We start from the raw sequence: 54,723 nt of genomic DNA on the forward strand, positions 1-54,723 counted from the left end.
ATTAATGTTCCGAAGTATCTAGGTAAAATAGCTACTTATAAATTGGCTTGGATTGCAGGGAACTGATATCTTTTTTCCTTTTCATTTTTTTAAACTGTAGTCTATGAAATACTTCAGGGACGAGTTGCAAGGCATAATCATTCACAGAATTTCAATCTGTAATGTACAGCCATGGCTGTTATATTCAGCAACTTCTCTTCTCTCCCTTGGTGGAACCAGCATAAGTCAAACACTAATCTGCAAGAGAATCATATAAAGATTCAAACTTGTCTCCAAGATTCTTGCTATGGTTCAGACCTAAATGGTCCCCTCAAATGGCTCATGTGTTAAAGTCTTGATCCTCAGTGCAGCCACGTGCAGAGATGGGGCCTAGAAAAGTGATTCCGTCACAAGGGCATGAACCTCTTCAAATGATTACTACATTGATGAGTTCATAGCTGAATGGATTACTAGGAGGTGGAGCACAGTGAAGGAAGTATGTCACTGGGAATGTGTCTAAGAATGTATTTTGTATTTTGTCCCTGTGGATCTCTCTCTCTCTCTCTCTCTCTCTCTCTCTCTCTCTCTCTCTCTCTCTCTGATTGCCATGAGATGAGCAGCATTCCTCTGCCACACTCTTCTACCACAGGCCCAGAAACAACAGAGCCAAGTGACCATGGACTGAATCTTTTGAAACCATGAGCCCAAATGAACCTTTTGTCTTGTTATTCTGAGATATTTTGTCACAGAGAAGGAAAGCTGACTAACACAACTCTGGTCTGCAAGAGATTTATATGAAGATTTTTTTAAATGCAAATTCAACTCAAACCTCCTGAGTCAGAATTTCTGGCAGCAAAATCTGCAAATCTGGGTCTTGAATCAGACCCTGAGGTGACACACTGTATGAGAATTAGTGCTCTAGAAATTAGGAGTTACCTAGGGAATAAGTCTTGTATGATTCCTTGGACTACAAGTCGTGACCCTCAGGGCTTAGGAAATTTGCATCAAGAATTTCATCCTTCCTCTCTTGGTCAGTTCTGAGAATAGCCCAGGTCTCAGGCTTTGAGGCTCAGCTCAGATATTGTGATGAGGACAATAAAATCAGCTCCTTCCTGCAGCTGCATCCTTCACTGTGACAGCTCCTGTCTGTGCTATAGGCAGCTCAGTAACATAGTCTGTTTACAATGATCTAACATAAAGGTGGCAGGCTGAACCTGCTGGATTCTTCAAATGTTCTAGATCTGTAAATTCCATTGCTAAATTTACATCACCTAGATGAAGCAGCTTCTCCCCTCCCTTATGATAAACTACTCTCAACTCACAATTATTCACCCATGCATTTTCACTCTTGCTTCTTATTGCAAATAGAAAAGAAAAAAAGTATAAATAATGTGGTGACCAGGCAAGTCAGAAAATTTTGAAGTTTTTCCTTTAGATAATTGAAAGTTGCCTGTTGTAAGACAATTTCCAAGGTTAAAAAGAAGTACTATAAAGCCCAGGGTCTCTCTGTTGGCTACTTTCCCCTGTCAGGAGGCAGGACTGCCAGATTCAGCAAAGGACACCTCAGAATGCAAGCAGGTGAGGCTTTGGTAATACATCACATTTCATGAGTGAGTTTGTATGGTGGTGTGTGGGTGAAAGCAAACACAATCCAACTGGTTGAAAATTCTTTCTTGTGAGAAGGACTTCCACGTAAGGAACATAATGATTTCCATTTTGCACTTCAAAAATATAGAGAATGAGGGCCTACATGATTTTGACAACATAGCATAAGTATACACCCTCAACAATAAAAAAGAAAACTAATCAAGATCCCTTGTCAAGAGTTAACTGTAGACAGGAAAAAACAGTTTAAGTGTTTGTACATCTTTTACCAACTTCTATACTCCGTCTTTTTAATCTCCCAAGGAAACCCCAGCAGACCTGTGTTTCACATAATAGCGCCTCTCACCCAGCAGGTACATTTAGAGAAAGGAATCTGTCAGTACTCTAATAACAGTCCTGACAACACAGGGAGGAAATGTTGCCAGTGCCATAGGAAATACTGTCTTCAGAAAATTAAAAGTGTACCAAAGTGTGCCTGGTGTACATCTGTTTATGTTCCTGTTTCCTCCACTGCCAATAGCTCCTGTCAATCCATGAATTCTGTGCCATGAATGAAACAAAAAATTGCTTCAGTAGTACAGTCCAGCTAGTTGTTAAACCAATGAGATGTTGATATTAAACTCAGACTTGGATAACTCCTGCTTCAAGCTGAAAGGAAACAGAGTTCTCTCCACAAGAATATGAAAGTGTGATTCCTAGGAGTAAAGTGGGGGGAAAAAAGTAAAGGGCATTTGATCGATTGATTGATTGACTCTGTGTGTGTGTGTGTGTGTGTGTGTGTGTGTGTGTGTTTTCTGGGAAAAAGAAAGAATATGGAGTCTGATGTTCTATCTTCTATCATAGGTCAATGATCCAGCTGCTAACAAAGTCTGCGGTAATATACTGGAAAAAAAAAAAGAGAAGATGTTGGTGCAGTGAGGTCAGAGGAAGAAGGAAGACCACAGAAACTTAAATATGTTGCCCTTTCACTGGCAGACAGGTAGTATCCATTACTACAATTTCCATTACCTGTGAAAGACCATTAACTGAGCAGCAGTCAGTCTTCTCTCTTCTTTCATTGTAGCTGGACCATAGCAGCTCAGAAAAAGACTTCATTTCACAGCCTCCTGGGCATCAAGGGGAAGCAGCCACCTGGCCAATGAAGCAATGAGGAAAAGACGAGTTGCACTACCTGCCCTGTGCATGCCTGTGTTTACCTGACCTTCTCAGGAGCTGGAGTAGACCTGCCCGTGACCAGCAAGGACCTTGCCGGCAAGAATAACACAAAGGTAAGGAGAGAAAGACAAGATAGAGGGTACCTGAAATCCTGAATAGTCACAGAGAGCAAAGCCAATCCAGACTAACAGAAATGCATTCCTCTCCACTTCAGCGATGATGTTGCAGGCCCCTTTATAACCATGACTTAAATTTCACCTTAATGCGTGTTATAACATTTTGAATTTAAGATCTTAAAATGAAACTAAAGAGCCCTTGGGTGATATTTGTTTTCTCTGTTTAATATAAACCTTCTAAGATTTCTAGAAGTATTCTATTTTAAAAATAGTAATATGATTATTTTCTGAGTTCTCACAAGACAATTTTACAAATGAAGGAAATATATATGAATGTATGTGTATACCTAAGTATAATATATAAGTATATAGGTGTAATTCATTCTAAATTTATCAAAAGTGGAGAGGTCCTTGATAAACCATCCAATCAAACCTGTGCTAACCACAAATATGTTCACATACCCTAAATATAGGTGAAAACACAGATATTATGGGCTAAACAATGCGTACACTGAAGTCCAAACCCACTACTTCAGTACGTGGCTATAGGAAGCTTATGTGAGGTCTTTAAATAGGTCACTATGTGGGCTTTAATTTAATAAGGTAGTGTCCTTATGAAAGAGGTTAGGACACATACAACACATGCTGAGTGAGGGACAACCATACGAAAGCAGAGAAAAAAACCAGCCATACACAAACCAAGCAGAGAGACACCAGAAGATACAGCTCCGGCAACATCTTGATCTCAGATTTCTATCCTTCAGAACTTTGAGAAAATAATTCTGTTGTTTAAGCCTCTCAGTCTGTGGCACTCTGTTAGGGCTGCCCTAGGATACTAATACAGATAGTAAGTACAAGTGCTGAAGTCTGATTCTTTCTCCTGGAACCCAAAAAGTATTCTCTGGGTTTGCTCTCTAATAAAAAATAAGGGACGTTATAAGGGATGGAAAGAAGGGTCATATAATTGAAATCTTTGGATTTTTTACAAGGAAAAAAGAGAGGACTTATTCATGCTTTGACTGTATCTGAACTTTCATTATTTTACTCCCTTCCCCAAAATAAATTTGGATCTACATCTTATAGTCAAAATTGAATTCCAGATAAAGACTTTAATGTAAAATGCTAAAAGCTAATAAAATAATACCTAGGAAATCATCTTTGTAGTCTATGAGTCAATAAAGTTTTGCTGAACATGAAGCTAAATCCTCAAATTATAATAACACAATTGGGTGGTTTAACTTCAACAAAATGAAGACCTGTAGTTCAATTCAATGATGCCCTAGAGAAACTTAACAGACTAAAGAAGATAGTCAATATCTAAAGCCAAAGGAGATTAACATAGGATTATGCCCTCCAAAAGAAACAATACTTTTGCAAATCAACACAAAAATAATGCTATAACCACTATAAATATAGGTACAGAATATGAGCAGGTAAAGCCCAGTTGTCTAACAATTATATAAACAAAAGTTCAACACCATTAGCAACAAAAAGAACTGGAAGTTTAAATACCAATGAGATTCTATGTTATCCATTAGAATGATAAAAAATTAGAGCACTAAATAACATAAAGCATTGGAGAGGTGATGAGAATGAGAGAAACTATCAGATGCCATTAGAGGGAATATCAACTAGTCCAGTAGTCCTGGAAAGCAGTCTGTCAGTTTTGGAGAAATTATAGGCATGTCCTATGATCCAGCAACTGGCTTCTGCATATATATATATATAATATAACATAACGTGTACCCGAATATTCCAAGCTGTAGTATTATATATTAGAAATAATGCCCATAATTAGGGAACAATTAGTAAAATGAGATAGGGGTTGCTATGGATTGAATCAGGCTTAAATGTGTAAGTTTCAAGAGAGGGGAAACAATATGACTATCGGAGATTAAAGGTGGGGCCTTTGGGAGGTGTGTAGAATTAGATAGGTCCACGAGACTGGAGCCCCCATGACTGAATCTTGGTGGCTTTGTAAAGGAGGGGGAACAGAAGAGACAGACACACACCCACACATACTGACTATCTCTTGTCTTGTGATGTTCTGTGTCACCTCCGGTCTCTACCAGAAAAATGGCTATCACCAAATGTGGCCCCTTAACCCTGCACCTCCAAAACTGTATGCTGAAATAAACCTATTTTTATACTTACCCAGTCTGTGGTGTTATGTAATTAGCAACAGAATACAGATTATAGAGGCATACTATGAAAATACAATACAACTATCTAAAATACCAAACTGTACATAGAGTAAGCAATACAGGTGTAAAACACAGATTCTCAAGTATTTACTGCATCATTTCACTAAACATGATATATTTTCCACAAAATATATCAATTAAACATTGTGGTGGTTGTCTTCTGGAGGAGAAATGGAGATTAAGGAGAAAAACCCGAGGAGTATAATCATCTCAATTCCTCACCTGAAAAATCTCTCTCTCTCTCTCTCTCTCTCTCTCTCTCTCTCTCTCTCTCTCTCTCTCTCTCTCTCTCTCTCTCCCCCTCTCCCCGCCCCCCCAGTCCCCTCCTCTCTCCTCCCCTCCCCTCTTCCCCCCAAGTTCCTCCTGAGTTCACCACTTTCCAGGAAGCCATATCAGTAATAGGGATCCTGGAGCAAAATCATCCCATTCTTTTCAACATTTTTGGGTATATACCTCAGTGGTTCGAAATCAGGATTATTTTTGAAATTATACTGCTTTAGCACCAACTGGTTCAGTGGGCACAGATAGGCAACATACATAGATGGGTGACCAGAACAACCGTACCCATCCTTTTCCAAAAATGCCTTTAATCTTTCCATATACCCTTGCTACACGACTCGTTTACCAAGCAACTATACTTGTAATCCTATAGGCTGATTGTAGTTTGACCCATGTTGTATCTACCTTGTGATTTTGCTGTATAAATTACCCCCTGATAAAGAGCCTCGGTGGCATCCACTAAGGACTCTTCTTGGAAATCCAGGAGCTATTCTTCTCATTATTTTCAAAAAAACTCTCCTATCTTCCTCCTTTGGTTTAGGACGTGCCTGGATGTTGTGAGACCATGAACTCAGGCACATCTGATATCTAACAGGTTAGGAGTTATTTTTCCCCATATCAAAAGGACATGTTATGGCTCTTCAACATATCCTGGTTTTATTATGTTGCTAATGGCCGTGGTGGTTTTGTTTTGTTCCTTTTCTTTCTTTTGAAATGAAATAAAAAGGTCTTAAGGTTTCTGGAAACACGTCATCTACAATTTTAGTGCATAGGTAATCTAATCCTAATATGTTCAGACTTCGAAACAGTCTTTTTTCTTTATCACATTAAAAAAATATTCTAATTCTTATGAGTGCAGACTTCAATTTGCTTTCTTAAAATTTTTTTTTAAAGAAAGGTAGAAAATACGGGTACATTCGTACTTTTTTGTAAGATACATCTTCACCGCTGCTATCCTGGAATGGATTTAGCAGGTACCGTATTACCGTTTAAAAACCACACTGCTAAAAACAAAAACAAAAACAAAAACAAAACAAAACAAAAAAAACCCACACTGCTGTCTCTTTAACAACTGAAAGGGGGAGGCGGGACTCCACCCTAGAGCAGGCTCTGATTGGTCTTTCTGGCAGGAAGTGGGCGGTGAAAGCTCCGCTTCTGTTATTGTAAGACAAGGCCTGACTTGAGGCCTTGGACACGGAAGGTTTCAGGTCGCATCCTCCGCCTTTCCTTTGACTCGCGGCCGTGGGGACGTGGGGTGCAGAAGTGGCCCCATTCATTCCAGTGGGCTCTGGGCCCTGGCAGCCTTTCGCGGAGGTGCCGTGCCCTTGCTACCGGGCCTCAGTGGACTCTAAGTCCGCTCAGCCCCGACCCCGTCCGGTGGCGCGGAGCGGGAGGGAAGGGGGTCGCGGCCGCGAGGTCCCCCGGGCGCTGCCTCCGCCTGAGATCTCTCTTTCCCCAGTCCTGCAGGCTCGCTTCCGGCGTCATGGCTCAAAGGGCCTTCCCGAATCCTTATGCCGATTATAACAAATCCCTGGCTGAAGGCTACTTTGATTCTGCTGGGAGGGTGAGTTTGGGATCCGTCCGCCTGCATCCCCAACCGCCCTCCACCCGAGGGCTGCAGGGAGCTCGCTGGCTTGCACGAAAGGGATCACAATCCCCTTTTAAGAAACATGATTTGAGAAAAAAATATATAGAAAATAAATTTTAAATATACAAAATATACTATTGCATGTATAAAATGTAATGTCGGGTGTGAGATAAAGAAGAAATAACTTCAATCACTGAGAATATAAATTATAAAAATTGGGGCTATACAGTTTATCAAGTCGCTGGCATTTTTGATCTGTTTTGGTTTACTTCCTAAGTAGAGGTGAAAATCCTAACGGTGTTCACATGTGCTGTGTTATTCCTTTAAAACTACACAGGGATAGGCAGGGTAATGGTGAGGGGAAACTGGATATGTGATGAGAATGTCTTTAAACTGATGCTAAGAGAGATGTGGGAGATAGGCTTGAAATTCTTTGTACCATCGCCACCCTTTGCAGGACATCCCCAAAGCTGGTAAAATAAAGATAAAAAAACAATAGAGCATGAAACCGGTCAGCAAGTCAGAAAGCACTTGCCCAAGACCAATCTGCGTGTGTGACACCAGGGCCTGCAGGTTTCTCGTAACCTCTCTGGGTGAATTCTTAGGGAATACAGCACTTTTAAGAATGCCTAGCTTTGAGACATCCTGAGTGCATACGTGCTTTTTTGCTTCTTTTTTTTTCGCCAATTTATTTATTTGACACTTAGCAGACTTCAAAAAGCACTTCCTGTGTGATATAATGGTCTTACAGCTTTCATATGTTCACTTTGTGTGGCTCTATTGGTTCAGCCCTTAAGACATTGGTTTTTATAGATAAACACGGGTAGAAGAGATGGGGAAGAGGGTCGAAGGCTAACAAACTGTATAAGGATGTAAGGTCAGCCTGAAAGCTATTTATGATTATCTTGAGGTTAGATGCTTCCCTTTGGCCATTTGGGCCTGCATGCTGCCTAGCTCTGCAGATCCTGAAGCTGAAGTGTATGTGTTGTTGGAGGAGGACAAGCTGTTTCATGCTAACTTAGCAAAGAAAACACTGGAGGGTGTGTCCTCCTGACAGGAGTCTTCAGTACGAGTGTAGTACACTATTTAGGCTGCTTATAAGTGAAGCGCTTTTTACAAATTTAATTCATTTTGAAGCAAGGGAAAAAATGATATTCATAAATGTAACCTTTGATCCAAAAATAACAATGTAATTTACTGTCCCACATAGTCTTTGGACAGATCCTACTGAAAAACTAGCATAGGGGTTCTAAGATTATTTGATGTTGAACCCAAAAGATTATACCCTAGAGATCTGCCCTACTTAATTTGTTAACTCAAACGTTTCAATAAGGAATTGCTCTGTTTTGTGGCATCTATGAAGAAAAGGCTTTTAGAGACTCAATCACATTATTGCTAGAGTATGAATAATTTGGTCATCAGCCAAATGCAGTCAATATTTTCATTCAGGTCACCTTTATTAAATGTAGTATATGCCAAGCAGAAAGTAACTTCCCTTGCTGAGGTTTGGGCGTTCTCATAATTCTTGGCCTCTGTAAGTAATGCCAAGCAAGATGGCAAATTCTCCATGATGACTGGAGGTGGCTTATCATGTGTATGCACTCTTCTTTCTGAGATTTATAGGCCTGTATATTAATATTAAAGTATATTTTATCTTAATGAATATTTTCACTTCTTGTTGAAATCTTAACCTTTTGGCAGAAATTAAATAACAGAGGTGTGTTGGTCAAACAATGGTTTCTTCAGAGTGTAAAGTGAGGAATCACAGTGGTGCTTCAGAATAAATAATACAGATATGGTTGAAAGTTTGATTTGCCTGCTGAGCATGGTGGTGCACACACATAATCTCAGCACTTGGGAGGCTGAGGCTAGAGAATCACTGCAAGTTCGAGGCCAGCCTGGGCTATATAGCTCAAGGCTAGCTTGATCTACACAGGGAGACCTTGTCTCAAAAAAGAAAGAAAGTTTGACGTGCCTTTTCAGGGTGCTCCTCAGAAGGCAATGTCTTTTTAAATTAGTAATTCTAATACTACCTTCTAGCTTTTCCTAGTATTAAGATGATATGAAGCAGTAGTTAGATTTGTTTTTACAAATCTTACATGGTGAAATAAAATGTTTGTGCTCTTGTAATGTTCCTCAACATTGTTTTGAAATTTTACAGCTTAGAAAAATCCAATTCTGGGATAACAGCAAGTTCCTAAAGTGAATGATACATAAAGTATATCGATTAATGATTATGAGGGCTTCACAGTTTCCCCTACCTGTGGGATGTTCCTGACCCCAGAGCCCGGCTGTGGTGTGCCTTCAAGCCATGTGCACGTTATTCCTTGTCATAGACCTTGCCTGCTAAAGAATGGTTAAAAACTGTCAGTATTTATGTCCCCGAGTGGAAGTGACCTGTTCCACACAACTCCTTTAATCTTCAGAGTACCTGTAGAGTTGGTGGGGCAGGTGTCACCAAGCTGAGTCTGTAAAGGTACCTGAGCAGAAAGAGATTATCACTCAGCTGGTACAGGAAGGGTATAGCCAGGCTCATGCACTCAGCAGTACCTAGGATCCGTCCTTTTTCATGGGACTGTGCTAGAGAGGAATTTTGATGCTACCTTTAACATTCTTTGTACTATGCTTGAGGTTCCTAAGGTACATGGATGTGTTCTGCTTGTCTTATGCTACTTCTTCAATTTTAAAAAAAATGCCGATAAGCCAGGCATGGTGGCACGTGCCCATAATCCCAGCCCTCAGGAGGCAAATACAGGAGGATCACCATGAGTTCCAGACCAGCTTGGGCTACATAGAGGGTTCAAAGCCATCCTGAATTACATAGTGAGACCCTTTCTCAAAACAAGAAAAAAAATTTGCATCTTTTTAAAAAAAATAAAACCAAAATGTTTCTTTCAGGGGATTAACATTGCTGCTGTTTGAATCCAATGGCTTCAGAGCAGTAAATGTCTTTTAATTTGTGGTTAATTTAATAAAATGACTTTTTGATTATATGAACAATATTGGTTTAAGTAATAGATAATCCCTATTACTTGAAAATTTTTATATACAACATTTAAGTTCTAATAATAGTTCTTGCTTTGAGTAGAAAAACAGTAGTACTTTTTGATTTTGTTAATCTGCTGCTGTTGATAGTTCTCCCAGACAGAAAAATGTGACTTAGATGGAAATGAAATACTGTACTCTTCAGTTTCTGGTAGCCTATAGTGCAGGAAGTTGAGTGGCCTGTATTTCTTGATATTTTTTCTTCCCTTAATATCTACAGCTGACTCCTGAGTTCTCACAACGCTTGACCAATAAGATTCAGGAGCTCCTTCGGCAGATGGAGAGAGGCCTGAAGTCAGCAGACCCTCGTGATGGCACCAGTTACACTGGCTGGGCAGGTATGGAGGCCGGCTGTGAGCTGGCTGAGCATCCCCTCTGCAGTGCTGTCTGCCTGAGGGCCACACCCTGAAATGCTTGCTGCATCAGCATGTGAGTCACTGCCTCCACAAGGTGCTATGCTCTCCACCTCGTGACTCCCACCTCCTAGAGTTGGAGGGTTCCCAGTGCCCTGAATTCAGGGCATGGTAAACATACTGCCAGCATTCATGCCTGATGTTTATGGGGAGAAAAACTGGTTTTCAGCATTACATATTAATTTAGAGGTGGAATTTCAGTAGGGAGAATTGGGCAGAGTTCTCAAATACATTGCCTAAAACAGAGATGAGGATGATTATTCTCAGGAAATAAAACTACTAGAAGTGTCATTTTTTGAGCAATTGCTCAAGATCTATGCTGAGATCTATACAGGAGCTAGAGTTAAAGCATCAGTTCTGTGAACCAGACCTTCTGTGTGATCATCTCTGGTTGGTGTGTCATCTCAGTATTTCCAATCTAAAAGCTTGGAAGCACTTGGGGAAAAATAGCACATTCGTGTCCAAAATGTGAGAGAGAAACCAAAGAAAAAAGTAGAAAAACTACAATTAGTTTAGCTAGTATAGAGAGACAGAAAAGGGAAAGCAGTCTAGAAACTCACTGTTTCCCATTTACTTTGACAAATGGACAAAGAGGAATAAATTTGCAGTTTAAGGACTTTGATTTTAAGTGATGTTTTATGTACTGGGCCTCTCAGCACAGATTTGGATCCTATAGGTTGTGAACCAGATCTAGGAATTTTACATTGTATTCTACAGACATCAGTGGTCTCAGTGCAGATGGTGATGCATAAACTGTAGTAAGAGAGCTTCTTCATGAATGAAATTTCCTATAGCAGTTTTTTAGCAATCCTTTGTTTTTCCTCATGAAGATAGGGAAGGCAGATAAAATTGGTAGAATTGAAATCCCAGGGAGTCTTAAGTCAATATTTATCAGAATAAACTAGATAATGTTCAGCTATACCTGTTATAATTTAGTTTTAATACTTTTGTGGATTTTAGAAGCTTAACAAAAAATGTTAACATAAGAATAAAAGCAAAGTATTTAAACTTCAAGAAGGAAGTTACAAATGTTATTAGCTGTTGTGTTGCATGCAGGTCTGTTGTAATTGGTACATTAATTTCATCAGAAAACATTACTTCTTTTTTTCAGAATCCTCCAAATTCAAACCAAACTAGACACCACAGTACACAGCTGCCTTTAGCTTTGCTCTTCATTGTCACATTGTAGCAATACATAAGGCCCAGACCAGATTTTCAGTTTCTATTATTTTGTTATCTCTAGCCAAAAAAATAAAAGAAAAAAAGAGAATGAGATAAATGGCTAGTCTTAATTCCAGGATTGGTTACAAAAAAGAATGACTTAAACCTCTAAGTCACCTGTTCAGATGAGCTTATATTATTGTAAGGCACTTTGCTTTAGGAGGAAAATAAGTAGGGATTGATTTCCAAATTTGAATTAATTGATAATATTGGGAAAGCCATCAGTCAGACCTCCCTAATTGCTAAGGCTAGTTGAGAAAGTAAAAATTAAGCTTTCTTTATAAAAAGAAATTTCACTTCAAAGTAAAATGCAAATTGTTTAAAATTTGTGGCTATATGAGATTTTTAGCATCATCTTCTTGGATGCCAATATCTTTTGTCCCTAAGTATCACTGACACTCATTGCTAGCCCCTGAAAACAGCTTATATGCCAAGTGTCTGAGGCAAACTGGCATGCGAAGCAGTTTTAGGATGTTTTCAGTTGCTGGTTGTTTTATGATACAGCGAAAAATCTTCTAGATAAATTTGCTAATGGCTTTTGAGGCAAGGTTTCTAATATCCCCTAATCGAACACTGTTAAAAAGCCATTATTCCCACATAAAATAGACTGTCTTCTGCAGTGTTTTGATAAGTAAAATTCTGCCTCGTGCCAGTGTTCAGACAATCTGAGTAACATAAAGCTCTGAGTTGCATAGGAAACTAAATCTGATTTGAGCATAGAAAAATCATGTTAAAACCTTCGTCTTCCATTATGTTGTGGCTTAACAACTTGTGTCTGTTCTTAACTGCAGTTGTATTACCAAAAAGTTTGTTCACAAAAAACACAATAAAAATACTTGGTGTTTTGTGTTAAAGCAATATTTATATAAAGATGTATATATTTGTATATTGCTTTGTGGATGTCACATGTTATCTTTCTAAACATGATAGTTCTTAGGAAACAAGGATGATAGTTCTTTAACTTTGTTCAGCAACAAATTTAGGACCATATTTAAAAGTATTACCTTATGGCTTTCTCTTGTTGCTAACTTATCCAAAATTGTATTACTTTGGGAAACATTAATTTTTTGTAGAAAATCTTTAAAACTTTTTTCTTCAGTATTGATATTTAATATTTGTTATTGGTATACATTGAAAGCTTTTGCAAATTATTCTGTTATTATACAATTTGTATAAGAAATTGCATGATTATAATTAGTTAGAACTTTAAGTGACTATCTTTTCCTGTAAATATCATTCTCCAGTAGAAATACGGTCTGGTAGCTAATGCTGATCCAGATAGGATTAGGACTTGGAGTATAATTAGGTTCATCTATCTATACTCAGAAAAAGAAAACAAAATTATAGTGGTTTAAATTAGATAATGTACTTCTCACTCATGTGAAAGAAGGCCAGAGGGAGGCAGTCTAGGGCTGATATGGTAGCCTCAGGAAGTTAGTAGGGACTTTGTCTGCTTTCTTTCTGCCTCCTAATTCCTCAGTTACTAGCTGTACCTCTTGGTCAATATGACTGCAAAAGATCCAGCCATTACATTAGCTTTTCAGGCTGCTTGAAGGAAGAAGAAACAAAGAAGAATGCATTCCCTTGAAATTGATTTCTTAGAAGTCCTACTTAGTATTTTAATTCTACCTATTTTGCATTGACTTATACATAGCCATGTGGTCACTGTTGTCAGCAAAGATGGATGATAAACGTGTAGTCTGTTACCTGAGGTTCTGTTCTTTTCTCAAAGCAAAGAGTAGATTTTTAGATAAAACCTAGTAATCCCTGTTTTAACTCCTATGTAGCAAAGAAATGATCTTTATTCCTTTATTTTGCACAGACAGTGAACCTTAATTTTCCATTTGCAAAAGGATCTCTTAACCCTCTTGTCCAACTGGGGAGGGGCTTTTGTAAGAATAACTTTATCAATAACAAAATATTTTAAAATTGCTAAGCAATATTTTATTTGCTCTTTGTCTCAAGGGAGACTCATTTTTGTATCATTTCATGACTCCTTTATTTTTTACATCTTTTTCTTCATTTTAATACTTAATAGTCTTTTCATAAAGCCTACTCTAGAAAGAAGTATTATGGGAATGCCAAATCATTGTATTTCGAGAGCTAATTGTAGCTTAAATCTAGAGAGAACAGCAACTAATTCTAGAATTAATATTGTGAAACATTGCTATTTTCTGGCTTGATTAATGTCTGTCTTTCTCCTGCTTCTGCATCCTCTGGAATTCATATTTGCTGTTATGGGAGTCTGCAGTCCTTAATTTGCTTCTGTCGTGCATCCGCGTTAAACCCCATGGTCACATGTGTCTGCTTCTGCTTCATGACTCAAGCTGCCCAATGTCTTGGGCTGCATAATGTCTTTTATTCATACTGTGTATAGATTTGTCTCTGTTGCTCATTGGATCTTCAAAATGAGAGTTCTAGTCAGAGGACGAAGCACCCTTGTGTTTAGTGGTACTTATGTACTTAAGACCAAAACCTTGGAGTTCGATAATTTTTCCCATATCCTGTCTTTGCAGCAAAAACTGAGACTAGTGGTAACAATATGCTTACTAAACTTTCTGCTAGAGTGCCTCTACGTGTAATATATACTTTGGGAAATGATTATTACAATTAGAACTTTGCCATCTTGTTGTGTTTATTGTTTTGTTTGAGATAGGGTCACACTGCATGGTTCAGGGTGGCCTTGAACTCACAGTCCTCTTACAACAGCCTCTGAAGTGCTGGAATTACAGGCATACACCACCACACCCAGCTGGAACTTTACCATCCAATTCATTATGTTTCATTCCCCAGTAGAGTACAGTCTTATAGTTACTGTTTGATCAAATAAGATTAAGACTTGGAATATAGGGTCATTCCAAGTAATCCATCCATACAAAATGCTTTGTTGGTTGAAGTGATATGTACAAGTTTAAACAAATTTTAAAGCAAATAATTGCTTTAGAAAGTATTTTATTTTCACTTCATAAATTATTGTACAATTGAAATTACCTTGGCTTTTATTTTAAAATAGAAGTAGAGGATATAATATAGCGATGAAAGAGGTTAATATGGAATTTTATTAGAATTCAAACATCCTTTCCACTGAAGCCTACATATTTACACCTATTGGCGTTATACCATAAGCTTGATCCATGAATCTTTTCCAGTTCACAACAGAGAAGTGAATGCTCTGTGACCCTAGGAAAGAAAAGAGGAAAAAATGTTTTAATTTAATTTTATTGGTACATTTTAGGTATGCAATATAATGACATTCATCATTGGAAATTTGCACCTTTACATAATCTCTCTTGGTTCTTTTTTTTTCCCCATTCCCCTGCCCTTCCTTCAGCCCCTCCATCCAAGAGGAATATTTTTTAAAACCCAAAACTGTCTCTTATTGTCAAATGAGGCAGTACTTGCCATAAATCCCTCTGGTCTCTCTTGTACTTATCTAGGAAAAGGGTGCAGTGATTAATCAGTTCTTTAGGCAGTAATTGAGAGTTAACAAATTACTGCTATACATTACTGTTCAGAAAAAGAATCCAGTAATTTAATAATAAAATGTATTGAATGAATTTTGATTTCCAAGTGAATGAGGATTAGCAATGTGCATTTTCCTAATCGTTCAGTTATTGAAAGACAGGAGTAAGATCCAAAAGCAATTCCTGTTAGTAGTTATGCTACTTAAATGACAAAATGTGTGTGAAAGTATACAAAAGCTAATGTTATATGCAGACTTCATCCTAAGTGCTTTGCATCAGTTCACTATTCTAACCCTTGAAATAGCTCCAGGGCATGGAAACAGTCCTGTCTCCATTTCACAGAGGAGCAAAACGAAGCAAAACAAGTCCGTGTACCTCATTCAAGGTTACACAGCCAGCAGGTGGCACAATTACAATTCAAGCCCCAGCTTGGCTTCTGACTCCTGAGTTATGTTCTTTAAGAAAAGGGGCAGGGGGAGGGGGTGTGGAATACTTATACTCAGCTTCTGCACTTGGGTTTATTCTGTACATTTTACAAGTGAAGAGGATTTATTTCTAAAGAAGCTGACAGGGAGTAGTTTGAGCAATGACAGTCTATACTTGTATAGGACAGACATTTTAGAAATGGCAAATAACTAGTCAGATTTGCATATTTTATTTTTTAAAAATCTGAATAAGCCCTGATGGAGTATGAAAGGAATCTGGAAAGAGAGAGGGCAACAAAGTTTATTAGATATGCAGGAATAATCACCATTAAGTCTATTGAGAAAAGTTATTTTTGATTGGTCATAAAGAACCCCTGGAAAACTGTATGGGCAGTTGGAACTAGATAAATGAAATCTCCAGCATTACTTTATGGAAAACATTTCCCCCCCTTACTAATCCATTAATATATTCAATGTAATTTCAGGATGGAAAATTAATTGGTCCAAGACAAGATTTTTCTTATAATTGCTTGTATTTGAAATGTGTTGGTGAGGATCTTCTTGAGTGAATTATTATCCATAGTAGGAAATCAATTAGCTCTTTCAGCTGTTAATGAGTAGTGTTTTAAATGGACAGCCTTGGTTCTTTTCACCAGACTCTTCTCTTATGAAATGTAGTACCTTGAAGTATAATGCGTCATGATGTTGATGTAGGACATATGCCAGCAATAAGCACTGAGTTATGTTTTTAGCCTTAATCCCTTCCCAGTAGTTTTACAGGCATTCTTTCAGTATGTGCTCACGGCATGTGTAGCAAGGGAAATATTTTGCTTATTCTGGTGCCCCATCAGGAACTGCTGGTGTACGTCACCATACACATAGGAGCCCACAGTATAGAAAATAGTTGCAGAGGCCCCCATAATCAAATACCATGGTCAGCTACTGAGTGGGCCTTGTGGACCCATTTCTTTTAACATAGTAAAAAAGTTTAGTAAACCCAAGGGATGGCTCATCTCACTTGGGTCTTTAAGAAAAAATGAGGGAAAGTGCTAGCTCTCATTTAATTTCATTTTTTTCTCACTCTTAACTATGATGATTCCTAGGAGAAATGATCAGCTCACACTTAACACACACACAGTCAGAGGACTCTAGTTCTTAAAGACATGACCCAAGCTTCTGTAACCAACTCACAAAGTTAATGAGGCTAAGTCTGGCATATATTTCCCTTTTTCAAGTGCTACATAACATTTTAAGTAAGAGGATACACAGTGTAATCCTTAGAGTACTATTAGCTTGCACTCTAAATGCAAGTCATTACAGTGTTCCAAGATGCTGTTCCTCTGATCTGCCAAATGTACAGGCTTTGAGCTCTGGCTCCAGCATGCGGGTCTTAGTTACCGCTGACACCAGATTTATTAGAAAGGAATCACTCTGGCCTGCTGTCTTCTTTGTAATCTGATCTCCTTATGAAGTAGCCGTACATCAGAGCCAACATTTTAGTGTCGAATTTGAGCCCTCACCAAATGTCCTTCACCTTCACAAGAGGAACCTATCCCTCCCGGTCAGAGCTGTTAGGGCAAGTGGAAGAAATGAAGTGCACGGATCTATGCAAGCTTTATTAGAGCCCTTCTCAATCACTAATAGAAATCTTTGCCAGGAGTGTTGCCAGTCGACATCATTTTGCTCTAGTTACCTTCAGCCACTAAGACATGCTTGAAACAAGTATAGGGTTAGATGTTACCAGTGCACAAAGAACTGGGTGAGAGTTGTCAGAAAATCGGAAGAAATGATAGGCAGTAAAGATGTATCTAAGTAATTTGACTTTTACAGACAACACCAAGAAGGCTGCAACTGTATCTTGTCATTTTCATTCCATTCTTCTTTTTTTTTTGGTACCCGGGATTGAACTTGGGACCCTGTGCTTGAGAGGCAGGCGGCAGCACCACTGAGCTAAATCCCCAGCCCTTGGTTCCAAAAACTTCAACATTTGGCACAATGCCAGGTCCATACAGTAATTGTTGCCTAATAAGTATTTGTTGAATGAATGAATGAATGAATGAATGAATGAAAAGTGCTCTGCCATTGCAACTCTAGCTACTACCTATGCAAACTAAAAACAGTTACTTTAAGTTAGATGGAATGGAGAAAGGATGAGAATTAAACTCATTTCATATCTGTTAGGATGTAAGTCACTTAATCCAACTCCTGATTCAGTTGAGACATGACCAGAAATCAGAGTTCATAATATATGCTTTGTAATTGGTAAAACAGATGAAAGGCAAATTGTGTAGACCCATTTGTAAAGGGGGCTTCCTCTTTATCACCCCTAGTCTTCACCTAAACAGCATTTGAACAGCGCAAGGTGCCCATGGCCACATTGGAAATAGGTAAAGTGATAGAGCCTGAGGACAGAGCAGATTTCAGAGAGCTAAGGAGAGAAGCCAGATAGCATGTTCCCAACCTCACAGTTCAGAGAAGACAAAGGCAGGAACATGGGAAGAGGGAGTATATGGTTCCTTCTGTGCTCTGTCCCTTTATGTCAAGAATCAGAGTTAAGACAAAGTGACTGAGCGCCTGTCGAGGTTCACATTCTAATGGAGTTGGGTGTTTACTGAGTTGTTATGGTAAGCCAGGGACTGTGCTAAGTGATTAGCATGATTTCCAATAACTCTATAGAGTAGCTACTGTCATTTCCATGTACAAGTAGAGATGCTCAGGCACAGGAAGATTTAGGAAGTAAGTTGAAATCACAGCTAGTTGGGCCTGGGATTTAGCTCAGTGGCACCGTGCCTGCCTCACTAGCACAAGGTCCCGAGTTCAATCCCTGGTAACAAAAAAATATCACAGCTAGTTAAGTGGCACAGACAGGCGTTAGTCCCAATGTGAAGAGCCAGTGTTCTTAACAACTGCTGTGCTAAAAGATGTATCACCACTGTGACCGTCTGTGACAGTCTGAGGCAAAGGCTAAGGGTATGTCCAAATGTGACACTTCCAGAGCAGTTGCCTGCAGGGCTCTGAGGGCAGGAGAAGGAAAGTATAGTGTCTCCTCCACCCCTTTTATTTTTTTAATCTCCTCTTTCCTATTGTGCAGTTCAGCTCTGGAAATTGAGAAAACCTGTCTTCAGAGTACTTGTTTGCCCTCTTTCCTTTCTTTTCCACTCCTTTGTTTGGGATAATATTATTAAATTAAAGGTACAAGGTCATGACTAGTTTTCTACCTAGATTACCTTATTAAAAGCACTAGAATATTTGGAAATGCAGCTGCTCATGATGCTCAGCTTTAATCTGACAACTGAGCAGATGTCCTGTTTGTGCTCAGAAAAACCGTGGCTGGAATGTGAATGCTGCCCTAATGACAGCTGTAATCTTATCGATGAAACAGAAATGCATGTGCCCAAGTATTCAGTTACAATTGGGAAACATTTCTATTAAAATAGGAAAGCACCAGCCTGATACAGAAAGGCAGGTGATCAAACTTTATACGGTTAATCAGAGAAAACTTCCACGTCTTATATTCCCCTAAATCAGAAAGGAAGAAAACATAGTAAATGGTAAAGAATTTTTGTTTCAGTGCAGGAACAATTTATTTGAACTTAGACTAACACCCCATTGCCCCTCCTTTAGGAAGTGTCTGTCTTTCAGAATTACTGGCCATTGACCTGGCCATGATTTTTCTTACCAGAGCACACGAAGGGAATCTAAAAACCCCTGACCTATAAGGAATTAACCTTACAGAGCTGAAGTACCAGGGCAAATGTTATTATACCATGGTAGGCTGGTTGAAAAATAAATGAAAAAATGTTGAATAATTTCTAGAACGCAGAATTACAGAGAAGTGTTTTTGAGAGAATCATTTATCTCTGGAGATTTGCATCATCTCTTTATATTTGAGACACAGCAAGGTCTTGATTGGTCAAGATGAATAGGACTAATGATCCCTCAGAAATTCAAAGGCTCAGTATTAATTATTCCCAACAGCTGGCTGTATTTATATTACTGCTGGGGATAAGTAGCTGAGTGAGGAAATTATGGATTTAGAAGTACCCCTAAACAAACAGTTTACCCTCCCATCTCAGAATAGTAGCTGTAGAAGGAAGCAGAGCAGAACAATCTGCCCCAGAACTTTCATACAGAAAGCCAGGACTGACACCATTACAATAGAGTCTTTTTTTTTTTGGTACTGGGGATTGAACTCGGGTCCTTGTGCTTGCGAGGCAAGCGGTGGAACCACTGAGCTAAATCCCCAGCCCTACAGTAGAGTCATTGATACTCATGGTGTATTTTTTCTTTCAATTGATTAGCTACTAACATTTCAAAACCAAGAAAAGCCTAGGATGAGCTGCAAGGCCATGCCAGACTTGCTGATCTTCTTGTGTAGAATGACATCCATCCCAGGCCTTCAGATGGTCCTATTGTTAGAACTTTCTGCAGTGATGGAAATGTCACTCTGTTGAACACTGCAAGAGCCACTAGCCACACGTGGCTGTTTTAACATTTCAGGTGTGGCTAGTGTAACTGAGAAACTGAATTCTAAATTTTATCCACTTGTAATTACATTTCTATAGAGATTGATGATTAAAAACTATGTATAGCACTTAACACTGCAGTTCTAAAGCAATCAGGAAGACTCCAGAAGTCTAAGGTCGTAGTAATATGTCTGGGTTTCTTCTGGCCACTGGGACCACAAAGGAAGTGATATGTAGGTTCTGTTTGTTTTGTTTTAATGAAAAGCAGCCCCTACTTGCCTAAACTTTTAGTGCAACTACTTTTAAAATGCACCGGAATCATTTACACCAGAATTAAAACAGTATCCAAATACTTTATTGATTTAATGACTTTAGGATTCATGGGGAAATAGCACCTAATTAGGTTTTGCTTTGCACATTTCTCACCTTATCCTTATTCTTATGGATTACTTTCCTTTTAAAACTATATCCATATGTTTAAGGCATATATGTGAGCAAATCTTATAAGATAGTAAAATTCAACATAAAGCCTTAATTTTCATAGCTTAGTAGCTCTAGTCACTGTAGAGTAGACCAACTAAAACATAGAACAATATTTAACTTAATTTTTATATTAATGAAAATATCAAAATAATCCAGATTCAAAAGAGAGGCTTTTTAACATAAAATAATTATAAAATTAATATTTTTACAGTTAAACTTTGACAGTTAAATGATACCAAAATTCAAATCTCATTTAAATATTTTCTGGTCTAAATAAAAAGTGAAAGGATAGAAGGAAGCCTATCTCTATTATCCTACATTTTTCTTAACAAAAAGCATACAAGGAAATTTTGCCAGATATTCAGACTGAAGCCCAAGAATGCAGGTACCTAAAAATGGTTTTCTGTCACATTTTAAAGAAGTAACATAGGCTGTGGTAGAAGAAGGAAAATATTAAAAAGATGAAGCTCAGCGTCATTCTGTACCAGACCTCGTGACCAGCAGAGGTGGTTGTTATTCCGGAGGTGATTATGTGTCCTCTCCAAACCTGAATCCTATTTGGGGTGAGTTCACACAGGGACACAACTCCAGTCCTCCCTCACAGACCTGGCCCCTGGCAGAGGTGTCGCCTTTTTAGTAGATGGTGTCCTTGTCCATCTGGCTGTTGAAGCTGGATGCTTGGAACCATCAGGAGGTCTCTCTTTCAGTCCTTCTCCACTAGGGGCTGTAGATCTTACCTTCTGGACAAGTGCCTTTCAAGTTGACTCTACATCTCCACTGCACCCACCTGCCCTGTGTCTCACTCCTGCTCCTGAGGCCTGCTCCCATTGTGCTTCCTGAACACCACCCCCATTCCAAACCTTCTAATGCAGCTTCAGTGAACTTCCAAAAAATGAATATTACTCCCCTCCCATGCCTAAAATGTTGCATTTTAAGTGAAACCCCAAATCTTTGAATAAACCAGTATTCCTTAGAGTTAGCAATTACAGGCAAATCATAGAGGAAGTGACTGACATTTCTCAAAGTGGTTGCCTCTAAGAAGCAGGAATGGGGCGAGAGTGGGGTGAGGAAAGAGACTGGTGTTTTACCTGTTAAGTCGTGCAGTACTATGACTTTTCCCACGGAGAACAGACTTTGACAAAAATGACATTTCAAAAAGCTTTTTAAAATATTGCTGGGACCAGGCCTGTGAGTATATGTGTGAGGAATGAATGTGTTTTCCCTTAAGAAGACTCAAGAGTCCTTCTAGCTGTGTCTTTATTTCTTCTCTGGCCAGCTATCTTTAAGTCTTTGATATTTATATGAAGGTGATCATAAGGATCAGATTTAAAACATTTGGTGATAGGCAGTTAATTTCCACATTTTTTATTCAAATACGTAGGATGAAAATTATTGATAAGGCATGACATGCCTTTGACTTATTCTTTTTGTCTTATTTTCCTGACCCACGCTGGTTTATAAGTACATGAAGGAACTGCTTCTATTTGGCAGCAACATTCATCACTTAGTCTTTTGTCCATGGGTGCTTTGACAGGGAAGACAGATGCTGTAAACTGCAACCTGCAGAAGACTCCAATCAAAATACAGCACTGAGGCCCAAAACAGAAGGAGAGAGGGGAACCTGCAAATCTAGAATTGCAGAATCTGGACAGAATAACGAATAGGAATATATTAAGTATTGAAATAGAAAAAGAATGAAATATTGTAAGACATGAGAAATAACCTGTTTTTTATAATACATGAAATCTTATAATTGTAAACCTTAATAGGTTTTATTTGTTAAATATTTGAGCCAAGGGGAATTGTTGATCATGAGAGACCCAAGTCTGAAAAGGAAAACAATCACTGGACTTGTATTTAATCACTTTTTATTTTCTTGGATCTCGGTCATGTCATTATCTGGCCCTGGTGCTTACATAACTTAATTAGGGGAGTTCAGGCAGCAGTGGGAATAGGAGAACAAAATGAAAGGGTAACAGTTTAAATGGATTGCCAGCAGTTGCGTGAGATGGGTGGAGATGAAGCCTATTAAGGACCTAATTCTGGAAGAAGCTGTTGACACTGATCATTTGTGAAAAGGAGATTTTTTTTCTTACCCGCATACGCGGTTCTGTACACTTGTCTGCAAACCTTAAGAGTTGGTACATCTGATCATCAGCTTGTGGAATTACTAACACCAAGCCACTTTGAAAGAGCAGACAAGGTTATTAACTTTGGCAGGAAATGAAAATTTGGCCTTAATATACATGTGAAATTGAATTGTCTGTAGCACAAAGCTTTTGAGATTACCCATGCAAAATGAGAAAACTATCTAAATTTAAAATTGCCCTCAGTACAGTGAAAAGTAATTTTGCAGACTGCATTTTTACTGCATTGAAATCCGTGAAGAGATTGGCTCTATTAATTTAGATTTAAACAGAGGCTCTCTGTCTTCTAAAAATGGTAAATGAGATGGAAAATGTATTTTAAGGGAGAGAAAAAGACTTTCTGAAAATTCTGCAGGCAGGCTAACTCCCTACTCCACATCTTTGAGTCTGACTTCCGAGGGAAGGCACTATCTACTGTGACAGGCGTTCAGAACAAGGACACACAGACAGCACCTCAGTTACATGGAGCAGGCTTCAAGAGGGAAATAAGCCAGTGGAGTGCGACGCAGCGCAAAAGTCATTGACAGCTTTTATGTTATAGTTAGCGAAGTAGCGGGGTCCTTGAAAGAGGAAAAGAAGAGGAATTGAATGTATTTTCTCAAATGTCAAATAACTTTCTTATAATCCTGCCTAGAAGAATACAAGGATAGCAGATTTGGTTATGTAAATGACCTTCTCACACAAATAATTATCTTTTGTATAAAGGGAAATTGAGTTTTTCATTGCTTGGTCTGAATTTATTTAGCTCACAAGGACAAAACATTTGTTTATTATTTAATAAACTATTAATCATTAAATAGAGGACTGTTTGGGACCATAGTTTCATAACCTATCATTTTGCCATCGAGAATAATAGATTCAACACAATAGCCTGAATGCAAAAAGGGTAACTAATCAACTTGTTTTCTTTATTGCCCAAAGTCTTAGTGTCCTTATTATTGAACAGAGTTGTAATTGTGAGGGAACTGAGAACAAGTAAGTAATTTACCTATTCTTGGTTCTTAGAGCTGCTGGGCAATAGAATTGAGCCTAGAACTAAAGTCATATGAACTCCCAGATAATTTATTTATTTGCTACACCTTATTAAAAAAAAAAAATCTACACTGCCGAGTGGGCAGCACAGCAAAATGGCAAAATCAACCACCTTTCCTCGTTTTTCTTTTGCTGTCCAGGTATTGCCATGCTGTACTTACATCTCCATGATGTGTTCGGGGACCCTGCCTATCTGCAGATGGCACACGGCTATGTGAAGCAAAGCCTGAACTGCCTGAGCAAGCGCTCCATCACCTTCCTGTGTGGGGACGCAGGCCCCCTGGCAGTGGCCGCCGTGCTGTATCACAGGATGAACCACGAGAAGCAGGCAGAGGATTGCATCACACGGTAATCATGCTTCTTTGTGAGGGTTATCACCTAGGCATCGTTAGACATTTTGCATATGTAACAAAAAAACACATTTTAGTGAGTTTATTTTTCTTTCAGCAAATAAATTTCAGCATCGAATAAATTCTCATGTTATTCCTGTGTTGTTGTTAAGGAAAAACCATTGTAATCCCTATTTTATTGCAAGATATAAAATGCTGTTGTGTTCAGGAGTGTGGGATCAAAAGCCTAACCATGTGAGTATTAATCCAAGGTGCACTACCCATGCTCAGCAATTCAAAGAAGTGTAGTTCCTGTCATGCAGGTAGGCTCAGAAAGGCCTCCTACAGAACCATAAACTGATTAAAGACTATCTTTCTTAGAGGCAGTGGCACACAGACCTAGACTCTCATTTTTATGTAAATCATGACTGTCCACTACAACATGACAGTCCACTAAATTATGAGAACTCCCTAAATTTTTTGTGTTATTTTTATTGCCTTACCGGAGCTTATTGAGTGCTCTTGAATTCTGCTAAGAAACCTGCTTGTCTGGAAAGTATGTGCGTAGGGCTCTTAGGCTTCTAGTTAGTGTACTGATATCCACAGTGGGGAGCTGCAACTGCAGCAGTTCATCAGTCAGTGATCAGCCCTGAATTGACTGTGGTTTTTTATTTCCACTGTTTTTCCCTACAAATTATTGTTAGAATGGTATTACCGTCACAGGTTTAGTTTGTGGAGGGTCCCCTGGGTAATCTTACGTAGTTGGCCCTCCATATGTACAAGTTCATACCCACAGATCCAGCCAATCATAGATGACAAGAATTAGAGAAAAAATTATTTCTGAACTAAGCACATGTACAGACTTTCTTCCACATTATTATTCCCTGAGCAAAGCAACAAGTCACATAGCATGTATATTATGTCATTGTAAGTAATCTAGAATAATTTATAGTATATGAGAGAATGTGCATAGGTTATATGCTAACAGCATTTTGTATGAGGGACTGGAGCATCTGCAGATTTCAGTGTCTGCTGATGGTCCTGAAACCAGTGCTCCTGGATGCAGAGGAACTGCTATATGTGTGGTACTATATACTTCACCAGCAGAAGGCTTTTTGGATATTTTAAAATAGGATGGTGTTATATTTGAAAAGAAATCATTCACACCTATGCAGATTTCCCCCCTCCCCCACTTTTTTCCTATACAGTAGTTGTATTTCCCTACTGTTGCTGATTTTTTCCACTGGAAATTGTAACAAAAGGGTTGGCCCTACCTATAATGGTTTGTTGGTCATATTAAATCATCCCCTGAATTCACTTTTTTTTTTTTAAGTAGGAAAATATCTATTTATAGGAAAGTTCCTGAGGGGCAGGAAGGGTCCTGAGTGAGTAGCTGAGGACCTCACTTTACCGAGAAGTTTTATAGGGTGAAACCCACCTGGGTACAATGTGGGCCACAGCCATGAACATCCGATAAGGTTTCAAGTATAGTCACCCAGTTAACGGTGGTCCAAATGGGAAGCAAGTCACTAGCGAACGTACAAGGATTTTCAGAGCTACTTCATGCTGAAGGGAGTCGTAGTTGTGGTTGGCAGTCAGGGATACCCTTCAGAAGGTCTATCTAAAGGTCCTCGATAGGCATCACGCATTTCCCTCATGGGTCGGCATATAGCTTTAAGTCTGGAGGAGACAAGGCCAGAAAGACAGTTAAGTATACATAGGCCAAACGATAAAAGCAAAAAGAATATTATGAGTATAGCCAACAGATGTTTCCACCAGGAAGATCTAGTAATAGCCTTCCACAGGGAGGATAAGGAGAAGTCCCAGGGAATCTTAGAATCTGACATGGCCTTAACCTGTTGTTTAATATCTTGAACAGCCATCAAGATATTAGCAGAAGTATCAGGAATGTATACACAACATTCAGCTTTTACAATTGCATGGGTACTTCCTTGTGCCGCTGTGAAGCTATCTAAGATATTCTAAGATATATAAGATTCTAAGATACTCTGGAGGATAGCTTGTCTCATTTACCTCTTCATTTAAAAGAGAGAGACCAGCTGCAGTGTCGTTTAAGGCCCATTGAGTGTAATTAGTTAAGGCCTCAATGTGTTGCATAACATCCTCTAATCCTAAGGAAGGGATAAAGATGGAGACTAAATGATCATACCAGTGAAACACACTTCTAGACCATCAGTGTTGTAGGCAGGGTAAGTTTGCAGGTTTGTCGATATTTTTGACACTCCTGCCTTGTAACCATGCAAATCCCAGCGTCCACATATTTTTATACATCAATATGCTGTGTCTGTCAGAGGCTACAAATCATGTAGTACAATTTAAAATTTAAAAAACCACATTATTTAATGTCGATAGGAGAAAAAACTATCAAGATTCTACTTCAGGGCTGGGAAGTATTTAGTAGAAAATCTGTCACCAAGCTTGATCCAAGGACAAGTAACACAAAACTGATTTCCTCAAAATTTTAAAGTATGTTTCTCCCACAGCAGTTGACTTACATAAGACCAGCCAATGTAGAAACTGTTCTGTATTCAAATCTGAAACACAGAAACTATCACTTTATTTTTTTGCACGGCCAGTTTAAGCCTATTAGCCACCTGAGGTCCAAAAGATAGTCTCATTCAGTGAATCACTCTTTTTTTTTCTTTTTGGACTGGGGATCAAACTCAGGACCTTGCGCTTGCTAGGCAGGCGTGGCACCACCGAGCTGTATCCCCTTCCCTAGTGAATCACTCTTAAATATTATCAAATTAAATTATAATGATCCCAACGTCTTATATCAATGCTACTCTCTCCCAAAATATGCATAAGCAAATAATGATAGTTTGCTGTGGAAGGCCTGTGAACAGATGTTCAATCAAAACAAGGTATTCAAACAGATTGGAGTTAGTATTCAAGCTCTAGCTGCTCAGAGTCCTCAGTAGCTTGTATGTGCAGAACACTACAGTTCTAGGGAGCAGCATCTGCCAAGCTCACTCAGGCACACAGCCGTCCTCTCACCCTGAGGGCTCTGTGAAGAAACATTCTTTGGGAAATGGTACCATATATTAATATGGGTTTATTAAAATTAAAACACTCTACAGTGTAAGCTGAGATTCCATTTCTTTTTTGGATACTTTGGTCATAAAGATGTTTTTCTTATTTTGTATCTTTTTAAAGTTTGTATGACGTTTCAACAATATTTTACTCATAGCCAGTAAGCTTGTTAAGATTAAAAATATAGAATGTGGATATATGATAGAAAGATATGCCATGTATGGTCACAACATTGACTTTTCAGATTTTTGGAATTCATGGCCGAACAGAGGGAAAAAAACAATTATTTATAATATAATTACAGCACTTGCTTCATTCTTAATATCTCTTTTTTAATGGAAAAATATATAATTCTTTTCAATTCAATTCCAAGAAATACAAAATTATTTTATATCATCAGGTACTTACTAAACCTGTTGTTTTTCCTTTTGACCAAAGCTTCTCCCTCATATCATACCCTTTTGGGATTCATATACTCGGATTTTTTGCATATGGGCTCTGTTGTGCTCCACTGCCAGAGACACCTTCCAGCTTACCTTTCCTATACTTGCTTAATATAATTGCCTTTCAGAACCATAATTTTGAGTTTTAAAGTCTAAAAAGGCCTTTGAAATTATTGAAAGCCTAAAGCTTAGACAAAGGAACTGAAATCCAAAGAAACCAGTGTTTCCCTTGAATAGAGATTCTTAACCCTTGCCCCCTGGGAACCTATAAGCTTCCAGAGGTAGATAAAACCCCCAGATTATTTTCAGCGTAGAGAGAGGATATATACTTTTCTTAGGGGAGGTCTCTGGCTCCCCAAGAGGAGTATGTATCTCTGTTGCTGTTCAGATTATCCTGCAGGTGGCCAGGGAGGGCTGGTTGATGACAGTACACAGAGCTAGTTCCTTCCTCTGCCTGACATATATCATGTCTGTCTTTGCCCTTCCCGCTGCACAGAGATACTGGTGCCACAAAACAAACAGAGAGCTTTGCCTATTTTGTACCCAATTAGGTAACCAGCCTGACATATATAGTGCTTTGGGGCCAGTACTTAGAATGATGAAGAACTTTGGCTTTCTGGACAGGAAATGTACAACGTCTCTCCTTTGTAGTGTGATGGATCAGAAAAGGACTTCTTACCAATCTTTTGGTATAATACAAGGCAGAAAAAACTCTACCCCAGAACACCCTGGGGAAATATTGCTAGGAGTGGAACAGAACTGTACTAATTTTATTTATTTATTTATATGTTTATTTTGGTACCAGGGATCGAACTCGGGACCTTGCGCTTGCAAGGCAGGCAGCGGAACCACTGCGCTAAATCCCCAGCCCTGTACTAATTTTAAATGTCTTTATTCTTTCTTCAGGGACATATCAGTGACTTGCCTATCTCTTCTAAAGATTGGTTGCTATTAATATCAACATATCAAAACAAATAAATGGAGCTACAGTGATGTGGTTATAGGTTTAAGAGTTTCTTCAAACCTATAACCATCGTGATTTATGAGTGCTGTCACATACTTATTTTATCTTGAAACTGTAACATGTAATTGAAGCATTAAAAAGTCCTACCATTAGTAATCATTAGACCCAACCAAGTTTTGGTAATTTGAATTCAATCCAGAAAAAAAAATATTTCCCTTATTACCCTCTTTTATTGTTGTAATAAGATGCTGGCTCTGAGCAATACTTTATTTTTAGTATTTGAAACGTGTTTGCTACCTACTGTGAACAGCACAAATGCCAATGTGTTTGGTTGCAAAATAAGTAATTGGGACGCAAAATTTATATCGCCACCTAGTGGTAGAATGATAACATTGCCAAATAAGGAAATGGTGTTTTCTAAAAAAAAGGGGTTCAAGCATTTTATTTTGCTAGAATATCATTGAAGTAGTACAGTATTTGTTCTGAGTAATACTTCTTTAAAGTAGTCTTTCCCTAAAAACTGAACAGAAATTTTACTTTTTGAATAGTTTTTTCAGTTTCCTTTGCAAAAGTAAAGCAGAAGTGTTTTTATATTGTGCTATACAATTTGATACATTTATGCTAAAACTTGATAATAAGTTCTTTTCTGAACTTGAGACATTAATTTTACTACAACAGTTGAGTTTTTAACTAGTAAACAGATTTGTTTTCTTGTGGTCTCTGTTATCTGAATAGCCAATTTTGGCATGAGGAAAAAATGATAATTTTTCTTAATAAAAGATTTTCAGTTCTTTAAAAACTTGAGGGCTACTTGAGGATGTAGCTTAGTGTTAGATGCTTGGCTAGGTCCTGGGTTTGATGCGCATCACCACACATACACATGTACACACACACACACACACATCAGGGTGCATGTGTGTGTACACACATATATATGGTACTGACGTACATGGCCCACAATTCTACCACACGGATAGCCCTGTAGATACTGAACAAAGGTCAAATAAGCTATTACATGAAAATAAAAAGAAACCTCTAATCATGGTGACCCTATTCCTAAGATAACCCCTGTTGCATGTGAACTTATTGCCTATATTTATAAAAGAAAAAAAAAATGTATGAACCAGCATTTGCATTCTCTAATTTGAGATGTTTCAATTTGTTAAGGTAACTTTTTCAGTAGCTGCAATTAGCCATGCTGTTTTAAATCCGTCTTTCCTTCTGGGGAGTAGGTTCCCTTAAAGTCTCTTTTGTACCTTCTTAGCCCTTGTTTCATAACTGTCGGCCACTTTCAGTCACTAAAATCAGCTCACTCTGGTTACTGAAACAAGTCCTCTTTATTTCGTTCTGGAAAATCTCTGAAAGAAATGCACGGAGACACAGAATTCAGGTAAAATAACAAAGGCTTTACTTGCAAGCAGGTGAGACCACCAGAAACTGGTCTGGTCAGTGCAGGTTCTTTGTTAGTCTCTTCTCTTTATACCTTTGTTAGTCATTATCTCATCCCTAGTGGTCTTTAATGTGTAAATACAATTCCTTCCTACTTACAAGTCACAGACACAAGATAGGCACATATACATTATAAATTCACCCAGGCATTTGCAACTTTGTTATGTTAAAATGTTATCTATAATGAAGTTACTGGTTAAAGAGTCAGATAGTCAACACCTTAAACAACAAGAGTTATGGGAAAAGCAAATCTTAAAGGAATACATTACTTATTTTGCTTCTACAACTACATTAATATTCAATCTACTAAGCTACTTAAAACTTTTCTCTATCAATGTGATTTACAGAAAACTTCGGTCCACGGTCTACGCATACTTTTGCTTGCAAGGAATGGTAATTGTTATCTTAGTTTGGACATCTGGTCTAAAAGTGGAGGTTGCAGTTAAGCAATGTTGCAGGCATTTCCTTATCTTGAGCTAGTGCTACATGCCTGCAGTCATTTTACATTTCCCTTAACAGTTTGAAACCTTAAATGCTCCTCTCTTTTCCCCATAGCTTATGGAAATGTGTGTGTTGGGGGCAGGGGTGGGATATTTTTCCTTTCACAGGTACAACATTTTCACTGCTAATAGCTAGTTGTCAGATTTTAGTTTGCTTGAGTTTCTTTTGTTCTTGCTTTTAGTAACTGTGGGCATCTCCGCAGATTGTTGTTGGGCTGCACATGTAACCCATCAGTATATCCTGACCTTCTGCCAGATGTACAACCTTAGAAAGAAGACCCACGCACATACATAGTCCCTTCCCCTCTTCTTGTAGCTCAGAGAAACCCACATTGCAGCCCCTTGTAGATCTTATCCACTGAAGGATGAGAAAGCTTGTGCCGTCACCCACAGCTCCAACCTGTGACTACTACTCATCCCATCAGTGAAAGCCATTTTCTAAACATTTTTACTACCCTTATTAACAAATGTTCTAGTGTAGAGTTGATAAAGTTATTTGGTATAGAGTACCTCTGAATACTGTTTCATGATAAGAGTATTTCAAATGTAAGCAAGCACCTCCTATTCATGATTTCTGGTACTTCGGTGCTAATTGACCATCCCTAGTGTGAAGAATAAATTTTGATGGCACACAGGCACAGCACATTGTTTCTAAGTACTTTAAAATTAAATTTCTGCACAGAGAACAAATGACAGAATTTTTAACTCAGAAGAGCTATTCATCTTATAGATGAGAAATCTTAAGAATAGAGATTAGTTTGTTGATTGTCACAGACCACCAGATGAATTTGGTTTTACAGAAATTCTCTGGTTCTTTTTACTAATATCATTGTTTCACCAAAAATTTAAATGTTTTAATAACTTAAATGGGATCACACTGAACTCATAGGCTACTTTAGGGAAAATCAAGATGCACTTTCAAGGCTCAATGTAATAAATAATCTAAAACTGCAAAGACATTTTCTCTGCCTATCAGTTTGCTGTATGACCCCACACTCTCAAAAAAGAAGAGATTCATTCATAGGGTTCAAATGGCCAAATGTGGTTTCTTTCCCAGGTTTATTCCCTCTCTGTCTCCCCTGCTTTCTGATTCCCTAGGGCTTCCCTCTTTGGTCCTCTGGCAAGGAAAGTGGGGCTTTGTTTACCCTGCTCTGCCCTGTACTTCCCATGCTTCTTCCCATGCTTGCATCTGGAACCCAGTGATTTGGAGGACAGAGACAGATAAAGCAGTGGGGTCCCCTCCTTCCTGAATCCTCAGATCTGTGCAGAGGTTCCCTCCCTCAGAGTTTTGACTGCTTTGAGTTCCTGTTATAATATTGCTTATAGCCCAGGGCATAAAAGAACCAAAGAGAGGGAGTTACTCTAGTATTAGGAGTTTCTTTTCCTTTTTGTCATTAAGATAGAACTGAAAGGATCCTTCCTTCCGGGGGTTCTGTTGGCCTGTCCATTGCCCATGTCTAGGTTTTACCTGCATAGTACTGAGTTCAGGCCAGGGGAATACCAGAAGAGAATATATGGTAAACTCACCCCATTTGGTGGTTCTTCAAATTCTGGTCTTCTTCCCCATTCTGCCTGATGCTGTTTACTTTCAGAGTCCTCAAATACATGCTTTATGGCTGTATGGAATTTAGGGCTACATTAAGTGAGAAAGGCAGGGTGAAGTCAGTTTACTCCATCTTTTCTGGAACTAGAACTGAAAACTTTGAGAAGCTGAACCGAGTCTGTCTGTAAGGATCTAATAAATCTAATATATCTATTTAACAGTATACTACACTGCAACTGTTAAAGAGTGAGCATACTCTGCCAATGTGGCATGGTTGTGATGATGTATTATTAAATAGCAAGTTGGAGAACATGTGGAGATAGAATCGGTAAGCAAGTGTGCTTCTGAAGGTAAGACCCAGGAGGCAGAGAGTGGGAAGTAGGAAAGCTGATACCTTTATGCCATTGCATGTGTTCTTGGCTGGGTGGGTTAGGCTGCTGTACGGACACTTCACACAGGGCTGGTAATGCAATGAGAAATAAACCAAGAAGGAACCCAGGGGGATGTAGCCCGAGTTTCTTTTTATGAAAATAGCACTTCAGTGTTGGCTTAGTCCTTTCTCTTGGGTGTGAAATGCTACACCAACCAGCAGTTGTTTGTTTCTCTGACCTCAGGTGCTTAAGTACTAGTCTTAGGGCACACCTCTGTGAGTAACTAGGGAGACTTTGGGTAGCCTTAGCACACACTTATATTTATTCCTTCATCAAATTTTCATCAGTTCCGCCGTGAAGAGAGATTTAATTGAAAACTTATCTTTGAATGTTGAGCTTTTCATATATATCAGTTCCTTTCAAATTATCTTTAGACATATATTTCTATTCCTAGCCTGATTCATTTAAATAAGATCGATCCCCATGCTCCAAATGAAATGCTGTATGGACGAATCGGCTACATCTATGCTCTTCTTTTTGTCAATAAGAACTTTGGGATGGAAAAAATTCCTCAAAGCCATATTCAGCAGGTACCACATTTTTGTGCTTTTTAGTCTTTTTAGAATCCCACTCTCTTATTCTCTGCCTGAACAATTGTCTTTGTTTTTCCAGTTAGCACACCCCAAGTAGAAAGATGATGTATTTTCTGACTCTCCTGGAACCATTATAGGAAGGGACTTGGAGTCAAAGGCCAAATTGCTCCATTTGAGAATTTAGAGGCCCTTTCAGAGAAAGCTTAGGCCCAGAATTTACCTCCCCACAGCAGCTCTCTCCTCCTGTGACTGGGAGTGTTGGTGCTTTCCTTTTTGGTTTTGTTTGTTTGGGTTGGTTTTGTTTGGGCGGGTTGGAGAGGTTCTTTGTTTTTTGAGACAGGGTCTCACTATGGATTTCAGGCTGGCCTTGAGCTCACTGCCTAGCACTAGTGAAAAGAATTCTAGCCTGCCCTCCCTCACAGTGATACAGTCCCATTCACTGGTCTGAAGCAGAAGTAAACTGCTCTTCTGGCCAGAAGATGGTGTCTAATTTGCTCTCAATTCTTTGGTACTTCTTATGTAAAAACTTCTTTGCCTCCACCCAGGGGGTTTTCTAATTATCTTATTATTTTGGTTGACTTTCTCCCTATAGATTTGTGAAACAGTTTTAACCTCTGGAGAAAACCTAGCTAGAAAGAGAAACTTTACGGCAAAGTCTCCACTGATGTATGAATGGTACCAGGAATATTACGTGGGGGCTGCTCATGGCCTGGCAGGAATTTATTACTACCTGATGCAGGTAAGGGGTGGGTGAGGATGGTGAGACTTTAAAGTGTGCTTCCTGATGGCCATACTGTCGGGGGAGGGGGGGGGACAGATCCTGTAATGATGTTTTATCCTTCTTTTATCATACTTCTTTTAACTGCTTGACCTGCACAAACAGAGAAGTGTTGGCCAGGATGCATTATAAAGTGTATAAACAGGAAAGGTGCTGCTTTCGTGGTGTTTGATTTGTCTGTTGTGACACTTGCCTACTCAGTGCTACTTGTACAAACTATTTTGACCCATAATCCTATACTATACTATACTTTTACTCTTCTCTTCCAACAAGTCCCTTGAGTTAAGAATATTCTGCCTTATGTGGTACAACCCATTGAAACAAATACCATGAGTAAGAACAAAAACAAATGAGCACATGTTGCCTGAGGCTTACTTAGCAAAGCTGAGGAGACGATTTAGTGAATGTTGCATAATGTACCTAAAAAAATAGCTGAATATGCTATGCTCACTAGTTCTTAGGTTTTAATAACACTGAGAGATGTCAATCAAAGTCACATAGACTGAGAAAAAATAGAATTCACTACCATAAAAAAAATTGATTTATTAATGGCAGCAGAACTGCCTCCCTCACCTTCCCAAAGCACAATGTGACATAAAGTGTTGCATTAATATAGTTAACATGACTGCTTAGATGTACATGTTACATCTAACATGTATATGTTACAGCTGAGTAGCTGGCTATAATACAGAATCCTTGTTAGGCCTTCCCTCTGCCTATAACTAAATAATGCGAGCAGAGCTAAAATACTGAAAGTTATTATTGCTTTGGAATACAAAGTCACACTTGGATTGTTAGTGGCAATCCAAAGACAGTTGTATTTATTCTGTACTTCTCAACTAGAAGTTTATAATTAGGGTTTTTGACAATTGAAGCTTCAGTTCCCTTATTTTTCTGGCACATTCCCTCAGGAGCTCTCTATTTCCCAAAGTACATGTAGATCCTTAAAAGTTTTCAGGAAAGGAGAGCAGTTTGTGTCTTCTGAATTTCAAGGTGAGTTAGAATCACGCGTGTCAGTGACTGGATAGCCGTATTGACCTTTCTTAAAACAGATAATAAGGAGACATCCATCTGCCTCTTTCTGTTAGCTGTAATAAGATATCTGAAAACCCAAGTATTGATTTTTCCATTTGCAGGCTATTATATATTTGAAATAATTTAATTTTTATTCTTGAAAGTCCACTTTAGTATATGCCTTTCTACCAACATAAAATAAATCAGTATTATTTTTCGGCCATTTGCATTACCCTTGCACAGTTCCCTATTCTGCTCTAACACTTTAAATTGAGCTTGAACTCTGTTCTTTACATAAAGTGCAAGCTGTGTCCCCCGAAGAGCTCAGTGCACATTCTGAATCTTGTGAAAACTGTGTGTTCTCTGCCTTCCCAGCACCTCCTCCTGCCTGCGCTTCACACCCCATCCCTGCTCAGCGTCACGTGCCCCACCCACTGCTGACTGCACAGCACTGTAGACTGGTTGTTTAAAGAGTGAGCAGCGCCTTGAACTAAGAACAGGAGCAGAGGGGTAGGGGAAGTGGGAGGGGCAGGGGAAAGGAAAGAAGGGAAAGGGAAAATGATGAGAAATGAAAAAACTGGAAACAAAGTCTTTGTAAATAGGGAAGGGTGGAGGTGGTGAAGGGAGGGCAGGGGAAGGGGAATAAATAAGAACCAAGATACATCATGTAAAGGTACAAGTTCCCAATGAGAATTGTAAATGTATTGTATACCTAAAATGTACCAATAAAAGAATTTAAGGGAAAAAAAATCTGAAAGAAAAGAACAGGAGCAGAGAGAAATTAAGAAGTGATATCAAAAACGACATCTCATATGCCCTGCATCAGTGAGTCCTGTAAATCTGAACATCATTCAGACTAATCCTGTATATAGACTGGTTTTAAATCCTCTGCAGAAAGATTTCATCTACAGTCATGCTGCAGTTTGACATGAGATTCCAGGTGTCCTTTTCTACTGAAAACACCACTTATCACTTCTCCAAATGTAGTAATGAAACTTGTGCTTGGTTACCTACTGCCTCTTTATGCTCTTAAAGCAAGCTTTAGGAATTGAAATTTTAGGAGACTTCTGTGCTCATATTCTCAAGCAATGAATTAAGAATCATTTGTATGTATATAAATAACAAATATTGAAAATTAATGCACACAGAAGGCCCTGAGTTAACTGATGGCCCAATTTAATTTCTTCTATTACTTAAAAATTATAAAATGAAATCACAAAAGATTACTTAACAAAGATGTTGGAGTAGGTGGAAAAAACTGGATAAAATCCAAAGCTTTTTAATGACTTTCCAGTTCATGTTCTTTTGTTGTTGTTGTGTTTTGGGTTTTTTTTGGTACCAGGGGTCGAACTCCAGACCTTGCACTTTCAAGGCAGGCAGGGGAACCACTGAGCTAAATCCCTGGCCCTAGTTGTTGTTGTTGTTGTTTTTTCTGGTTTAAAAATGCGTACTGGATTCTGGAAAGGTCTTTCACTTCAGCAAAACTAGTAATAATTCTTTCTCATTTTTTAGCCCAGCCTTCAAGTGAGCCAAGCAAAATTACATAGTCTGGTCAAGCCCAGTGTAGACTTTGTCTGCCAGCTGAAATTCCCTTCTGGCAATTACCCTCCATGTCTGGATGATAATCGAGATCTGCTTGTCCACTGGTGCCACGGCGCCCCTGGGGTAATCTACATGCTCACCCAGGCCTATAAGGTATAGTGTGTTTTCTTATTTTTTTAAAAAAAAGAACTAGAAAATATAACAAAACTTTTATAATTTAAAATAACTTGTTGGACTTTAGAGCACTTTGCTGCATGGGGTCATAATTCATTCTCACAGTATCCATTGTACTTTGGCAGACATTATTTCATAGAGTAGGTGACTGCTTCATAATATGTAGAGTAACCAAGACAATAGCATCTGTGGCCCAGCTGAGCAACTCAGAACCTCAATTAAAAATAGAACCCTCATTGCTGGTGGGAGAATGAAATGGTGTAGCTGCCATAGAAAACAGTTTATACAAATATCCCTCCTAAAAAGCTTGTCGTAGCAGAAGTGTACCAAGGAACAAAAAGTACTTAACTGAAAAAAAAATAGAAGCTGAGATTTTTATGACCATTGGTGCCAAATCCAAATACAGATCTGTAAACTATAGACACTGGCATCTCATAACTAAGCTTTTACTGTATCAAATTCATTTCAGAAAGTTGACTGTAAAGGAAAAATTCTAAACTGCTTTATACTACTTTAAGGACACTTTCTTTTCAATGAGATACTAAAAATATCTACTCAGAATATTTCTTAAGTCTTTGATCATGACATGAAAAGCAAAGGATTATAAAGGGTTATCTTTTTCTAACGAAGTCTAGTGCTTTATAATCAATTTGCATGTTCACAACTAACAGTTTCTTTTCTGGTGTATAAAGAAACTTCCTAATGGCAAAGGGTATCATAGTTACAAAAGAAGTTAGCATGTGCTCTTTGGAGAGTGACTAATGATAATAGCTAGTTGCAGATTAAATAATGTTGCTTCATCAGTAACATCCACATACACAAACAGTTGCAGGACTCTGTACACAAGGACATACCCAGTTATTTAAAAAACAGCAAAGCTAATCAGCTTTAATAATTTATCACTGTCAGTATAACACATCTCTCTCTCTCTCTCTTGCTAAAACCTTTACCTTTTCTTGCTAATCCCCCTCTTTCTCTTCCCTTCCCCCATCTCTTCTTCTTTCTTAGCAGGAAGGAATGTTGACAGGACTTCCTTTTATATCCTCTGTAATGAATCTCATGTCCCTTGACTCTGCAGGTGTTCAGAGAGGAGCAGTACCTCAGCGATGCCTACCAGTGTGCCAATGTGACCTGGCAGTACGGGTTGTTGAAGAAGGGCTATGGGCTGTGCCACGGTGCCGCAGGGAATGCCTATGCCTTTCTGGTGCTCTACAACCTCACACAGGACAAGAAGTACCTGTACAGGGCCTGTAAGGTAGGAGTCAGACTGCCAGCAGGAAAGCAGCCCCTCAGGGGGTTCAGGAAGGGGCTGTAGCTCATCTGATTCAGTGAATTTATTTTTAAAGACATGAGTTTATAGGTAACAAGCATATTCTTTAAGAAAACCCTTCAAAACCTAAAGGGCCCTAATTCTACTCTGCAATATTTAAAGTTGTTTTTTTTTCTTTTTTTTTTTTTTGGTACCAGGGATTGAACTTGGGTCCTTGTGCTTGTGAAGCAGGCAGTGGAACCACTGAGCTAAATCCCTGGCCCACTGCTCAGCAGTATTTATGGAAGAAGAAACTAAAGATGTAGGGTGATTTTGTTCTCTTCTTCTTGGATAACCTCGGCAGTCCCTGGCTTAAACAATTCATTAAATCCCTCCCACTACATACTCTTCTTTTGGAATGGACCATCCGTTTCTAGGCATTAATCCTTCTCTGATTTGGGAGTATTTTACTTAAAGACGATCTCTGTCGAATTCTAGAGCCTCAGGAAGAAATCGCTATAGTAATTTAACCTGGTTTTATTTTCAGTTTGCTGAATGGTGCTTAGACTATGGAGAACATGGATGCAGGACACCGGATACCCCTTTCTCCCTCTTTGAAGGTATTTTTCACACATTATTTATAATCTCAGCAGCTACTTTTCTGCTTCCTAATTAATGCATTTGAATTTCAGTTGTAGCAACAAATTAATTTTATAGCCATTACTTAACACTGCTTCTTTATTTCCTCATATGACAAGTCATCATTAAAAATCAGCACTTGTCCCACCGTAGTCTGAGTACTCGTAGTCACAGTGGAAACTACCATTTATGGAACTGGGCACACACTGAGCATTTTGCAGATCCCATTGTAAATCATTTCCGCACAACCGTCAAACATCACTGTCCTCGAATCACAGATAAGCAGACTGCCATGGTCAAGGCACTCACTGTGGTAATGACAGGCAGTGACTTGGACATATCTGTCTCCATTGTCTCTCCTGTCTCACCCTGGATAAAAAGGCCGGGTACGTCACTAGGGATCTCAAAACTACAAAGTACATAAATACAGACAGATTTCTGTTTCCATTAAGTCACTGTCATTACTACTGTGATGTTGTTGGTCTAAAGAGTGGAGCCGCTCCATGGAATGGAATCATTTGGTATAGTAACTTTTGCCTCTGTCTGTCTTCTCTCTCAGGGATGGCTGGAACAATATACTTCCTGGCAGACCTGCTTGTCCCCACCAAAGCCAGGTTCCCTGCATTTGAACTGTAAGAGGAAAGCGTTATCCCCCACAACTTAACAGCAGGACCCTTTCTGTATCCACACCTGGGCCCAGTGCTTTGGCTGCTTTTCAGGGAAATATAGCATCCAATTGTATACTCAATTTAGTTGATTTCGTTCTTTTCAGAATTTGTCTTAGCTCATTTTTTTTCATTGTTTACTTTTACTGTATTTAAAAGTATGCAAGGAAGTCTTTTAACTTTTGAGTTTCTTCTGACAGGAAAGATGAGTGACAAGTACAATATTTTGAGGTCATTTATGTATATTTCAGAACTTGGAGGAAATCTTACTCTTATTTAAATTGATGAATATAAACATCTATTTCTGTTCTAAAAATATTTAAAAGAAACTTAAGTATAGATAAGCAAACTTAAATATATGAGTATTGTTGAATATTGCCTTCCAGCCTCTTCTGTTTAATATTCTTCCTGTAACAGTTAAGCACTTTTATGGCTTGCTTTTCTCTGTGTGGTTGATCACAAAAAGGGACAAAAATAAAACTATTACTTCCAGGAAAAATGTTTCAAGAGTTGCAAACTTGACTCAGGACCTTAATACCATTTTCAAATTTCTGTTGCCTATTTGGACTTGAGATAAACATACTTTCAAATTTGCCTCTTTATCAGAGAAGTATGCAGGCCCCTGTATGCCAGCATTTTAATCAAAACTAAAAAATGTGATGGTTGTCATGAACATTCTGATTTGAAAGTTAGTTCAAAAAAAATTTATATTAACATTTTATCTAAAATAAATCTAAAAGTCTAAAATAATCTAAAATAATCGGGTTTTTTGAACTATTTACTCAAATTTATATATGTTTCTTTTCTGGTATTCCCATGAGTTCAGGACTCAGGTTTTCTGTGTGAGTGGGCTGTGAACACAGACACTTGTCTGTCCTCTTCTACTGAACTTCTAAACTTGGACTTGTTTAATTACTTTGCAGAGAATATGCTTCAGTGTTGGCTGTTTAGTAAGAGCCATAAAATTTATTCCTTTCTGTCAATTTACCTGAACGGTGGTCTTTTCACTAAATAATACAGCATTCTACCTCTGCTTAAAAGGAGGCAAGAAGGGAAATGCTGTATAGCCAATAACTTGAAAAAGAACATTAAAGTCTTAACAGAAATTGTTTATTAGGAGATATTACCCAGAGTTCATGCTTGTAACAAATGAATCTTTGCATATCCTAGGCTTAACAGTTCATCTGTCTAAGACTACAGAACCAGGTTTTATTTTATATGGTAGATGAAGACTCCCTGGTGCTTCAAATTCTATACAGATGTTTTGTTCATCAGCTCTTCCCCCTCCTCCTCCTTTTGCTGCCTTTCCCAGGCCAAGCGAGACACTTTTTGCCCGACTTTAGAACATTATGCAGGTTTTAAACAACAGGGTCTGAGAACTCTAAATTTGCCTATTTTATCACTCTCTTGGTCACAAAAATGTGCTTTTTATTGGAACTTTAAACCAAATCCCCACAGAGTGTATGCTTGTTCCTATGGATAGAAATCCTCTGTTATTTTTTTCAATTTAGCACCAAAATAGGTAATATTACCGAAAATTGTCTGACTCTTTAAAGTCTACTGACAGTTGGATCTACCCAGCAGCCCACTGTTCAATTTCTAGGTTTAGATCACTCCCTTTGTGACTTAAGGAAGTCAGGGGACTTGTGCCTCTTAGATTACTGAAGTGCTCCTGGTGAGCTGTATGCAAGCTGTGCTTTTCTTGCAAAAGTTTCAGATCAGCAGTGAGGGCATTTACAGGAATAAGTGAAAGGAACACACAGCAGAGCTCATTTGCCTTTGGCTGGGTGTCCAACTTAAAAGAATAAAGCCCATTGGGTTTAGTTAAATGTCTTATTACGTTGTGCCTGTACTTTTAGCTACCATAGTTACTAACCAAGGGAAAAAGAGCAACACGCACTTTGTGTGAGCCAGGGGAGACTTAATCACAGTTGCTTCTCCGAGCATATTGCTTAATTTAATCCCAGGAAGACTTCAAAGCAGGGAGAAGAACATTCTATATGTGATTCTTGTTAATATTTGGATTGCAGTTTAGTTATTGTCGTCTGTTAAAAAATTCACCGACATAAACATGATTAAAGTATTTTTTCTGTAGTTTTTTTAGACTGTTACTAAATTGACCATATATTTGTGCCACTGTTTGTTTTATTTATCGTTAAAAGCTAAGATAATATTGATAGGATTTTTTTTTTTTTTTTTGGTACTGGGGATCAAACTCGGTACCTTGAGCTTGCGAGGCAGGCAGCGGCACCACTGAGCTAAATCCCCAGCCCAATATTAATAGGATTTTAAATACAGGCAGAGTACAAAGCCAAGACCAATATCTTAAAACCATGGTAGTGACTAAAAGAAACTTTTCCACTGACTTTCTTACCTTCAAAAGGAAGCAGCAGCATCATTTTAGTTCTATTTGTACTATGTTTTTCCCTCAGATACTTTTCTTCTCAATTAAAAACCTTCCCAAAAGTTATTTCCTAGAAAATTCAATAGCATCTCATACCTCCATGCAAAGACTAGGTAGTAAAACCTTTAAAGGTTGTCAAGCAGTGTTCATTTATCCTGTGATAGGTTTCTGTTTGTATGGTGATGAGAAATTGCAGTGGTTAACTTTTCTTCATGTGAAAGTGTTAACATAATCATGACCATTCCCATAGCCCCCATCTGGCATTAGTTACATGTGAATTTAATCCTTAGAGTCATCTGGCTCCCTTTTCATCTTTTGTGTCAGTTTCGATTACTTATAATCAAAAGTCTCCATGGTAGATAAGAGTTTTAGGTAAAGGGGCTATTTCTCCTTACTACCACTTCCCTAAATAACTGAATTGAGAGATGCACTCTATTCTGTATCTTCAGGTTAATTTGTGTCCAGTCTTTCAATGCCCTACCTTCTACAGAGAATGTGAACAATGAACATTTATTTACACACTCTGTTGGCTACTAGGATTCATAGTAATCAACCTGATTACTCAAACTGAATTTTGATTCCATTTCTGCTTCCCCAGAAAGGATAAGAGCACATTTCTGTGTGTTCTGTACTGTTGAGCTTTAGAACTGTTTGTCTCCTATAAACATAAAGCAATGTTTGCGTTGTTCAGGGAACCCACTGCAGTGTTGTAGTATTGTTGGGAAGGGCTGGGATTATATGTATTTATATGTTGTGTAAAGGATTTGACTTACTGGTTCTCAATAAAAAATTATTAGAACTATATATTGTCGTCTTTTTGTTTGCTTCAATTTAAACTTGAATATTTTTCCTCAGTGGTACACGCATTCCCTAGAGCTGGTTTCTACTTTTTTCTTCATTGCTGGTTCAAAGAAGACTTCCACTGCTTTCTAAAACAATAGAAATTGCTGAAAGGAAAATATTTTAAAATCTGATCATTGTAGAATTAGGAGGGATCTACAAAGCTTCAAGCAGCACAGTGCATTACCATTTCACACATATGTAAGTCCACCATATAGTCAGTACCTAAAGGCCTAATTCCAGAAATTCATTGCCCTGCTCACCAGTTCTGAAAGGACTGAATAGAAGAGGGGATTGAGTAAGGCATAGTTGTAAAACATGCAGTTTATGCAGAAGCTGGAGAAATTCTATTCATTCATCTGGGATGACTCTATTACTACTTTCATGACACAGCTAGTTAGTGTCACTCACTGCAGCACAGATTTCCCAAATTATAAAGTACTTCTTTTCATCTCTAAATTCTATTTTGTCCTCTTGTAGGTATGATTAAAATGCCCTTCTTTCCTCTACTGCATTGATCGAATGTCTCATAACACTGAGGCTAAATGCAGTTTTCTTTATTTCCTCTGAATGAAGTAATGGCACAGTAAGGCGTGTTGTATAGCAGGTCCTAACATGCAGGCAGTGAGGTTTGGAGAGGACGGTGGCTTGCAGAGGTCACAGGGACACCACAGTGCTGCTTACAGCACTCCCAATGACACCCCAAACTAAATTGCAACTGGTGAGGCCAGCAGGCACTGTTCTCTGCTATACTTCTCCCTACCAGAAGAAAAATGACAAACACATTGAATTGTACCACAATTAACAATCATCAACAAACAAAACTTAAGAAATTTCTCTTGCAACTTTCCCATAATAATTTATTCCTAATTTTGCATTAGAAAAGACCTTTGTCTCCCTCCTCATACTCTCTAAGAGTACAGTAATTTTCATGTCATTTCTTTTTACCAAAATAGTTCTCGCTATGGATTCAGTGTCACTAAGTCTCATGTTATTCTTTATTCTTATAAGCATCACTTAAGCTGAGATAAAACCTACAAGTCAGTTCACTAAAAATTTCTTTCCTCACTGTTTTGCTTCTAAAGCTCTCTCCCTTCTGAAGCTGTGGGTGAGTTAACAGAGAGAGCAGTGGCTTTTGTACAATGCAGAACATACTGGCTTCCTAGTTCCCATTATGTGAACTGTCCAAACACCATTTTCCAGCAGCCCTTTGATAGTGCATCCTTGGGGACTTACTTTGCAATTTTGTGAGTAATGAGAGAAAGCAACAAACACAATAAGCCAAAAGGTGAAATAATGAGGATAGAGAAACTGGTCTTAGCAGAGCTGCTGCTCATAATCAACCAGTTTAATTTCACATTTCTACATTATGTTAACTTTTCATCCACATGCAAATTACAACCATGGTGACATTAAATCTGCAGCTAATGTTCTATCGCTCTATAAAGAAGAGAAAGCACTTGTGAAGCACTTAGTCATTATGTGGGTAAGGGCAGGGCTCTTGACAAATCAGTCTATAAGGTAATGTCACAGTTGCCTAATCTCTCAGATGGAGTTGGATATTAGCAAGCATTTGTAACCTGGATGTGGCTCACTGAAAATTGATGGCTAATATGATTGTTTTCTCAGGACTTGGCGTTCAGAAATTCACACATACACTGTTGCTGATAGAATCTGAGCTACTGGCCCTGTCAGATTATGTGCTGCAGACATGCCACTGTTTTAGTTCTGCCAGGAGAATGATTTAAAATCATTTATTCCTCCCAATTCATGAAATCTGTTCGGGTGCAAGGTTCCTGCCTAAGAGTTTTGTGTGCATAAAATAGACATCCCAAGTGGCAATTTATAGTCCAATGAAGAAGACAGGTCACTAGAGAAGCAACTGCAAGAAAATACAACCTGATAGTCTTGCTAATTCCTCCAACTACTCTTTCCCTGGTTTCATAAATTTAAGTCTGGGTCTCTACAGACCCCTGTAGTTTCTGGCCATATTTGGAAATAGTGAAGGTACTCCTTCAGGGAGAACACAGTAAAAAGACATTCATCCAGGCCACAAATTCTCAGGTATTACATCTGGATTACCTTGGTGATAGGCAAGGAACGGGGAAATAGGAAGACAAAAAGTCACTTGCCTCCCAAATTACTTCCAATCATTTGGTCAACTTTGGAAACTCCCAGCTTTAGCATTTGTATTAATCAGCTTTCCCTTCTCTGAGACAATATGAAACACTCACAACTTAAAGGAGGAAAGATCTTATTTAGCTCATGGTTTATGGGATTCAGTCTGTGGTCAGCTAGCTCCAAGCAGGAGCATTTATGGTAGAAGGGCATGGTGGAATAAAACTGCTTAATTCATGGTGGCTCAGGGAGTAGAGCCAGAGAACAGCATCAGAGAGGAACAGGTGAAAAAGTATATTTAGTACCCAAGGCCATGCCTCTATGATGTACCCAGATGTATCCAAGAGTGTGTACTACTTATCTGCTAGGCACTTACTCCTGTGAAGTTGACATATCAGAATTAATGATCTCTGCATCATTAACAATTTAGGTTAGATCTATTGCCTTCAGGATGCACACGTCTTAGAAGAAAGAGTTCATTGATCCTGCTATATCATTAGCACCTTAGTAATTGGTTCATGACCTTGGTACCAACTAAATGAACATCAAACAAGATTAATTGTGTTACTAACATATGCTAAAGATCTTTCTAAGATGAGGAAGATATATCTGCTTACAAAAGACTTTTGAAGTGGAGATAAATATAAAGATGTAACATCAGTGTGATATAGAGCCACATCAGGACTGACTTTTGGTTAGTAATAGCAGCAAAATGATAGAAATGTATACTAGTCAAAGAAATATGTTACAAAATACTTTGAAATTAGGGCTTTGCTCAACCATCATGTGCATACAAATCTAGAAATCTTATTAAAGTGATTCTGTTGCTTTGTTTCATTCATATCAGCACTGGAAGAGAGGACCCCAGCTTGTGTCTTCTCCCTCAGCTAGAAAGAAGGAAGCTAAAGTCTAAAATTCAAGCTTTTTGGAAGAATGCACAAGGAGGTGGTTTCTGTCATGCTCCACTGAGAGCACAGATGGAACTAGCATAGTTTGGAAGCCTGACAGCCACTGAGAGCAAAGACGAGTCCATGGAGGCTTGCTGCAGCCAGCAAGGTCTAATGTGAGGGAAAGAAGGCAACAAGTCGAAGATTCGCCCTTGGGAGGAAGGAAAATACTGGAGCATCCATCCAGCATTCTCACCCAAGGACATGGGTTCTGCCTGTCTTCATTCAGAGTGCTAACTGAGCCAGCATGATTGGCATTCCTGGAGGTCTCTGAAAACTAAAAAGAGAGAGGAGTCAGCTTGATGTATCTGATGCGACTCAGCACTATCCAGAGAAGGTGCTCAACTTGAGGCTTCTCTTGCAGGAGGGAGACAGAAGAGTGGACAGCGTGCCTGGAATCCCGAATTTTGGGAGGTCTGCCTGAGGGCCTGGTATCTATCTCTTCTGACACGAAGTGATGACAGAGCAAGCAAGCATAATTTGGATGCCTGATGTCCTCTGAGAAAAAAAATGAGAATGGGGTCCAGTTGGATCCATTGCTATTTGAAAACCAGAGACCTTGTAATGTTGCAGACAAACACTCGGGGAAGCAAGAGATTACAAAAACTTACCTGAGAAGAAACTGGCAAACCTCTTTAGTTGAGAAATTGAAGCCCTGGCAAGGTTTCAGAAGGCCCCAAAATATCTAACTGGGCTTATCAGAGAGGTTCTTCCCCTGTATATAGCCAGTGTGTAAATACTGGGAGAAAAGTGGCTGCCTTTTCTTTTTAAATTGAGACATAATATTAGTACATGTTTATAAGGTGCATTATGCTAATCCATGTCTACAATGTGTAATAATGAAATCATGGTAATGAGCATTTCCATCTCTTCAAACATTAGACATTTTTATATGTGGGGAATTTCATACTTTCTATATTTTGAAATATATCATCAACTATTTTAATCAATTTACCTACCTGTGCTATTGAAGACCTAGAAGTACCTCCTCCACACTATGATCTAGTACTCTTTACTGAAGTTCTTTCCATCTTCCTCTCCCCTTCTCCATCTTGAGGGACCCAGACAAATCCCAATACAAAGCTATGAATGACATGAAGAAACAGAGAAATATGGTCCAAGCTAAAGAACGAAGTAAATCTTCAGTCGAAGTAAATCTTCAGATCAGTCCTAAAGATATGAATTACCTGGCAAATAATTTTAAAAATTTACCATAAAAATACTGTATGAGCTCAGTAAAAGAATACATGAAAGAATGAGAATAACAGCAAGTAGAAAAATAGTAAAAGGAATTGAATTTTGGAGCTAAAGAAAATACTGAAGCCTGGGATGTAGGTCAGTGACACAGTGCCTGCCTGGCAAGTATGAGGTCCTGAGTTTGATTCCCCAGTACCAAAAAAAGAAAAAGAAAATACTGAAAAAATTATTAGAGGTGTTCAATATACAGGATTAAGGAACAGAATCAGTGAATTCAAAGATAAATAATTTAAAATTAATCAATGGGACAATAACATTGAAAACAATGAAAGAGTGAAGAAAACTCATGGGACATCATCAGGTGAAACAATATATACATTATGGGAGTTTCAACAAGAAAAGACAGATAAAAGAGAACAGAAAGCTTATTTAAACAAATAACAGATACAAGTCCCCTTCACTTGACTCTGTGAATGAGAGTAGTTGAAGAAACAAAGGAAAAACTGTATTCTGGGAAGAGAAAGAGAAGTAGCTCTGGAAATCAAGAAAGTGGTTATGGGAAATTAAAAGGCCTGGAGAAGAAACAGAAAGGCAACAGAGAAAAGTACAAAGCTGCTCACAATGTAGACTCTGGCTCTTTGGTAGGAAGAGAACCCAATGGCATAAGCACAAGGTAAGCCCAGAAATGGCAGGCAATTCAATGATAAAAAATAAACCAGCAGTCGTGCCACAGGAGAAACCAAGGTTTTTGCAGGCTTTGAATCCAGCATGAGGATCTGGTCTCCCAGTGAATCCTTCTACACTTCAGGCTAGCTTTGGTGAAGAAATCTCCTGAAGGACTGGCTATATTTGGAGTTATAACCAGGAGCCATCTGGAAAGAGGGCATATTGTTTTGGATTAGGCTACTTTGGGGATTGGAAAATGCAGGATAGTGACACTTCTGAGTTCCAGATGCCTCCTGAGTAAGTACACACCTACTCAGCCCAATTAGGCACTTTAGGGCCAGCAGTAGTGTAGGTTGGAGGCTGGGAGTGGGTGCTGAGCTTTGCATGTTGAGGTTGGGAGTCAACACTGCCCTTCAACAAACAACACACCGTGAACTAACCCATTCAATAGGAAGGTGAGCAGAGCTCAGCCAACAGAGCAGAGAGAATTCAAGAGACCCCAGCTGTGACTACACAGTAACCAGCAGAATCCAACATTAGAGGACATGGAAAGGTACTTCTCCAATCTAAGCTTCTCAGCTAGGAGGAATTTTTAAAATTTATTGCCCTGTTTTTTCCTTTTTCCTGTTATCAAATTTTACTTACTCATTATAATGCATTAATTGGATTTTTGATTACTTGCTCTTTTCTCCTCTTCCTCTCCCTCATTTTCTTTTCCTATTTTTATCTTGTTGCTTCTTTTTTCCCTTCCCTACCCATTTTAAAAGTTATTTTATTATGATCACTTTTATTTTCATCAGTTTTTATCTGCATGGTGTATTTGATGATAGTATTTCCCCATTCTTTTCTATTGTTATTGGTGGCATAGTTGTTTTGAATCAATTTTTGCTGTATTTTTCCATCTTGGCTGTTTTGTGTGGTTGTTACTCTCTGAGCAGTACTGGGGACTGAGCTCTCAGAAGACAGCGGCTTGTTCAGAAGACCCTCACTTGGAAATGGATGCGACCTCTGTCACCACACATGCACAAACCTCCACAGAGAGATACAAGAAAATCAGAAAAAAACAACATGGTATCTCCAAAAAGCTCCTCACTCTTTATTAACTGAATTCGCAGGTGCCATAGGCTGAGCCTGAAGATGGCCTTTCAGCTCCTCCCTGCTCCCTTTCTCCTCTGTAGACCAGACAGTCTGTTTGACTAAGATTGTAGACCCTCAGGAGACAGTTACATTATGTATCCTTCTTCCTTGTTCCCTTTCTGCGCATGCCCCGATCACAAGATAATCACGCTATGTTCAGCCTAGGCCACATAGGCCACATAGCACTAGTTACCCCACCTTCTCTTCCTGTTTGTCTTACACTATAAATAAAGAGCACGTGTGACCCCAGGCAGCCATTAGATCTTAACAGGCTATGGTTCCACCTGGTCCCAGCTTTCAAGCATAATCTTGGTATATATCCTTCTTTCTTGTTATTTTTCAATTTTCATCTCCTATCGCTCTCCTTGGCTTGGACCCTAAGCTGTGTGGGTCGTGGCATATAGGTATTAAAATGAATGAAATGCTGGATACAGAATTCAGAAGGTTTATTTTACCAATGATTAATGACTTTAGTAAATGATACAAACAAACAGTTGAGCAAACTAAGGGAGACAAGGCCAGATGGCACAGAAAATTCAATGGAGAGAGAAATTCTAAAAAAGAACAAAATAAATTTGAGAACAAAAAGCTCAATAAGTTAAATTAAAAAGTCAGTTGAAAGCCACATCAATGGACTAGATCAACAGGAACAAAAACTGTATGACCTTGAAGCTAAAGTTGATGACATTCAGACATTTAAAAAAATAAGATATTTTAAATAGAACTTATAAGATGTATAGGACACAATTAAACCAAATTTAAGAATAATTGGTTTAGAAAAATAAGCTGAGGTACAGGCTAAAGGCATAGAGAACTTATTCAGTTAGGGGGTTGGTGGTGCACACCTATAATCCCAGTATTCTGTGAGGCTGAAACAGAAAGCTTATAAATTCAAGCCTAGCCTGGAAACTTAGCAAGACCATGTCTCAGTGTGAAAAAATTAAAAGACAGGATGTTTCTCAGTGCAGAGGCCATGGGTTCAATTCCCACTAGCAAAGAAAAGAAAAGCTATTCAGTGAAATAACAGCAGAAAGTTCTCCCAAATCTTGGGGAAAATATGGACACCCAGGTACAGGAGACATTTAGAACCCCAGCCAGAAACAACAGGAAAAGAAACTCAGTGTATCAATATAGTCTGCCAAAAGTACAAAAAAGAAGAAGGAGAAGGAGAAGAAGAAGAGGAGGAGGAGGAGGATGGGGAGGAGGAGGAGGAAGAAGAAGAAGGAAGAAGAAAAATTAAAAGGAAAAAGTGTCAAATTGCTTAAAAAGAAAACAATCTCATTCACAGTAGCTAAACCTCATAAAAAAAATCCAGGAATAAACATGAGGTTGTGAAAAACTTGTACAATGAAAATTATGAAACACTGAAGAAAGAAACTGAAGATGACATCAGAAGATGAAAATATCTCCCATGTTCATGTGTAGGGAGAATTCATATTCTTTAAATGGCCACACAACCCAAAAGAGTGAACTACAGATATAATGCAGTCCCCATCAAAACACTAACATCATTCTTCACAGAACTAGAAAAAAAGTCTTAAAATTCACAGGGAAGCACAAAAGACCCCAAATAGCCAAAGCAATTCTGAGCAACAAAAGCAACGCTTGAGGCATCACAATACCCAATTTCAAAAACAGTGTTATTGGCATAAAATTAGTCATGTACACCAATAGGTTAGTATAGAGAATGCAGAAATAAACCCATTCAAGTACAGGCATCTGATTCTCAACAACGGCGCCAATACCATATGTTGGAGAAAAGATAGCCTCTAAGAAGTGATGTGGGAAATTGGATATCCACATATAGAAGAGGGGAACTAGGTCCCTGTCTCTCACCCTGTACAAAAATCAACTCAAAATGGATGAAAGAGACCTAAATGTAAGATTTGAAACTCTAAAACTACTGAGGAAAACATAGGAGAGACATTTCAAGGTACAGGCATAGGAGGGTCAGGGATTTAGCTCAGTGGTTCCACTGGCCTGCCTGGCAAGCACAGTTCGATCCTCGGTACCAAAAAAAAAAAAAGATATAGGCATAGGTAGAGCCCTTGGAGGAGGTGGGACAGTAGGTGGGACTGGTGGGCAAGTACTTGGGAGAAGTGGAGGAGTATGTGGAGCTAGCAGGTGAATACTTGGGGGAGGTTGAGGTGTAGACTTGAAAAGTTGGTGCATAAGTAGATGTTAGTATTTTGGGATGGTGGGTGAACTGGTGGGGCTGGTAGGAGAGTACTAGGGAAAAGAGGGTGAATACTTAGGCTGGTAGGTGAGTAATTGGAAGAAGTTGGAGTGTACTCTGGTGAGCTGGGTCTGTAGGATGGACTGGTCAGGGTGTACTTGGGTGAAGTTGGTCTGTAGCTTAGAGAGCTTGGGGTCTAGGTCAGAGACTGTGGTGTGTACCATGGGCTTGAGCAAGAATAGCTTGGTAGGGTTGGTAAGTAGCTGGGCAAAGTTGGGGAGCAGCTTGGAGAGGTTGGGCTGTAGTTGGAGCCGGTTGGGGTACAACTGGGACTAGTAGGTGAATAGCTAGTTGATGCTGGGCTGTAGCTCAGTGATGTTGGGTTATAAATGGGACTGATTAGAGATTAGATAGGACTGGTGGGTGAGTAACTTGGGTTAGTGAATAGCGAGGAGATGCCAGTGAGTAGCTGGGGAAGGTAGGGGAACTGAGGAAGGACAAAGCTTAAGCTACCTTTTGTCTGTTTTTTTTAAATTTTATTAAATAAAGTTTATTAATTTGACCAAAAAAAAAAAGATATAGCCATAGATAACAACCTTCTAAATAAAGACTTCAATAGCTCAGGAAATAATAGGAGGAATTGACAAATGGAATTGCATTAAATTAAAAAGCTTCTGCACAGCAAGGAAACAATAAAGTGACTAGGCAGCCTAGACAATGAGACTCTTTTCCAGATACTCTTCCATTGGGGGATTAATACACGGAATAGACCAAAAACTCAAAAAAAAAATTAACACCAATAGAACAAGTAATCCAATAAATGGACAAATGAATTATAAATGACCAATAATGATATGAAAAAGATGTTCAACATCTTTGGTGCTCAAAGAAATGCAAATTAAAACTACACTGAGATTCCATCTCACCCTAGTCAGAATAGCTGTCAAGAATACAGAAGCAATATATGCTGGTGATGAAAGGAACACTTCTACACTGTTAGTAAACTAGAAGTCACTGTAGAATTCAGTATGGAATTTCCTCAAAAAACTATAAATAGAACTACCATATGATCCAGCTACACCACTCCTTGGATTATACCCAAAGAAATAAAAATCAGTATACTATAGAGATACCTGTATATTCGTATTTATCATGGCACTATTAACAAAACAAGTTTTGTAGTCACTTTGGCAGCACATATACTAAAATTGGAACAAAACAAGTTATAGAACTAGCCTAAATTCTTGTTGATGGATTAATGAATGAAGATTATACATATGTATATACATATATATACACATGTATATATACATATGAATGAATGAATTGGAGTACTATTCAGCTATAAAAAAGACTGAAGGCATGTTACTTGCAGGACAGTGGATGGAATTGAAGATCATCATACTAAGCAAAATAATCCACAATCAGAAAGAGTCACATTGTGTCTCTCATACATGGAATCTAGAAAAAAATGACACAAATATAGAAGAAAGACGAGAAAAGGGTTGGGAGAGGGGAAAGATAAATATATGAACAAATATAAAATATTGTAATAATATAACAGTGATATATAAACCACTTCTAATTCTGATGTAGAAGTTAAAATACAAAACTATAAAAATAACTATAAATATGAAAGTATTTAATTGATGCATAATATAAAAAGGTATAATTTCTTTTGTTTCTTTTCACTTTTTTTTTTCCTTTGGTACCGGGGATTTAACTTGGGACCTTGTGCTTGCAAGGCAGGTGGCAGAACCACTGAGCTAAATCCCCAGCCCAAAAAGGTATAATTTCTGACAATAACAAATGTGTGTCAGGGGAAAAATAAAATTCTAAAGTATTCATATGAGATTGAAATTGTTGTTATCATCTTAAAATTCTTATTGATGCTTTATATAAGCTTCATGATAAGCACAAAGAAAATACCTGCAAAAGGTACACAAAAGAAGATGAGAACTGAATCAAATCGTATCACCTCCAAAAAATAATGAAACATGAAAGAAGACAGCAAGAAATGCAAAGAACAAAAATGTAAAAGACAGAAAACAATGAACAAAATGACAATAAGTGCCTCCCTATCAATAATTACTATAAATTTATATGGATTTAACACTGCAAATGCAAGATGTAAAATAGCAAAGTGGAGTTAGAAAGTAAAAGAAAAAACATAATCCAAGTATATATTATCTATGAGAGACTCATTTTAGATTCAAAGACACATATAGGCCCAAAGTGAAAGGATGGAAAAAGATATTTCATACAAATGATAACCAAAAGAAAGAAAGAGTAGCCACATTTGTATTGGATAAAATACATGTCTTAGCCCCTTTCCTGTAGCTAGGACAAAATATCTGACACCAACGACTTAAAAGAAAAAGGGTTTATTCTGGCTCATGGGTACAGACTATGGTTGACCAGCTCCAGGGCAGAAGAACATGGCAGAAAGGGCTGGGCAGGGGAAAGCTGCTCACCTCATGGCATCTGGGTAGCAGAGAACAAAGGGAGGAGGCAGAGAGGGAGATATGCACTGCCAACCACAAGCCCAGTAACCTACCTCTTCTGGCCTTGCCCTACCTTCTAACATCACATTTAATTATAGCACCCTCCATGATTCAACCACCATTCAAAAGCCCTGACTATGAGTGCATGAGGCTTTTAGGAAACCTCCAGATAAAGACTGTAACAATAGACTACTTCAAACTTTCTCAAAAGAGATTAAAGATATATTACATAATGATAAAAGCATCAATTCAAAAGAAATGTATAACAATTACAAATACATATCAGCCAATTTCAGAGCACCCAACTATATGAAGCAAACACTAGCAGAACTGAAAGGAGAAATAGACAGCAACACAATAGCAGGAAATTTTAACACTCCACTTTCAGTGATGGATAGAACATCAATACAGATGGACTGAACATACACAGAACATTCCAAAGAACACCAGCAGAATACACATTCTTTTCAAATGCACATGAAAAATTCTCCAGAATTGATAACATATTAGGTAACAAAACAAGTTTTAAAAATTTAAGGAAATTGAAATCATGCCAAGTGTGTTTTCTAACCACAGTGGAGTGAAATTAGAAATTAGTGGCAGAAGAAAAACTAGAAAATCCACAAATACATGGAGAGTAATGTATCCTGGAACAGCCAATAAGTCAAAGAACAAGGCAAAAGGGAAAGTAGGAAACATCTTAAATATCTTTTTTTTTCTTGTTTTTTTTGGGGGTACCGGGGATTGAACTCCAGTCCTTCCACTTGGAAGGCAGGAGGTGGAACCACTGAGCTAAATCCTCGGCGGGAACATCTTGAAACAAGTGGAAATACAGTACGATAAAATTTATGAGTTGCACCAAAAGTAGTTCTAAGAGGAAATTTTATACTTATAAACACCTACATTAAAAACGAAGAAAGCTCTCCAACAAACCACCTAACTTTACACCTCAGGGAATTAGAAAAAGAAGAACAAATTAATCAAAAGCTGATAGAAAGAAAGAAACTACAATGAGATCAAAAATAAAATAGAGAATAGAAAACAGAAAATCATGACATTGAGTCAGCTTTTAATGTATCTACAAAATTGACAAAAAAATTTACTAAAAAAAGACTCAAAAAGTAAAATCATAAATAAGAGGGGATATCACAACTTAGATCACATAAATTAAAAGGGTGATAAAAGACTATTATGAATAATTATATGCCAAATATTGAATAATGAGAATAAATGTCTATAAACATGTTCCCTACAAAATCCAATAATGAAGTGAATCACTAATTTAAAATCTCCCATTAAGGATATTTCCCTGAACAATGGCCTTGCTGGGGCATTTTACCAAACATTTAAAGAAGGCATAATACCGATCCTTCCCAGACTCTTCCAAAATATTGAAGCGAACACTTCTATACTTATTTTATGAGACTGGAATTACCCTTATACCAAAGCAACTATAAGAAAACTACAGACCAATACAAATGATAAATATAGATGCAAAATACTAGCATCCTAAATCAATAGCACATTAAAAGGATTATACATTCTGACCAAACGGTATTTAGCCCTGAGATAAAGAATAGTTCAACATATGCAAATCAATAAATGTGATAACCACTTTAGCAGAAGAAAGGACAAAAACTACACGATCTTCTCAAAGACACAGAAATAAATTTAAAATTCAAAATATGTTTATGAGAAAGAAGAAACAAACTAGGAATAGCAGAAGACCCTTCACAGCTTAATAAAAGCTATATATAGAAAGCCCACAAATGACATTATGCCCAATGGTGAAAAGTTGAAACCAT

General features: G+C 38.3%; 1 protein-coding gene across 4 annotated transcripts; it reads left to right on the top strand.

Annotated features, from left to right (window-relative positions):
• The first annotated feature begins 6,477 nt into the window (after window positions 1–6,477).
• Window positions 6,478–42,137, top strand: Lancl1 (LanC like glutathione S-transferase 1). 4 transcript variants are annotated; one of them, XM_004851112.3, is made up of 10 exons: window positions 6,478–6,652; window positions 6,806–6,902; window positions 10,192–10,309; window positions 23,763–23,970; window positions 32,730–32,865; window positions 33,461–33,607; window positions 36,173–36,355; window positions 37,455–37,631; window positions 38,173–38,245; window positions 38,824–42,137. In XM_004851112.3, exons 2-10 carry the CDS (start codon window positions 6,822–6,824, stop codon window positions 38,898–38,900), a joined length of 1,200 nt encoding a protein of 399 aa, XP_004851169.2. In that variant the 5' UTR covers window positions 6,478–6,652; window positions 6,806–6,821; the 3' UTR covers window positions 38,901–42,137. The 4 variants fall into 4 exon arrangements, with proteins under 4 accessions (XP_004851169.2, XP_087061927.1, XP_004851168.2 ...); XM_087205801.1 differs by having other exon boundaries at window positions 6,483–6,652; window positions 6,798–6,902; XM_004851113.3 differs by having other exon boundaries at window positions 6,491–6,546.
• Window positions 42,138–54,723: the final 12,586 nt, after the last annotated feature.

Source organism: Heterocephalus glaber, unplaced genomic scaffold (assembly GCF_053883595.1).
Source record: "Heterocephalus glaber isolate CG9 unplaced genomic scaffold, H.glaber_assembly_v1.0 deba00000621, whole genome shotgun sequence".
Lineage (NCBI taxonomy): Eukaryota > Metazoa > Chordata > Mammalia > Rodentia > Bathyergidae > Heterocephalus > Heterocephalus glaber.

Bases quoted from the DNA above. Each gene is read 5' to 3' on its own strand.
- Lancl1 (XM_004851112.3), top strand. From the start codon at position 6,822: ATGGCTCAAAGGGCCTTCCCGAATCCTTATGCCGATTATAACAAATCC. The intron at 6,903-10,191 runs GTGAGTTTGGGA...TAATATCTACAG, and splicing joins ACTTTGATTCTGCTGGGAGG to CTGACTCCTGAGTTCTCACA. The intron at 38,246-38,823 runs GTATTTTTCACA...CTTCTCTCTCAG, and splicing joins CCCTTTCTCCCTCTTTGAAG to GGATGGCTGGAACAATATAC.